This window comes from Gallinula chloropus, assembly GCF_964237585.1.
Source record: "Gallinula chloropus genome assembly, chromosome: 4".
In the NCBI taxonomy this organism is placed as follows: Eukaryota; Metazoa; Chordata; class Aves; order Gruiformes; family Rallidae; genus Gallinula; species Gallinula chloropus.
In genome coordinates, this window is record NC_140088.1 from 35,631,001 (window position 1) to 35,702,101 (window position 71,101).

A 71,101-nucleotide genomic window follows, 5' to 3' on the forward strand; every position below is an offset into this window, starting at 1 on the left:
GCGAGGGCTGTTAGTGTTTCATCCGTGTTTTAAGACGGGCTTGAGAGCGCGGCATCTCTTCTGGCCTCGGGGCCGCCCGCCGCCGGCGGGCGCCTCTGGCACTGGGGGGCAAGTACCAGGCAAGCGGAGACCGCGGAGATGGTCGGGGTCCCGCTGTCCCGTTCCCCCCGCTCATTCCCTGGCAGGCGCCGGTCCCGCTCGCCCGACGGCCGGCGGGGACGCCCCGCGCCTCCCGGGGGGTGGTGGCGGACTGGCCCGGGCCAGCTCCGCTGCGAGCGGCCGGGCCGTTGGGGGCCATTAGGGCGGCCGTTGCCCTGCGCGCGGGCCATGCGGGGGTCTCGCGCCGCGGAGCACGAGCCGGGCTCCGTCGCCGGGCGCTGTGGCGGGGGTCGGCGTCCGGCCCCGGGACCCCCGTGAGCGCGGGCCGGGAACGCCCTGGGGGCTGCACCGGTGCGGCACCGAGCTCGGACCGGGGCCCGAGTTGCACCCGTCGCGGCCCGGTGTCGGGGAGCGGGGGGCGCTGGCCCCGTTTCCCTTCCGGGGGCGGCGCGGCGGGCGGAGGCCCCCAGCCGAGCTGCAGGGGAAGCGCCCGCCCCTGCCGCCCCCGGCGCGGTAAGATGGCGGCCGCGGCTCAGGCGCTGAGCGGCTCGGGGCTGCTCCTGGCCGCCGCCGCCCTCGCCCTGCTGGCCGTGGCCATCGGCACCGACTCGTGGTACGAGACCGACGCGCGGCGGCACCGTGAGCGCTGCCGCGGTTTTGGGCACAAGCGCAGCGACCCGCCCGGCTCCATGTCGGCGCCCAGCTCGCACCTGCCGCTCCGCGCCCGGCCCCCGAGGGCCTTGCTGCCCGGCCGCCCCCCGGCCCCCGCCCCGGCCGCCGCCGCCGCCGCTCTGGACTCGCACTGCGGCCGCCGCTTCAACTCCACCGTCTCGGGGCTTTGGAGGCGCTGCCACCGCGCGGGCTACGAGCCGGACAGCGAGGAGCTCATCCGGAAAGGTGCGGCGACTGGGGGGTGGGGGCGACCGCGGCTGCGGCCCCGGCTCCGGCCCGGCGGGGAAGCAGAGGGGGTCCGGCTGCTGTCCGTGGTGCTGAGCGCGGCTGCCGGCGCGGCCTGGCCGGGGCCCCGGGTCTGCGGGCGGGGCCGCGGCTGCAGCCGCTGCGGCTTGAAAAGGCCGTCGGGAGGGCGCGGGTGTAGCCCCGCACGGCCCGTGCGGGTCCGGGTGTTCCTGTCGTGCGGGAAGCGGCGAGCGTGGCCCTGACCCTATCCCGAGGTCTTGCACGCCGCCCTGTCTGCTTAAAATGCTGCAGTGCTGGGTGGGACTGCGTCCTGGGAGAGCCCCTTCTGTGACCCAGTGCAGGGCCTGAGGCTGAGTAGGGTCTCAGTGGGCATTCTCAGACATTTTCCTGTTACTGAGTCCTGAGAAACGTACAGTGTTGTTTATAGCTCCTGTGATGCTTGCAGCAAGGGGAAAGGGACCTGTTGTGTCTGTTCTAGCATGGGTGAGTTCTCATTGCTGCAGCGGATTGCCAGGCCTTCAGGGTAGCAGATGTCACTTGGCTCCAGGGGTGATGGGAGAGAAAGCTGTGGGTCTTCTACTCTTGTGGCACACAGTGCAGCTCATGAAGTACAAATAAAATTCCTGGACTGGATGGTACGGATAATGTAGTGGTTTGACACATTAAGTCAAAATAAATGACATGAAACAAGCTTAGGATAAGAAATGCCATGTATAGTTAATGATAAATAACAGGACTTATTGTTCCAGCAGGTACATGTTAGCACAGGGAGAGTAGGAGTTGGGAGAAGTGCTTCCATTGAGGCACAAAATGGAAATGCTATCTTAAGAAAGTGGGAGCAGTTCTTCAGCGTGGCTCCCAACTGTGACGCCAGTCCTGCACAGCAGAGGATGGATAGACTGGCACTGTGAAGCTCAGCTTGGCTTTGTCCATTCTTTCCAATGCACAGCAGTAACTCGCACTTTTAAAAATTAGTGCTGTGTGATTAGTTTCTTTCAGTATTTAATCTCCTGGGATTCGTTTTATGCTTTTTTATTTTTATTTCCATATTGAGAGATCTCATTTTGCTAAAAGGCAGCTCGTTGATTTTTTTATGTGCCTGTCATGTAAATTTTAATTTTTTTTTCCTTCACATGAAGCCAAATGCTTTCATCTCCCATTGAGATTGGTAAAGGTTGGGGGAAGGGATGGGCAGAATACTAGTTTGGTCCTCAGTGCTTCTATTTTTGAGGTATTTTCCCAACACTACAGTGATCAGACCGAGGCTAGATTCTGCATTCTGCAGGGTGGTCAGTGATCTTTCTCAGTGTCTGATGTGCAAAACTGGGGGCACTCTAAATCCGAAAGGTTTTCCTTCTACTTTCTCTTTTTTTTTTTCTCTTCAGCTATTCTAATAAAAGACCTTGCCTTTCCCTAGGAGCCCTGCTTCCCTCATGTTCTTTGCCTATTAGGTGTGCAGTTGCTACTGTAAAGATTTATGTGTTATCTTATAGAGGGAAATTGTTAATAATAGTTCTTTTGGAGCCAGATCTTTAAATAGATATGACTCTCTTCTTATCCCTTCCCCTGACCTGCTTTACTAGCAGCCTTTCCTTGTTCCCGCTGTGTCTTTTTCCTGACAGCTGTGATTAAGCAGCCTTTTCTGGCCGATGGGCAGGTGTGGCTGTGGCTGAGTTATTCTCTCGAGCATGATATTAGATTTGGGGCTTCCAGAAAGAAAAAGTGGATTTTTTTTGCCTAGTGTGAGCTGAGCTGAAGATCACTACTGTGCACCTCTGAAAGTCCTGCTTTCTCCTCAATTTGCAGTTAAGTTTTCAGTTAGCTCTTTGGTCGGTCATGTGTGATGCCTTCTTACATTCCTGATATTCCTTAAACTAGAGACTTTTATAGGCTTTTAGTGACAGAGGAGTAAATTTTGTGTGTGTGAGTCCTGTGGTAATTTTGGTTTGGGTTTATGCTCTCCATTTTGTTACTACCTTTTGAATATGATTTCTTTCTGGGTGTCTCTTCAATTCTGAGTAAATTACTAAGTCCATAAGTAACCTTATCCATTTAGATAATTCCATGGATTTATAGTCCTTGTATTTACTGCTGTTAACACAAAGCAGTTCTGTGGAAACTTTTGTGCTTGGGCATTTTATCTGATGATGCATACACATGCCTACATTTATATACCTAAAATATATATTTTTAAGAAATGTAAAATAAGTTAATTTCATATATTTAAAAGGGAAAAGCAGGAGTAAAAAATGTCTCACAAAACTGAGAGGTGGGAAATGTTAAGTGCAAGAGGAACGATGTGCAAAATCACTCATTTGAAACTGTGAAAAAAATAGTTTCATCTTAAAAATACAATTAAGAAGGCAAAAAGAAGAAATAATTTACCAACCAATGGAGATCTCCAAAATGGAGATTTGCAATCAGTAAAAGATAGCAGCCAAAGGACTGAAGCACTTGGTGGGGAAATGAGAAGGGCCTGTGTGTGTGTTGGGAGGTGCTCTCTAAGAACTTGAGCACTGTACACCACCTCGTAGAGCCTGTGCTATGTGGATTACACACAGTGTAACTGATGCCGCAACAAAAACCTTTTGCATGGAGAATTCTTGAGTAGTGAGGTCCTGCAGGGATTTGTTGTATGTTGTTTAGTGTTCTTTTCTATTAATATGAAGAAGTGTTCTTACAGAGTGGTGACCAGTTAGAAATTAATTAGGAAAGATACGTTCTAATAGGCTGCTTTGGATAATTTGGTGGGTTCATTTGAACGACAAGCATTTTAACACCAGCAAATTGAAGGAATTAAAAAAGAAAAGGTTCATCACTGTTTATAAACTGAAGATTTTATTGCTTTTCAAACTTGCTCTGAAAAAATTCTGGGGTATGACTGGTACTCCTCATGTATACTGGGCAGAAATGACTTCTTAGTACCGTCATGTACCTGAGGAGGTGAGAAGAACCACTGGAAGCTTAAGCTTCACAACAATTTGTGGCAGTAATGAGGCCCTTGAGAGAAAACTGCTCAGTTCTGATGTCTCTCTGTCCCATCCTTTCCAACTGATGATAAATTGGAATAGTTACGGGGATGACCCTGAGGTCTGTAGAGCATCTCTTACAGTGGCATGTTTGATAAATGCAACTTGTTTGGTCATGGCCATTGGTAACTACCAGCTGTCAGTAAATATGATCTGAAAGAGTTATTGTGGTGTTGAAAAGGAAGGTTGATTTACCTGATCTCTAGTGGCCTTTGGGTGACAATGTGGACAGAGTGATTCCATAACTGTGATGCTTTCCTCAACCCTGGGCAGAAACAGCAGAAATAGGCCAGGGACCTTCCATGGCCATTTGATCCTGGGGCATGAGGGAGGGGAGGGCCAGACCTCACATGGTAGCTCAGTGTTAACTGCTCACAGTGAGGAGGAGAGGGTCTCTCCCAGCAGTGTGAGAGCCAAACTGTTCTGAGATAGAACTGGGACAGGTAGCAGAACTGAAAATAAGAGCCCCTCCATTTCCACATCATAATGCTGGCACAAAGGCAGTGTGGAGAAGAAAGCCTGCACATTTCAAAGTTAGAGAGAAACAAACCCTGAACTGAGAGAAAGTTGTGGCATGCTGAGCCCAGATTGCACATTGATTGTGTCACAGCGGGCTTGGGTGTGGGTTTCTAGGTATATAGTAGGGACAAGGGGCCTGTGCTCTGCCTAGAGGTCTGGAGGTCCAGAAATTCTTTCTAGGCAGTGTCCTCTGACCTTTCCCAGCCTTCATGTTCAGTCAGGAGAAAGGACTTGTCCAGGCACATTCACATGTAGTGTCCATCAGGCTGTGACAGGGATGGGAGTGGGACCTGTCTGCAGCTGCAGTCTTGAGGGGAAAAAGAAAAAACAAAACAAACCACCTGGAGGACAAGGTGTGAGAAACAATGCTGATCATGGGAGGGCACAGGCATGTTGCTCAACCATGAAACTGTCACTGTGACACTGCTGGATGCAGTTCATTGCCTCTTATGTTTATTTTTTAATCAAGAAAATTGCCCATGCAATGCAACTTTTGGAGCATTCTCTTAGTGCCCCTAAGAAATGCTAGGATCAGGCTGTCAGTGTAACCTTGTTCTTGTACACATGCTTTTATGGTAAGGTAAGGACATGAGCACCCGCTCTCGTCAGTATTCTCAATGTACTGTGTGCCAGAAAAGACAACGCTCGCTCACTTGCTCGCCACATGACTCCATTCTATTCAAGCCCTTGCCTGAAGGCAAAGTTTTTAATTTTGGCAGGCTTTCCTATGGTACTTGTCTGAGTGTGTTACAGACAAAAGTGAAATCACTTTATTAGCAGGTTTCTGAAATGGAGAGCAAGATGCTGTCCCTGTAGACTGTGGTTTAAGGTATCTGAGGCATTAGGACAGAGGATTTTCTGGAATACCTTTGAAATGCCTTTGACTTCGAGATAACTTTGAGACTGCAAACCTGACTTTTTTTTTTAATTTCTTTACTTAATTTTTTTTCATGAGTACTTAGAGAACAAGGTGTTCTATCAGTCTAAATGCAGCCCCGGCTACATCTGAGTGTCTAGCATCTCTGCAAATTAGGTTTAGAGATTCACTCAGAAATTGGGAAGCATGAACGAACTGGAGATGCAAAATCTGACTAGTGAGGTTTGCCTGGGTGCACGTTATAATTCTCTGGGTAGGCATTCAGTTGAGAGTTCACCCTCTTTGATTCCTCAATCCCCTAACTCTCTTGCCTAAGTGTTTTAGTTTTTCTAGCACACCTACAGAGAGGGGCCTCCCTTGTTTTGCCCATAGTGGCTCACACCAAAGCAGATCCATCCTGTGCTATCAGAGAAAAGGGAATCTTATTGGCAAAAATGACTTGTGATAGTGTAATCAAAGGCTGTCACCAAGCCCATGGATTAGAGGGCAGCACTGAGCATAAACCCTGAAATTCACTAATCTTGAGATCTTTATTTGCAAACATAATTTTATGGGCCACATACATAAAATTACCACTTTGAATTCTTAGAAAGACAAGATTAAAAGTAAAGTTTTTAAACCAGAGGCAGAATTCATTTATATTTGAAAACCTTTGAAATAACCAGATTTTTGTGAGAAGGTAGAGAGGTTTTTACTTTTAGTCAACATGTAAGCTCTTGTAATAATACAGAGGAAAGATTTTCTTGGTGTCATTTTAGCTGAGGAGTCCATAGCTTTGGTCTTAAGGGATGTACATCTCTAGTCTTTGTTTTTTCTTTAATGAGCTCTAGAAGTAGTAATCCTTATATATAATACTGCTTCCTATAGAATACTTTTATAATCAAAATATGTAAGTGCATAGATCTTACTTGTAATGAATACAGCGCCTTGTATTCTAGTATCTGATGTCATTGGCTTGCACCATAGACTTCTTCCTCAGTAGCACATGTAAATTAGGTCAATATTGAAATTTAATTCAGTCAACAGTTATAGGTAAAATTTAATTAGATACTGTGATGTACTGTACATGGCCAAGTTCTTAATTCAGGTGTTTACAGTGCTTTTGGCAAAGAATGTGGCATCCTCTGTTAGTGTTGCTGATCCATTTGCTCCAGGAGCACTACAGGCATGTTCTGAAGTAACCGCAAAGAGGGTGCACTGCTCTGTAGGGTAAGGGCAAGTGGCTGAAGGTGAAGGACAGCAACACTGTGTATGGGAGTATGGCTGCCAGTGCCAGTGCCCTGTGCTGTCTGGGAGGCGACAGGGAATTGCAGCAAGGACATTGCAGCAAGGGAAGAGGGCGGTGGGAAGCCAAGCAAGGATAGGGGCCCACTTGAATTGCTTTGGTGCTCAGAGGCTTTTGGGCACAAGCTTTGAGTTTTCCCTTTCTGGGGGATGTTCTTTACATGTCTGCTTATGTCACTCAATAATAAATGTAACTGTTTTGTTAATGTGTAGAAATTCAGATCACCTTTGCCTCCTTGGCCTGATGGCTGTGAAATGGCTGGGCCTCTTGTGTGTGACTCCTAATCTTGTTAAGTGAGGGCTTCCTCTTTGCAGATCCGTGTAGGAACCAGGTCAGCACGGTCCCAGTAAACGTTAATAAAGGACAAAATCATGTTTCCCATTGTTGTAGGAGCAGCACAAAGCTTATTTCTTCTCCTGGGTTTTCTAGTGTCTTTTGCAAAGCAGATCACTGAGTCTGCAGCACCCTTCTAGTGATTGTTCACCAGCTTAATTAGATCACTGGCCAACTGGCCAATGATTGTTTCTGAATGGTTCTTCTGCCCCAGAATTCGAATGGCAGTAATGACCCTGTAAACATTGTTTAAGGAGAACTTTTTGTATTATTAACTCTTTTACCTTTCTGGCTGTTCTCTTACCCCATCATCCAGGTTTGTTCTCCCCCCTCACCCTGGTTTTATTTATAACAGGGAGGCCAAGGCACCATCCTGTCCCTCCACTCCCTACTATCTTCTCTGTTTTAAGTTATTTCCTAAGATAAAAATCCCTTTCAATAAAAAGCATACATGTAGGTTCACATTTACATCTGAGATACACTATTCTTAAAGCTGTAATGGAAACAAGCCTAGTGGGTACTATTGTTCATCGAAAGTAAAGCAAAGAGGCCGTGACTACTTGAGTGAATGAAAGGTTTTCTTCCATGCCATTCACTTCCCAGCATTCATTCCCAGTTTTCCAAGTGATTCATCTCTCTTTTAGAGACAAAGCAGTCCTGCTGCTACTTGGCCATGTTTTTGTCTTCTCGACCATTCTAAAGAAATCATGCCAGTTTTTGTAGGAAGCTTCTGGAGCTGTTTTTGATGACTGTCATTACTGTTTACCTTCAGCTGTTCCTTCCTAACAAAAAAGATTGTCAATCATAGGAACAGGCTCCCTAGGGAAACGGTTGAGTCACCATCCCCGAAGGTATTTGAGAGACATGTAGATGTGGTGCTTGGGGACTTGGTTTAGTGGTGGAGTTGGCAGTGCTAGGTTAGTGTTTGGACTTGCTGATCTTAAAGGTTATTTCCAACCAGAACAATTCTGTGATTCCTAGAGCCTGCTGGGGTCAGCACCTTTCTCCCTCTTTTCTTTGCTGGCATTTCTTGGTAGCGGGGCTCTCCCTCCTCCTAATCCCCAAAGCCCTTGAAGTAAGCAGCTGTTTTTTTAGGTTACATTTGCTCTGTTACTGAACTAAGGTTTCCCCTGTGTGAGCTCTGCTGGGCCAGGCAACTTGGCCGCAAGTGGAGGGCACATGCTGTTTCACACTGATGTCTTTTTACAGGCGTTATTCAGCGCTGCACTGCTGTGAAGTACCACTACACCTCCAGCTCCCTGCCTCGCAACTTACCCATCAACATCACAAACACCATCCGGCAGGATGAATGGCATGCGCTCCGTAAGTAACCCAAAGCACTCTACTGGTCTGTTGGGATCACTGAATGCCTTAGTGCAATGCCAGGTGAGGGCGCTGAGTCAGCTAGCCAGCGCTGGGCTCTAAGCGTAAACGCATGTGTGTTAAGGAGGAAGGGCAAGCAGCTGACAGTAAGGGGACATGAGATTGGGAGGGGCCTACGTGGTGAATTTGGGACTGCAGGCATGGGTGTAATGTGCTGGAAGCTGTAATCATATTCTGGCTGTGGGGACTGACAATTCAATTCCTAGCTGGCTTACAGCAAAGGTGCTGCATCAGCATAGAGTCTGTATGGATGTGTTGTGATTTCTGTGTGCACACCAGTGATCTTGGGCAGTTCCCTGGCAGACAGTTGTTTTAGGAAACATCTTGGTGCAGCCTCCTTTTACTAACTGCTGGCCCACAAGCTGCCTCATGCCCATGTCTTTCCCCCACAGATGACTGACCTGTAATCTGTCACTGAGAATTTTTTATTCTGCTCCTGCTTCCCTCTGTTTTTGTGGTTCTCTTGCCTCACATACTTCTGGCTAGGCCCTATCATGTGAGCCTCAGTGCTGAGGAAGTGCAGCCAGAGACTGAACTAGGAAGAGACAAGAACACCACTTGTATTATGGGTGACAAAGTGCTGTTCATATAACTGGTGCCCAAGCTTTTTTTTAGAGCTTGTTACTGGACTTGTTCCCATTGTACTGCATTGATCTGCTGTCTGCTTCTGTCCTCCCACTATTCCTCCTTTCAGTTCACATTTTCTGCCTTCAACGCGTTACTCCTTTACTTCTCTTCAGCATCCCTTCTTGCTTCTTTTATTTCTGTTTTCAGCAGACACACAACAAACTCCATCCTCTTTGGTTTCTTTGACCACACCATATATATATATATATATATACATATATATGTATAAAAGCCCTTGCAGTAGTAGCATTTACAGATTATTGCCAAATTCATAATGTACCCCTCTGTCCTATGTCAGGGAGTGTTTGGCCAGTATTCCTCTTGATCAGGACAGAAATGCTCTCTAGTTGTACAGTGCCCAGCAGAAGGGAGTTAAGTTAGCTGGATTCTTTTACTTTCAGTGCAATGGGCAAACTATCTACCTGAAAGAAGCTACAGGAGTCCATGGGTGAAGTATAAACTTTAGAACCAGCAGATCTAAATATGTCTGGTCTCTCCTCTGGCTGTCTTGTCTGGGTGCTGCCATCTTCATTTCTTCTTTCTGTGCTTTTCTCCTTTATCTCCCCTCAGATCTGCGGAGGATGACAGCTGGCTTCATTGGCATGGCAGTCTCCATCATCCTATTTGGGTGGATCATTGGTGTGCTGGGCTGCTGCAAGCAGCAGGAGCTCATGCAGTATGTGGCTGGGCTGCTCTTCCTAATGGGAGGTGAGAGCCTTTTGCTTCTACTCTTGAAGAAGTCACTGCAGTTGGTATTGCTGGCTGGGGAGGTGCTCTTAAAAGTAAAATCAGTCTACAGCAAACACATGAAGCAGTTCCTGTGCAGCAAGCCATCAACACAAGCACAGAGCCACCACTTCCAGCCCTGGGCAGGACCTATGCATGTTTCTAAGTTGATCCTGCTGTGTGTACATGAGGGTTTTGCTTCAGAGAGCTGGTGTGTAGCCACAGGGACTGCGTGCACAAGGAGCATAGCTCTCTTGCCTGCTCCAAGTGTGTGGAGCCTGCAGCTCCTGTCAGACTGCTCAGCTGTTTTCCCTAGGGAGGCTTAACAAAGAAAAATACTAATGTAGAGCCCGTTTCTGCTGCCCAAAGATGCTCACATCTTCTGGGTAACAATGAAATCCAAACCCAGGCAAGCCTGGAGGACTCTAGGGTAAGGAATGGAGCTCAGTGCTCCCAGAGGTGTTACCTCTGTTCCTCCTGGCTGGGAGCAGGCTTTCTGTGTAGCCAAAGGTTTTTCTGAACCTTGTTTGTTCAGCTCAGAAGTGGGCAGTGTTTCATCTTTATTTGCAAGGAGCCTAGAAGTAAACATGCACTGAAAGGCTGAGCTACTGAGATGTTTCAAGGATGGGGACTCTTAAATCTTAAGTAGTAAACAAATAGACAACTTTCAAGTAAAGTATGAAAAATGAGGCACTGCTTAAAAGCCAGAGCTGCTACCCTAGAGGCCCAGTGTCAACATCTATAATGGCTGCAAGCAAGGAACTTGATGATGTGACAGCATCCATAGCAATTGAACAAGTAGGTGTGACACTGGTTTGGTGCAGCTTTTGGGGGGGGGGGGGGGGGGTGGGTCAGCAACCTTCCCTTGCCATAAGTAAGCCTTCTCCAGGAGTGTTTTTGGGGAGCTGTACAGAATATCACCCTGCTGACATGGTGTGATGCTGGAGAGGCTGGAATTTGTCTTGGGCTATCCTTGATCGTCTTTCGTGCTGTTTAACTGCAGCTTCCTTTGGGAGCGGTTTCATTTCTTTATGGCACAGCAGTAAGAGAGTGAAGTATTCGAAGTGGAACAGGTCACCTGGGTCCCCTTTGAGTGCTTCTGCACTTAGCGTGATGGGCACGCTGTCAGCAGTAAGAGCTTGTCATCAGTATTTAGGCATAGCTCCAGAACTGGAGAGAATAAAATGATCACCTTGACCTTGAGTTTACTGTACTAGTGTTTATTAGACATACTAGAATGCCTTCTGTTACAAGTTTCTTTGGCTTTTTTGCTCCTTTGTATAGGTTTTTAGTGAATACATAGCAGCTGACAAAAACCTGGACACTGTGTGGGCCTAGGCTATAGCTGGCAGGATCCTGGGTGTTCCTAGGAGAAACAAGCAGTTGCTGCACTTTGCAGCCTTGCATTTCAGCTGTTTGCCTGGCATAGGAGAGACTGCCCCAGTACTGTCTGGACCCTGATGCCATTAAATAACGTGTCAGGAGAATTGAAGCATGATGAACTACACACGAGTGAGTTTGAAATAAATAGCAACTATTTGAGCTAAGACAATACTGGTTATTTGTGGAGTATACTGCAGTCCTCTGTATTTTGCTCCCCCCCCACCCTGCCGTGCCCCTTAAGAACTGTATGGTAGGACTTTGGGGGAGGGCAGAAATTCATTTTGAAAATTCACAACTTTGAAAATATGTGGGGGGGGAACCCCCAGAGCATAATTAACCTGAGGGCAGTGTAGAACCCTCTTGCTTTTCTCCTGCAGGTACATGCTGTATCATCTCACTCTGCACATGCGTAGCTGGGATCAATTTTGAGTTATCTCGCTATCCTCGCTACGTGTATGGGCTGCCAGAGGACATCAGTCATGGCTATGGCTGGTCCATGTTCTGTGCCTGGGGAGGCCTGGGCCTCACCCTGCTGGCTGGGTTCCTCTGCACTTTGGCCCCCTCCCTCAACACGTCTCGGGCGTCTGTACAAAAACCCAGACAAGAAAATGGGGCTGTGTGACCTCCGAGGGAGCATGGAGAGACTCTGGAAAGCGCAGCCTGGGCAGAGCTGTGGGTTAACACCAGGAAGAGGTGGCATGTCAGCGTGTGGAGAGCAGTGCCATAGCTGTGGAAATACCAGCCCATGGGATGCTGCTACAGCCTCCAGTCGCGGACACAGACATTGCAAGTAACTCCAGGTTTGAATTATTGGCGATTTTGCTCATTGATGGTTTAAGGGGGTCAGTTCTTTTGGTTTGTTTTTCTTCTGTTTACAAGGGATTAAGTCCAAGGCTGTGGGGTTTTTTGTGCTGTTTTTTTTGAACTGTACCTCCATGGTCCTGTTATTGTCCAGTTGTAAGGGATGTTTACGCACCAACTCTATTGCTGCAGGTCTGTGTAATTCAGACCCAAATTAGGGCAAGGAGCTATGTGAAGTTGGCTTGAACACTTTTGCAACAGGCGTGTCTAGAATTGGCTTAGGCCATCATTTCCCAAAAGAACCTTGATCTAAGCTGAGATTTAGGCCAAAGAATTAGCCCATTCTTAGTATTAATTTAAATCAGAATTCTGTGCTATTCCATACTGTGGTATCAGCTATTTACTCACTACTAAAGCTGATTCCAGAAGGGCCTGGCTGCAACTGAGCAGCAAGACTCTAAAAAAACCCACCAGAAAACCAAAAACCAAATCTCTTACCGGCTTCAGGAAGGGTGGGAAGTTTTCCTCAGCTTCTTACAGAGGTAGTAAGGTTGCTCATTTGGCTAACTACCATACCCTTTGTTTTAATAGAGGCCAGGGTCTATTTCTGAAAGTATGTCATAGTTTGAGCTGCTGGGATAAACTTTCACCACCACCACCCCCCCCCAACTAACTTGTGGCTGCAATTCCTGTTGTGTGGAAGGAGATGATTTATTCTCCCCAAGCTCAAACAGCAGTGCTGCTAAAATAGCAGATGTACAGCCCCCTCTGATATTAATGTCCAAAGGAACCGCAATGTATTTTCCTCAGGAACGTGTGGCTTCTGCTCACTTCATCTTCTGTCCAATGGCCCCTGAGCACAGCGTGTCAACAACACGCACGCTCCGCTGGAACAAGCTCCCTCTCCAAAAAAGAGAAAGGACCTTGGAACCAGTGCAAGTACTAGGGCTAACTCAGGAACATCAGCCAAAGTACTTTGGGGTGCATTTTTTTCTTTTTTTTTTTTTTTTTTCTTTCATTCATCTATTCTTTCTTCCCTCACATCCCCACCCCTCTCCCAAGCGTCCCAAAACTGCACAGGTAAAGATGAGATGGCCAGCATTTGGAGATGTTTACATTGTATTTAAAATACAATACAGTGGCATGTAAGATACTTAATGCTAAAGTCAGTGTATTTATGAAAAGTGTAATTTTTAAATGGAAGTTGTAATTCTCAACTGGCATTAAAAGTACTGAAAGACTTACTCAGTGGATGGAACCTTGAATTCTTTCTGACTGCCAGACTGATTCACCAGAGAATTCACATATCAGCAATGGTGTTAAAACTTCCAAAATTTAAATGACAAAGTTAAAACATCGTTTGTGTGTGAATCATGTTCACTGCTCTCTTGCAGTTCAAAATTTTCAAGACTAATAAAGAACAGTCTGTTCACTGGCTGCACAGGTAGAAACGGGATGCTGTCTGAGCTGCAGTTCAAAGTACACATACTGCATTATTACCTGTTGGTCCTCATCCAGAAGTAGCAGAGCAGGATTTAATCCACTTCTAGCAGGACGAGGCTCCAAAGGCAGAATGATGGGCACTGAGGACAAGAGGTTCTCACCTTCACTTCTGCAGATGCAGAACCAGTGAGCAAGGGCACCAGCCCCAACACATCACGGATTTGTTTTTAAAGGGGAAAAGAGCTTTATTTTTTCCAGACAGAAAGTAAGTGGTACAGTCCAGTCTAGTCCCATCCTCTGCCCAAGGGAAAAATTGGGCAGGGATCAGGCATAGTACTGCAGATTAGCTTTTTTCTTTGCTTGAACCTCCAGGATTCCTTCCATGTAGTCTTCGTGGGTGAGCTCTGTAGCTCCACGGCGGAGGGCAATCATCCCCTGTCCAACGAGACAGTATTTTAGAGAGGGCATGTGAGCACCACATCAGTTCAAAATAACTACTCCAGGCTAGCTTCCACATCTCCCTCCTATCAGTGTTGGCCGCTGTAGAGGAATACTTACCGCTTCAACACACACAGCCTTGCACTGGGCTCCGTTGAAATCATCTGTGCAACGAGCCAGCTCCTCGTAGTTCACATCAGGGCTGAGTGGAAGGGAAAAGAAAAACAACAAATCACAACAGCAAACCTGAGAACATGCACCGAACAGAAAAAGCAAGGTACGGAGCTTCCTTAGACCCAAGAGTGAGCTCCCAACAAAAGACAGTGCCTACCACCATCATGAGTGACAAACATAGCCCCAGAAGGCCATGCCTCTTCCATACCTGACATTCATTTTGCGTGAATGGATCTGCATGATTCTGGCTCTGGCCTCCTCATTTGGCATCGGGAACTCAATCTTGCGATCTAATCGTCCAGAGCGGAGCAAAGCTGGATCCAAGATATCAACTCTGTTGGTTGCAGCAATCACCTAAGTACAAGTAGGGTTGTCAGTCTGAGGCAACTGGACAACAGGCCTCTCCTCCCCAAGGATCCACTAAGCTTCTTCCCTGGACATTGTTCTCCATCCCCTGCTAGAGTACCCTGAACCTCAGTAGCACTCTGCTAGATCCCAACCTTGACTTGTGTGTTGGGCTGGAAACCGTCAAGTTGATTAAGCAGCTCCAGCATGGTCCTCTGCACCTCCCGATCACCAGCCTTCTCACTATCAAACCTGAGAAAGAAACATGGGTAAAACTATCAGCGTGAACTTGGGCACTCTGCCCCATGCTTTTTTTAATCATATACAGAATGGCTGCAGTTAACACTCCCTAGCCAAGGTCTTGCAAATTCCTTCTTTAAACTACTGGACATCCTGCCCTGATGAGGACTGCAACCGGAATAACTGTTGACAGCAGTTAAATCCTTAGAGCAGAATGGGGCTAAAGATGTCCAGGCCCAAGCAGTAAATGAGGATGAACATCTCCATGTGCCTGATGCAGTTATCAGAAAACAGTCTGTATAGCAGGAGACCATCAGACAGACCCCAAGTCTCATGAGCATCGCTCATGAGCCCAGGGGTTGTGGCACCTGTGACAGGCTTTACTATCTGTTTCTGAATAGGCCATACTTTAAGCTAGGCTTCCCTCACACACACAGGCAAAGGGGGCTGCTAGGCAGCTCCAAGAGCTCTGCCACAAGGCCTATGCCTCACCTTTTAGTGCCAATGGCATCCAATTCGTCAATAAAGATGATGGAAGGAGCTTTTTCCTTCGCTAGTGCGAAAGCATCGCGTACCAGCTTAGCGCCATCGCCAATGAACATCTGCACAAGTTGTGGACCTGCAAGCTTCAGGAACGTAGCCTGGGAAGTAAAAGAGAATCCTATGCTTTGTTTCTCAATAGGGTTGGTTCTGAGCACTACAAAAAGCCCTTGATTAAAACAACCAGGCAAGGAAACAGAAAAGAAAATCCCAGCCTTTGGAACCCCAGTTTGTATGTATAACCCCTCTCCCCGGAGGTGTTCTTATCCTTTTTCAGGTACTATTCTGCTGTAGCAGATGCTTTTACCTTGGTCTGGGCAGCACATGCTCGAGCTAACAGAGTCTTCCCTGTTCCCGGAGGACCATACATGAGGACTCCTTTGGGCGGCTGTATACCCAAGTTTTCAAACTTCTCCTTATGATTCATTGGCAGGACAATGGCCTCCACAAGCTACAAGCAAAAGGAAAATATTAATACATAAACCCATTCTCCTCCACAGATCCAGGCTGCGTGCTTTGAGCTGAAGTTCAAAGAATGTTGTCCTCAGTCACACCAGAAACTAAACATAAAGTATCACCTCTTGGATTTGTTTATCCAGCCCCCCGATGTCACTGTACTGCTCTGTGGGTCTCTCATCCACCTCCATGGCTTTCACACGTGAATCATATTCAGTAGGTAGAGTCTCCAGGATCAGGTAAGAGTCTTTGTTTACCCCCTGTAAACACAAGTCCTTTGCTTTTAACAGGCCCTTCAGATAGCAGTTAATTAATAAACACACACTCAAAGATGATTCATTAGACCTTGAGCATGCAGGAAAAACCAGCTTTGACACTGGCACACATTACATCCCCACAGCTTGGCACACTGGACAATGCCACAGCTGACCTAGCACATTTTTAAAAACGGGTCCAATTTAGTTGTGACAGAAAAGACTGGGTTAGAAAGCTTACTAGGTGCTATCTAAATTTTCAGTACCTGATTGTACATATAAAAGAACACACATCCCAAACTGCTTTTTCTACACTGCAAATATGACTGAAACCACGATAAGTTTTTATTACAATCTTACTACAGAAGTGGTCTTGGGGGAAACTGGATGGATTTGTCTCCTTTCTAAAGGGCACAACATACACAATTTTCTGGCCAGCTTCATGTCAAACATGTATAACCATCACTCACCACTAGGTCTCCAGGCTTCAACTTTTCAGCATCAACCAACCCAATAACAGGCAAGAAATATGTCTGTAGGGAAGAAATCAAAGTAAGCAAAACCAGCTGTACTAGGAGAAGGCCCTTTTCAGCACTTCTCACACCCAGCTGGGCGCATGGGTCTTACCTGGCGTGTAGAGGTTTTGATCACAGCACACTTGCCCTTTCTCTGAGAGTCCAGGTCAATGTTTGCTCCATCCTCCTCCTGGTCATTGGGGTCAACATCCAGCAGCTGAAAACCAGAGTAAGAGATTTCCTGACAATCTAACCAGGCTAGCAGGATGACTCCAGGATTAACACTTCTAAATTATATGCAATACAAGAAATAAAACTTCCCATCATCCATGGGCAGTAGAATCCTGAAAGCATTAAAGCCCTCCTATAAAAATGGATTTCTTCCTTTGCCCATGAAGCGGCACACAGCAGTGTACAGAAAGACACTACAAACTCCAGAACAAAGTAGTAGCTAATGGCACTGACTTCTCTTCCTACAACAGCAGCTCACCTTAAGCCTTAAGTTCATTAAATTTTAAAACCCTAGTACAAACCAACCCCCTTCTTTATAAAAACAGAAGACTTACAAGCATTTTTTTTTGGCCTACCAGCAAAATTACTGAATTAAAAGGATTGTGAGGTAGTAACAGAGCCATCGCTTTTCATTCGCCGTGTCACAAGTTTCAGAAAGCAGACACCAAATTTCCATGACCAAGTCTGCACTAAGCGAGGCTGTGTCACCCTCTGATGGCTGTTACATACAGATGAACAGTGGTCAACACCTAAGGAACAACCCAGACACGCAGAAGGCAAGTGATACGTGCTTCCAGGTCACAAACAAAGCTAACAGCAAAAAACCTGTGAAGTCCTGGCTCCCAGAGCATCAGTAGTTTGACAATATGCCATGCCCGGCATCACTTACGAGTTCCCCAGCCCTTCTCCATCCCAATATATTGCAGAGAGTCCTTGCAGCACTGCTCTCACCTCAATAACATTAGAGACAAGGTATGGCAGGGTCTTGTTCACTTTGATCTTCTCACTGTTCTCTTTGATCTTGTCTTTCATGGCCTGAAGCTCATGGGTCACTCTCAGTACTTCGCTCTTCATGATCTGGAGTTAGTTTGCAAAAGAAAGAGATTAGGAATTATATCAAAAGACTAAGCAAAGATAAAAAATCATACATTATTCCAAAAGTAAAGCAGTTATAAAAATGTAAGTCTAAGGAAACAGTGGGAATAAAGGGGAGCAAAATAGAAAAAAGAGGAAAAGCCAGGAAATTAGCTAAAATTGGCTAGGAACAAAGCTATGCAGTCGATTCTGGCCTCCAGCTAATTAATATATCTAAATTATCTCTTCCCATTGCCACTGGATGACCTTAGCCTAATCAATGCATCAGCTTCCAGGCTGTTCTATGACATAGAAAAGGCCATGACCTAGATAAGGCAACTGTGTTTTGTTGTTTTGGGTTTTTTTTAATAGATACAGATACATAGGAAACTAGACACACCCACATGCATAATCTATGTGCAGCCATATATACACACACACCCCCCTACTTTAAAGTTGTATTTTGCTGGATGTAAAGAAGAATTGTGTGCCGGAACACTGAGTGATGACATGCAGTAGCATAGAAACAAACAGCCAGAAAACCCCTAAACTGAAAGTACCACTAAACTCAAAGTGTGAACACAGAATGGCAGAATTGAGGCTGTGTCAACCAGCAGCAGGGCCTTCCCAAAGAGGTGTACCACCACTGCTTCCAGCCGAACAAAGAGAGGTCCCACATTTACAAAGCTGTTCTGTTCTACACGACCACATGTAGCAAGACCTACATATGAGAAGCAAACATAATAAATGCTCCACTTGGTCACTGAGGGCTTTGCCCAACTGGAAACTCCCAAGGACAGAGACTATACAAGTTCTCTGGAACAACCTGTTCCACTGTCTGACTGCCCTCACAGTGACAAGATCATCTTCATACCCTTGTGATGCTCTCCTTTTTTCAGTTTATGACCAGTAATTTTGGGTTTGAATTAACCTTGGTCTAATCTTCAATAAGATAGGAAACCTTTCTATAGAGAAAAAAAAAAGAAAGAAACCAAACATATATCTGTAGCATGACAAAAAGCTCAAATTCTAACATCCTTGTATAATTTTAACTTTTCTGAGGCTTTTTCTACCACTGTGGACAATGCCTCAATGTCCAGATGGAGATGAGTGACAAGTGCCCCTCAGGGGCCTGTACTGGGATAGTACTGTTTAGTATCTTCATCAATGACATAGATGGTAGGATCCAGTGTAGATGTGGGATTAAGTTCACAGGCAACACCAAGCTGAGTGAGGCAGCTGACACACCTGAGAGACAGGATGCCATCCAGAGAGACATGGACAAGCTTGAGAAGTGGGCCCATGTGAACCTCACAAGGTTCAGTCAGGGCAAGTACAAAGGCCTGCAACTGGGTTGGGGCAACCCCTGGTATCAATGAAGGCTGGGGGGTGAAGAGACTGAGAGCAGCCCTGCTGACAAGCACTTGGGGGTCCTGGTGGATAAAAAGCTCAACATGTACATCTGCAGGCCAGAAAGCCAACTGTGACCTGGGCTGCATCAAAAAAAGCTTGACCAGGAAGTCAAGGGAGCTGGTTCTGCCCCTCTACTCCACCCTCATAAGACCCCCATCTAGAGTACCGCATCCAGCTCTCACGTCTTCAGCACGGGAAGGACATGGACCTGTTGGAACAAATTCAGAGGAGGCCCACAAAGACGATCAAAAGGCTGGAGCACCTCTCCTGTGAGAGAGTTGGGCTTGATCAGCCTGGAGAAGAAGAGGCCCTGAGGACACCTTACTGTAGCCTTTTAGTACCTGAAGGGGACTTGTAAAACACGTGGGGAACAGGCTTGTTGTGAGTTTTAAACTAGAAGAGGGTAGACTCAGACTAGATACAAGGAACAGATGTTTTGTGATAAGGGTGGCGAAACACTGGAACAGGTTGCCCATATGCCCCATCCTTGGAAACATTCAAGGTCAAGTTAGATGGGGCTCTGAGCAACCTGGTCTAGTTGAAGATGTCAGTGCTCATTGCAGGGAGGAGTGTAGACTAAATTCAAGTAACTGTAAGGAAAAAAGACTATAGGAACAGAAGTTCTGTACTCAAGGTCCAACAGTAAGCACTTACACCTGAGACTAACGCACCTGGTACATGTGTTTCTCAGTGCTGCCTGGCTGATGCCCACATACGTTTTCCTCCCTCTCCTGGTTAGTCACACGGTTTGAAAACACAGTTTGTGGCCCCCACTGTACCACCAAATGGTCTCAGGAGAACTGGTTACACCCAAACTGGCTCACATGATTCTGGTTAATGGGGAAATTTGATTTAATAAACACAGTCTGGGAAACACTGAAAGAAAACTGCATGAGGGGGCCAATAACCATTTCTCAGTTATGAGGCCTTTACTCTAAAACAAAGGAGACTGCTTTTACTCCTTACTGTATTCTGCAGCTTTAAGACACACATTTATCTTTGCTGCATTTAAAGGATAAGAAAGTATGCTAAGTCAGAATTACTTGTGGAACCTGAAGCAGAAGGACGAAGTTGCTCTGTAGAATTTATGAAATAATTTATCTCAGTATTGATCAGGGAAACTTACACCAAAGTTATAAGTGCTCTCTTATGTGGGTCTATCTGGGGACAGGCCTACCCAGGTCTGTCCTACTTAACATTTACAAGTAACGTAAACAAGGGGATGGACAGCATTCTCACCACGTTTACGTACGACACCAAACTGGGGAGCAGAGTCTCTGTGCTCAAAGGCATGGCTGCCACTTGGAGGGGCCTTGGGAGACTGGAGGAACAGGCATACAGAAACCTTACAAAATCCAAGGGCCAGGGCAAAGCCCCACACCTAGGAAGAGTGCCTTGTGGCACCTAGCTGCCTGGGGACCAGCTCTGCAGAAAGGGACCTGGAGGTCTCCAGGGACAATAAGCTGAACAGGAGCAGCAACATGCCCTGACAGCAAGGGTGGCAGACAGCATCCTGGGCTGTACTAACAGCAGTGCAGCTGGCAGACAGAGAAAAGTGTTCAGCTCCTGCTACTCAACACTTGTTAGATCCCTCTAGAGCACTCTGTCCTGTTCCCTTCCCCTCTGCCACCAGCAAATACATTGATAAACTGGACTGAATTCAACACAAGGGGCCGGAGCACAGGCCGTGTGAGAAGCAGATGAGGGCTGTGGGCTTGTTCAGCTGGAGAACAGAGCTACTGGGGAAGGCATCAAGACAAAACCAGACACTTGACAGCATCAGGTGGATGAGACAAAAGACAACGACTGAGGCGAGCATGGTTCAGGCTGTGCCGAAAACAAGTCTTTACCCTGACAAGGCCAGCCCAGCAGCAGCACAGAGCGCTAAAGAAGTGGTGCAACCTCTGTCTTCAGAAGCTTTCAAGATCCAACTGCCCTGGGCAGCCTGACCGTGCCTTGAGCAGGAGACCGGACTAGAGATCTTCTCAAGTCCCTTCCAACCTGAATTACCCCATGATGCTACCTGACCCTGGCCACAGATCTAACTTGCCCCCCCTCCCCGGGCCTAGGAGAGGTGGGAGGACTGGTGCACCTTTACATAGCGCATCTAAGGCTCCGTAGAACAACTGCCACCCCCACCCCCCACTTCCTCGGGGCATTCAGCATTTCTTCCCTGCCTCTGAGGTTTGCAAAGCCGCAACCGACCGGGCTGGATCTAGTCAACCGCAGCTTATTGGAGGTCTCTGCCCCCATGGCTGCGCGAAGCCTGCCCCCCACCCCCAAACAGCGGCAGCGCAGGGCGGCCGAGGGGCGGCTCCGCAGCCAGCAGACGGCCCCGCTCCGCTCCCCGGCCCGGCCCGGCCCCGTTCCCCGGCCCGGCCCCGCTCCCCGGCCGCTACCTTGATCTCGCTGTCGAGGAGGCGCGTGCGCTGCACGATCTCCTCCGTGGACATCTTCAGCACCTCCTCGCCGACGCCATCCTGCGGGGCACAACGGCTGCGTCACCCTCGGCCCGACACGCGCCTCACCCCGGCCCCGCTGACCGCCGCCGCCCCGCCACCGCACCCCGGCGGCGGCCACCGGCCCCCGGCCCCTCACCTCGGACTCATCCCACACCGACGCCATCTTTCACCCAAACAGCCAGCGAACGCGCAGAGCGACGGGTTCCGGGCGGCAGATTCGGCGCTCCTCGCCTCGGGAGCGGGGCGGAAGGCGGCGGGACAGGCGGCTTGGGGAGCCCCGCGCCCCCTCCTCTTCCTCAGCGTCCCGCCGCGGCCCCTCCGCCGCCGCGGCACGGCCAGCGGCCCTGCGGCTGTGGCGAATCTGCCGGCGGGGGGGTTCGTGCGGCGGAAGCCGCCGCCGGGTCACGTGCCAGCGGCCAAATCTGCTGAGTTATGGCCCCGCCGCCATCTTGGTGCGGGCAGGGGCGGAGCGCGGCGGGGAGGGTGCGACCCTGAGGGGCAGGCGCGGGCGGCCCGGCGGCGGAGGAAGGCGGGGCGGTGTCCCGGCGGTAGCCTTTATTGCGGTCAGTCCCCGTACAGAAGCCCGAGCCCAGCTCGCCGTGCGAGGGGAGACCGAGGACGCCCCCGCCGCCCACCCCCAGCCCCGCCAGGCACGGCCTGAGGGGCCGCGGCCCCGGCAGTCCCGGCGGCGCGGGCCGATCCCCACGGGTGGGTCAGACGTAGCCGGGCTTCACCGACAAGCGGCGGCAGTTGGGGCAGCCCCGGGTCCCGTTGGTCTGGAGGCACCTGCAAAGGGAGGAGGTGGGTTCGGGGGAGCTCTGCGGCTGGAGGCTGCTCCCCCAGCGCCGCTCCCACCGCTCACCTACCAACCGCACTCCCGCCCCGGGCAACGCTGCGAGCTCCCTTCCCTCCCCGGTTGTGGGGGCACTTATGCACCTTCCACTACGAAAGTAACTTTCTGTACTTACTGGGGGCAAATGCCCCGCCCAGGAGTTTGATCCTGACGTTAGTGTCTCCAGATTCCTAATTTTTTGTTACGTTTCCTCTAAGAATGCTGGCAGAGCTGACTCTCACAACTAGCCCAGTAACAGAGCCAACACCTTCACCTCAGCACACTTTGACACAGGTGGAGCTGGAGGAAAACCCAAACTGGTTTTGATGAAACAGCTGATTCCCAGAGAGGAACTAAATCAGAACAGGCCAAGAACCTGCAAGGTGAGGGCACTGGGAGCAGTCTTCTAGAGGACAGCAGCACGAGTGGGACTGGTATTGTGGCTAAACATCACCCTTTGAGGCCGTAAGTTTTACAGCACTGCAGTGGGGTCCCGCAGGGCACAAGTGAGCAGGACAAAGGCCTGGGGAAGAGCATGCGTGGGCCTGGCCAACCCTGGGCACGAACGGCTCTTTCCTGGGGCTAAGGTCATGACAAGAATCTTTAGCACTCTCAGCTCATTACTTCAAGTGGAAGAAGTGGGAGCAAGGCAGCGCCTGGAGCTGGTTGTTCTTCTCCCCAATGGACTCTCCGCACATGCCGCAGTACAGCTCCATCTCCTCCACGCATTCATGGAACTTCACTACGTGGTCACGCAGCTCTCGCTGCTGCCCCTTTGTGCGGTAGATCCGTTCGCACAGGCAGTGGAGCTTCAGCAGGCCAAGCTGCACGGGAAGGGCAGAAACACAAGAAAAGTGAACAAGGTGAACACAGACCAGTAACATGAGTGGAGACCACCACAGCCCCATCAGCCAGCCAGAGGAACACCAGCACAGAAAGCTGTGGTCAGTCATAAATATTTTTCAAGAATAAATATTTTTCAACGCCTAATCCTCTAGCTCTCTCCTTGTTTCACACCCCATTGTCCCCAGTTTTACAGCTGCTCATTCCCCCTTGTTTCCCACTGTGACTTCTCCCTCACTTTTCAGATTTGCACACTGACAATCATCGGTGCAACTGCTCACAACTAAACACAACAATGCAAGTCCCCAGCATTGTTAATACTGTTAATAAGCAATAACAAATCTGGATACTTCAATGCTTGGCTTCTTAAGCTGCCTGACAGAAGGCTGCAGACAGTGCTGAAGAGAAGCTGTAGGATCCTACCTTGTTCCCTAGTCCCTCTGCCAGCTCCTGTGCCTTTTCAATGCTTTCCAGAGCCTGTGAATGGAGAGCATGCATCATCAGTTCTCAGCCTGAAGAGAGTCTATCAAAACCAGACTTGAATGAATGCCCTATTGGAATTAATAAAGAGGTAAAAGAGGTACAGAGTGGAATTTGGATAAACAGGCATCACTGCAACTCTGGAGATGCAAGATAGCTGTCTGGCAGATTTCCCTCCCCTCCCAAAGCTCCATAAGAAAAGCTTGGCTTCTGAAAGTCCATAAATAATCCAAGAGCTCCATTTCTGTTCCAGCCACACCGTACAAAATAGGGGTGTGATGTTGACAGAGGCTGGTGTTTCTAAGCAGAGAGAGTACAGACTTAAGCTCAGTCCCACATGCTCACTGGGGTTAGGACAAAGCACAGGCAAAGCAAACCTTTTCCCTATCCCACAGGTTCAGTAATTGTTGGGCAACTCCAGTTTCACTTGTACAAGAGGGGAGAAAGAGATCAGCACCACAGTGCACACTTCCATTTTTTTTCTCCTGCTGCTCATATATCCACTTTGTCCTACTTACACATGGTATGATGTAGGAATGAACTGCTATCTGTATTTTTCATTCTGCAGGAGAGTTTTTAGCATAGCAGCTGTTACACCAAATGAGTCCCTACTTTCTCCTAGGTGCCAGAGTGTTCCTTACTGTTCTGATCACCAGTCTGTTTTCCAGAACTGTTGAGATCTGCTTTGTATTTGTCCAAGGTAAAGAAGAGGTCTCCCTTGTGATGCAGCAGTTTTCAGGAAGGCATTTTGAAATTTCTATCTTAGTTCTATCTTCCTATCTTTTAATTTGGCATTATTGCTATTCTAGGAGAGGATGACCAGATGAGATGAAAGAATGCACCTTGAACGTAGAGGAGATGGCATTAGACTTCTGGTGGCAGCAACAGCCTAGGAAAAGGAACTTGCAGAAGAGGGAAGCAAGGACTGAAGGCTAGCAGGTAAAATGTAACTGAGCTGTGCCTAGGAAGTGTGGGGGCTGGAACTTGATGATCTTTAAGGTCCCAACCCTAACCATTCTATGATTCTATGACTCTGTACTGGAAAACCCTGAAATTAATGACTGGGACTAAGAACTGAAGTGAAGCGTGTGGGGCAAGGGAAGAGATGCTGGGAAGTCCAGGGTACAGTTTGTCTTGGACAGGGATGTAAGGCTGCACAGGAGTTTGGGCAAGCTGGCTGCAGCAGTAGCCTGGGAGGATGTAGGTGCCAATGAAAGGAAATGGACTAACTGACCAGGAGGACACAGGAAGCTAGGACAAGAACAGGGAACCTGCAAGTGGAAAGGTAGCAGACAGCTTTATTAGGGAACTGATGCTGGGATGAGTCACATGAGGAATGGAAACAGGGACTGGCAAGGCTTGGGTGTGTATTCAGGGCTGTAACACTGGAGGAGGGCACAATGTGAGGCAAGGGACAGGAGGTCTGTGACCCACCACAGCAGACTTCCTTCTAATGCCTGGAACAGAATGAGATTCATCCATTCATCCCCTTCTTTCATGGTTTTGGTGAGATCAGGACCCTGCAAAGCCCTCAGCAGGCTCTCACAGGTAAGGACTGCTTGTGATACCAGTGGGTGGCAATGGCTGGAGGTGGGATCAGTAGATGCAGGGGTTCTCTGACTCTTCCTTTATGTTGAGGCCTACCTGTCCCATCCTTCAACGTGAGAGATGAGGATGGGGAAGGAGTATGCTGAGCAAAGTTTTTAATTCCACAGTTTCTTCTTCCATTGCAAACACAGTGTTTACTGACTGAGACTGCAAGGTGTGTTTCACCCAGCTGGCTCCCTGCTGTAGGCAACTCAGATGCTGGCAGCACCCTGAACTTGTGTTTTCTGACAGACACATACTTGATTTCCTAATACCCAGGATGCTTTGTTTGAGCTAAATCTCTGTCTCTCATATGAGTGATAAGAGTGAATCTTCATCATATTCACACCTAAACTAGTGTCCTGATGTGGCACTGTGCAGGCATTCCAGGGTGATCAGCACAAGTTCAAGGCCAACCTTTGAGCATCTCAACCCACAGCTCAGTCAGGTACCTGCGGTGCAGCCTGCTGAAACTGGGGCAGTCTGGATTTGAACACCCATCCACTGCCTAAGCATTTTCACAGTAAGATCAGCGCCCCCTTGTACTGTGTTGATCATTTGTTTATTCCTAAGTGATTTTCTGCTCTCACTTCTTGGTTTCACATCACAGTTATATACCTTCAAAGTTTCTCTAGCGTTGTGATGCCACGTGTGTCTCCAAAGCACACGGTGGAGCTGTAGAGCTGACTACATATCACGCTATCACAACAGTGAGATTAATCATACAGCTAAAAAGTAGGCAGTGGGTTCTATTTCAGAGCATAGCCATAATCTGGTTGCCTACAGCAGCAGGAGTAGGCATCCTCCCCTCAGTGCTGGTTAGCAGTCTGACTCACAGTGTGTGGTCATACTGTTAGTAACGAATTCCCAGCTGAGGCACCATTCAGAGAAATGTAATTACAAGTGAGAGACCCCGTTAGTGGAACCAAGGGGTACAGGTCCCTGCTGCACTTTGGTGGGCATACGGTTCAGAAAAAGACTGTATGCTCTAGTCTTGTCTAACAAACTTCTGCAGAAACGAGTTTGTAACTGACCTTGTCCAGCTCCTTCTGGATCATCCAGCACTTGGTCACTCCCAGCAGCACCTGGATCAGGCCCAGGCGGTTTCCAATCTCTGTCATGATGCTCATGGAGGAATCATACCGAGGAAAGGCTGTCTACAGAAGCAGGGAGGAAAAGACATGTTTTGCTGTGGCCTGCTTTTCATACCTGCTTGCTATCCCTTCCATCCTTCTGGCAGGAAAGGGCTGTACCTGCACGTCTCTGCGACTGCGGTGAATGTCTGCAAAGCACAGCAGACACAGTGCTTGCAGAGGCCGGTCACCATGCTGCAGGGCAATCTTCATGGACTCCTGGAAGAAATTGCCTTTGGTCAGTACAAGAGCTTATTCCTGGTTCAGAACAGCAGGGCTGGGACCGTGCACTCCAGCCACTGGAAAGGTCAGCTCCAGGGAAATGGCACATTTTTTTTAGGGCAAGTCAAGTCTTGCTCACATGTTCCCAATCAAGGGACACACAGAGAACCGAACTTCTAAGGGCCTCTGGGCTACTGAAACCACAGCTCAAACTGGGAGGTGGCAGGAACATCTGGAGTCATTACTCGAGCACAAATACCACAGTATCTCTCTTCCTCCCAGTCCTATAGCCCAGATCCCCTTGCAGAGACCTTTGACAGCTCTGCACCTGCCTGCACCCTGTACCTCACAGCAGTCCATAGCATCAGCCAAGCGCCCCAGCTTCTGATAGGCCACTGCCATGTGATACTGGCTCATTGCTCGGTACTTCAAGCTCCAGCCCTTTCCATAGTCATTCACCAGCTCAGCTGCTTTACATGGGAAGAACAAGGCCTTCTCATAGTCCTGTAGGGCAGACAAGCAGACAGACAGCAGTTAGAGCAAAAATAAAGCAAAAAGGGAAACAACACACATTTTTTATTTCTGAATGCTGCAACAGCTAGCTGATTTCTGTACACTTCAGCTCCTGCCTCTCCACTCCCACATGCCATATTTCCCTGGTTGCTTTCACTGGATATCAAACTGGAAGGTGGAATTGCCCTGTGGATCTCCAAGAGGCTGGTTATCCATCATTGCAGGAAACAGGAACAAAGACTTATGGCTGCACCAAATCCACAGTAAGTAGTAATATAACATCATTTCATTTTTGAAGCATCTTCGTTAAAAGCATTTTAGGAAGAAATGGCATTTTGCAGTAAGTAAAACTTAGCTAGATGTCTGAAATCACTCTCAAGCAAGTCACATGAGACTGCAGAAATGAAAAAGTACTCCTGGTTTTAAATTCTCCAAGAGGTGCTGTGTTGGGCTTGCAAGGCAAAGTTTTGGGAGTGGGGAGAGGGCGTAGCAGCTACAAGGGTACCTTCTGCAAGAGCTTCTAGAAGCTTCCCTTGTGTCTGACAGAATCAATGGCAGCCAGCTACAGGACAGATCCACTGCTGGCCAAGGCCGAGCCCATCAGCCATGGTGGCAGTGCCTCTAGGCTAACAGAGTTAAGGGGAAAAAGAAACAAACTGCACAGCTGCAGCCAGAGAGGAGCAAGAGTGTGTGAGAGGAGCAACTGCAGACACCAAGATCAGTGAAGAAGCAGGGGGAGGAGGTGCTCAGTGCACCAGAGCAGCGATTCCCCATCAGCCCGTGGAGAGGGCTGTGGTGAAGCAGGCTGTCCACTTGCAGCCCATGGAGGATGATGGGGAGCAGAGATTCCACCTGCTCCCGTGGAGAACCCCATGCCAGAGCAGGTTTTCTGGCAGGCTTGTGACCCACACCAGAGCAGTCTGGTCCTGAAGGTCTGCACCCCATGGAAGGGACCCATGCCAGAGCAGTTTGTGAAGAACTGCAGCCCATGGGAAGGACTCAAATTGGAGAAGTTCATGGAGGACTGTCTCCTGTGAAAGGAGCTCCAGCTCTCCACACTGGAGCAGGGGAAGAGTGTGAGGAGTCCTCCTCCTGAGGAGGAAGAGACAATGTGTGATGAACTGACCACAACTTCCATTCCCTGTCCCCCTGTGCCAGTCGGGGAAGGAGGTGGAGAAAATCAGGAGTAAAGTTGAGCCAAGGAAGAAGGGAGGAATGGGGGGAAGTGTTTTAAGATTTAATTTTATTTCTCATTATCCTCCTCAGATTTCATTAGCAATAAACAAAATCAATTTTCCCTGAGTCTGTTTTGCCCTTGACAGCAATGGCTGAATGATCTCTCCCTGTCCTTACCTCACCCCACAAGCCATTATTTTCTCTCCCTGCCCAGCTGAGGAGTGATACGAGTGGCTTTGGTAGGCACCTGATGTCCAGCCAGGGTCAACCCACCACATGCACAAAGGAAACCACAACTTTCAAATCTTCTTTTCTTCCTTCTTAAAAGCATCCAGCACTATGCTCTTTCCTCTTTTTTAGGTACTACAAATCTGCTGATAGTTTTCAACACTTCAGTTGGCAAGTCTCCCATTAGTAACAAAAATCAAGGCGTTGTGACGAAAACCTGCTTGTTGCTGATTGTAATAGAGATCAGAGCTGGCAAATCACCCCCTTCCTCAGTGCCTGCCTGGTTTTGCCTGTACAATCAGCTATTTCCCTGCAGTAGTGGGAGAAACAGAGAATCCATGTGTCCTGGGTGCCAGCCCTGTGCAGAGAGTGTCTCCTCTGATGTGATCATCTTTGAAGCGAAGTTTGGTCTTTTCAGCAGACAGGAATATTCCCAGCTGCTTCTGCTGTGCTATACAGACATTACACTGACCCTCCCACCCTCAATGTGAAGGAGATTTTACAGAGAGAATTTAGCTTACATCGCTTCCAGTCCTGCACTTCCCATAGGAAAGAAGTAAGCTGAAATTCACAGCATTTCTGCTTCTTTCCTGACCCCACGAGACAGTCACCCTTCTGTCCCTGAGGTTACCCCACCTTTATCTGGGTGTAGAAGTTCCCGAGGCTGCAGCAGACTCGACACTCCAGCATCTTGTCGTCGTTGTTGTGTGCGTAGCGTAAAGCTTTCTCGAAGCACTCCAAAGCCTTCTGGAAAATGCTGAGGCCCAAGAAGGCATTGCCCATGCTGAGGCTCACCTGGCCATTCAGCTGCAGGCTCACAGTGGTACCCTGCATGTTCAGGCACGTCTTACAGTACGAGATTGTTTTCTGGAATTCACAGAGTTTCTCGTTGCTGCGAGCCAGGTTTAGGTAACTCTCCGTTAGGTAGTCCGGGTCTTCCAGCTCCCGTGCCGTGTCAATCTGTACCACTGCAAACTTCAAGTAGAAAAGACAGTGTTTACACTAGTGTGTGGTTTAATTACAGCTCAACCCCCCAGAGCAGTAGCCTGTGCTGGAGAAGTGGCTCATCTCTGAGCAGGGCAGTCAAGTCCAGAAGCACAGACTGAGAAGCATTGTACAGGCTGAGCAGTTATCTGGCAGTTTAAAAGGTCTGCGAACAGTAGAAGAAACATCTCCCTCTCTCCACCAGGCTGGAAGTTGGGAAGTTTGGGGTGGATGTTAAGTGGCCCTAAAGAGAAGCAAGTGAAGCAGGAAACATGACAAAATGCAGCTCCGTTTTCTGTCACTCAGTTTAATTTATCCTGCTTTGGAATTCTTAAAGTACTCTATTAATGACAGAAACTAAGCTACTTCTTTCATCAGCTTTTTACTAACATATTGCAGTCTTGATAGTTTTTGTTCTGTAACCTTCAAGATTCGCTGCATAGAGTCAGTTAAACAATACAAAGTTTAGCCTGTAGCCTCTGAGGCCCGAGTCTTTTTTCCTTAGGTGATGAACTGAGCACACTGCTGGCTTGAATTCATCCCAGTGGCAAGGGTAAATATTTAGCAATTTTCTCAATATGTGGTTCCACTGGAGCTTCTCAGGCTTGCAGCTAGCGATTCCCAAGGACACCAGTTTCTTCCTTTCTCTATTGTGACAACACATACTCATTTAAGCCCCTAGAATATTTTACAAAATAAAACCCCAAAATAAAATGCATTGGTGTTCTCAGGTTCCTTAGCACTTCAGGACAGCTGCTACGCGGACCCAGCTTAGCTCATGCTTCCTTACCTTTGGACAAGTTATGATTGCCCCAGCCTCTTCCCTTGGTATGAGGTACTCTCCAAAAGAGGTTGAGCATCATAACCCTTCTTAAATCATAGTTAATTTCGTGCCTTTAATTCTGACCCTTTTTTCTCCTGTTTTTCCTCTCTCAATGGTTTATTGCTGAAGTTCTCCTTCCTGGATCTTTGATCACTCATGGTGTAAAACCTGCAGTTTGACTGAAGCCATTTTTCCTTCCTGATACTGTGAAGAACTGTAATTTGCCTACCCTGATCCCACTTTCTGTTCTCTTCTCAGGCACCAAATACAAGGTTCAGGTATACTGAGCCTCCTCCTTTGCCTGTCCTCATTTCCCATGAAGCCTTCGGTGTTTCCTTCAGGTAGCCACATCTTACCTTTTGTGCTCCTCTCTTCCCTAATCAGTCTGTTGCTTCTGCCACGTCACTTACCAGAACTGTTTCTCTTCAAATGTATATTAATATCCCTTTTCTTCTTCACCCTAACTATTCAGTTTTAAGACAGGCTTTGACATGTGTATGGGTTTGCTAGCAGGATGTGCCCCCCGCCGCCCCCTTCATGTTTTGGACTAAATGCTGAATACCAGGTTAGTAAGAGTCAGTCTAAACCATCAGGACAAGACTGGTAAGGCCCTTTAGCAAGGCCTTATTTCAGCCCGACAGAGTTTCTTAAGACTATGACAACATCCTCTCACTCTGCCTTCCAGATTCCTGAGTCACTCTCCCAAACACTGCTGGCTGCTCACTGTGCATCCTGTTACTTCTCAGATCCTCACATCAGCTTCTTTTTGTTCGTTAAATCAAACACACTGTTCCTCACGCTCCTGAAATAGAACTTCAGCTTCTTTTTACCGCTCTTCCATCAAGCCCCATATCCTTTCTTCTATGCTGTCCTGACACCTAGGACCCCCTCTCTGACCTCGACTGTCAGACTGCTCCTGGAACATCTCTCAACCCCCACCCCCTGCAACAGAGAAGTGCATCCTCTTTCCCTGCCTGCCCCCCCCCCCGCCCTTAATCAGCCCCCTTGCAAATGAACGGTTGTAATTAAAACCAGCGTAAGATCTGTATTAGATATCAGACTGTTGAACAACAAGGTAACAGATGTCTCCACAAGACTGTTGCTTATTCTACAGAATAGAAGCCTGGAGATCTCTTTTTACACTGACATATGCACTGTAAACAGCTGTAAGTGGGGCAAAGACACTGTTTTCATACCTGTTCCTGAAGGCTGATGAACGTGGTGTGCCTGTGCATAGGGAGTAAGTGAAGAAAGGTCCCCGTGATTAACTGAAGAACCTCAATAAACCAGGAAACCTGGGGGATCAGACCCAGTGAAAAGTAGTAGTGTGTGTATCTTGCAGGCTGGAGCTGTTGGTCACAGCAATTACAGCAGCCCTCAACATGCGCTCCATAGCTTGTACCTTCTACTATACACAAAGTCACCCCCCGATTTCACCCTGGCATCTCCGGCTGGGTGTGACACAACGGCATGCATCCATCCCCGCCCCGCCTTACCTTCAGCATATCTTTGTATCTGCCCATCTCTGCGTGAGCAGTGATGAGGCAACCCAACACCCGAAACCTGCCAGCAGGATCCGCAGACTTCTCCAAAACCCTCATCCAGACTTGCAGGGCCTTTTCGGTCTGGTTAGACTGGTACAGATGGAGTCCTTTCTCTATCTGTTGCTTTGTCTGGTCCTGACCCATCTCCCATGTATTAAAAAGCCTCATGCACTAACCCCTAAGGACAGCAAAAAGGAAGTGTGGAGAACACAACATCGAGTGCCCGAATAGAGGAGGGCAGGTTGTGTGCTCAGAAAGCTTGAAGCTGTAAAAGCCCAGCCGTGTCAGGGGACTGTACGGTAGGCAATGGAAAGAAGGGGTTGCTCAGCACTGAAGGCAGAGTCCCAAATCCACTAGGCAAACATCTTGCTCGCTAGGATCCCATCAGTGCATTCGTCTGTCCAACCCCATAAACAAAGAGGAAAAGCACAACAGGGAGAGAAGGAGAAAAATCTCAAGCGCCAGGAGTGAAACTCAATCTGGGCAGCCAGTGCTGGTCTCCTTCCCATTGGCTACAGCTGCGCCTGCCAGTCCTGCTCACGTGGCTCCCAGGAATGCTGGTCGGGCTCCCAAGGTCACTGCGAGCCAACTGCCCACCCCTGCCCGCCAGTATGCAGCTTATAAATACCCCAGGGAAAGACAATCAGCTGCAGTCACAGGGATGGCTCAGTTGTCTGTCTCCAGCCCTCGCCTTTTACAAGTGCCGGTGGTGGTGGGCTAGACTGGGAGGTAGCGGCCTCCACTGAGACAGCAGCTTTAGGAACAATGCATATGTACCAGAAGGGTCCAGCATGTACACATGTGCAGTGCTTTACTTGTGACAACGTGCCTGATACTCCCCCAGGCCCAAAATTTAGCCTCCCATCCAAGGATCTCAGCTAGCAGTACAGTGTTTCTGGGGACACAGGTCAGCTCTGTCACAGATCTGCTGCAAATACAACTCTGACATCTCGGTTTCAGGGACAGCAAGCAGCGAACCACCTTGAGAAACTGTTCACGACTAAATGCTGCTCGCTGCCACGGGACAGCTGTGACATCCTCCAAGGGTTTTCAGCAGAAGTTATCAAAGGCCCTGCGGTAAGGCGCTGGATGCTGCTTCAGCATCGACACTCTGTGTTCTCCAGCTCTGGAAACAGAAACTGGGAAAGTCCAGAGAAGGCTGCAGGAAAGTAATGCTGAGGCACCACTGGTTCATGTGCAAAGGCCACTTCAGCAGCACTGTTAAAGTTATCAGCTGGGTACGTCAGAGGTTTAGGGCTGACCTAAGTCAGAACGGGGATTTTTAAAAGTCTCTCCTCCCTGCAGTAATTCTTGTGCCTGTCTCAGGAGGTGGGTGGAGGGATGTGGACAAGATGCAGAGGAGTGAGCCCTATGGAAAGTACTGATAATGGTAAGGCCATCAGATTTTTTGGCCTTCGAGAAAAGGCCCGGGAAAGCAACCACTGGAGTCTGCTCCATAAAGCAATCAAGCCAGGACTCAAGAAAGGGGAAAACAAGAGTCATGCAATGCAATTCTTTGCTGGAGCAGATTGCTTCCCAAAATTAACCTCCCACAGGTAAACTGCCTGTACCTCAAACTCATCCTGACGCTCTTGGGCCCTTTCACCAAAGCACTGTGCTCCTCAGTATTCACTCATATCCCACAAAGACTAGGCAAAGCGAGAAGAGGATGCCTTGCATTCAGGGAAGTCCCATCTCAGAAAGGGAAGATGATCAGCTTTGCGTTTTGTTGATCGCTGTACTTTCTTGCTTTTGAGTTCTTCTATGAAACAGTGCTTCATCTCTTTCAGAAGCAAGTCACCTACTGAGGTAAAAGCAGGTGTAAGGTGAAGGCTAAATCCACCAGGCTCAAATGGGTCATTTTCAAAGAACAAACACATGGAACATACCACCCAGAGCCAAATGTGCTTGCCTAAATAAGGATGGGTGGATGGGTGGTCACAAAGACAGTGACTACCTGTGCTGCTTTGAGAAAGTAATGGCATCAATCTGTGGCTCAAGATAGCTCCAGTCATACAAGATTCAGGCATGGCTTCTACAGTAAGTGAGACACAGTTTCTTCTCAGGAATGGCAAATCAGTAAAGTAAGCCTGCAAGCTGCATGGGAACACCAAACGAGGACATCTCACCTGTCATGGGGTGGAGCTATACACACAGTCACATCTCAGAGTGACCACACTGAGCTGCTTGTCCTTGTCCCCATTGCTCTTTGAAATCTATCGCTGCTGACTCCTGGCCATACAAAGGCAGCAGAACACGGCTGGTAAAGTCAGGAAGGTTGGAGTCTGGAGTCAGAACAGGCCGTGAAAGGTGGAGGCAGATGTGAAATGAAAAAAAAGTTATCCCTAAAACATTCAGTAACAGGATTTAATCTACTGACTTCTGTGTTCCCTATTGAAGCTGGTAAATAGAACAAGTCAGTGAAACACCAAGTTCTTGCACACACAGGAACCTTCAATCCCTCTTAAAGAAAACGCTTTTTCAATTGTCTCTCTCCAGCCTTCCTTCCCTTCAGACATACATGAACCAGAGCGTCTCCATCCTGCCTTCTGAACAGCTGCAAGGGAGCTGCAGGGATCCCAGCATACTCTGCAACAGGTGGCTCCGCGCCTTGTTCTGCGATTGGTGACTGCAGGGAAAGGAATGCTGCTCTGAATCCTGATGCTTGCAAGCTCTCAGATTTACAATCCTGTAGGAAGTAATAGGGTGAAACAGTGTGCCAGATAACAGAGGGAAAGGACACGGAGGAGAAATGCGATTGCCCTGAAAATGCTTGCAACCTCTGAGATCCGAAATGGCAGAAGGAAGTAAAACCAATGAATTTTGGGAGCTCTCAGACATGTGGTGAACTCATGGCCGATGTGGTACTTTCCATCTGAGAGGGGCAATATTAACATCTAACTCAGGGCAGGTTCTAAATGAATTATACTTTGCCTACACCAAATGTTTGTTTTTTTACAACTCATTTTGTTTGCAATGATTAACACCTCTTGGCTGTAGCAGCAAAGCAGGTAGTTTTTGCTTATCCCAGAACCTGAGCTAGTCAGCAATCCCAGCCCATCTGGGGTTTCCCTGTGTAGTATTTCCAGGACCAGGCGCATTGAGAACTGCAGATACCCTCATGTTGCAGAACGAGAGTGAGTTCAGCAAGCTTGGCCGCGTTCCTGGAAGGGATAAGGAGGCGGCAGTGGGCACAGGGCTCTTAGGAGCGGTATGAGCTGGTGCCTACCTAATCCCACACAATGCCACGTTCCTACACAGCCTGAGCCTGGTGCTACACCAGAGTCATTCTGCACAGCGCATGGACAGGCAAGTGGCTATGCAGCACCAAGTCTGGGAGGCTGGATATGCCTACACCTCGCTCCCTCCGCAGCGTATCACATGTTTGCATTATCCAGGATTCTCAGCTCTTCTCTATCTAATGTCTACAGGGGACTTGACTGCCAAACTAAACAAAATGGAGGTGAAACAAACAGCCAGGCCTTTCCTTTTCTGTCCAAAGTAGCTCCTCTATCCTGGGCTCTACTGTGCATCTAGAACAAGTAGCATTGGGCAATGGAAATTTTTGTGGCTCACAGGGTAAGAAACTGCAGAGGAGCACTCATGTCTTTCCTCCTGTTCCCACACTCGGACCCAAAAAGAACCTCAAGCTTAAGACACAAATACAACACACAAGGACTCTTCTCAAACAGTTTAATAGCAAATAAACAAAGGAAGGTACCACACTTGGCATATACAAAATGACTTGTTGTCGGTGTGTCTGTGCAATTAAAACAGCTTTAAGTTGCCCTTTGGGACAAAAAGAAAAAAAAACAAAACAAAAAACCACACACACACAAAAGGAAGAAAATTCCTTTAACACATACTCGCTCGTTCCAAACTTGTAACAAATCTTTTCAATTTTAAATCCACTACACAAGCTCTGTGATCAGGTCAGAAAAGCAACACTGCTCCTCCGCTTTTTAAACCATTAAAGTAAAATCTGTAATTCTCTACAGAGTATAACACAATTTCACACAAAAAGACATTTTGTTTTGCAAATCAAAACAAGAAAAAAAGGAACAGCTCAAACAAGGTAAAGAAAAGCATTTCTACGACTGAACCACGACTTCGAGTTGATTAAATCCCGTTACTGCAGAACAGACTCTACATTTGGTCATAGTGGCAATTTGTTTTCTCGTCACATTGTGAATCGCTTTACATTGTTTTCTAGTAGAAAAGGCAAAAAACTGTACAAAACCCCTAGTGTTAAATACAATGTTTGTACCAATAAAAAAGCCCACAGGTTTGTCTCCAAAATGTATTTTTTTTTAAATTATTCACAAAAAGCAGCCAAAAATCAGAAAGGCAGCTGCTGCTCCACTGTCTCAAATCCATTAAAACCACCACAGAACAGTTAAAACAACCAAAGGAAGGAAAGGAAAGAAGAAAGAAACATCCAACATTTGGCATTTTGGTTTTCTTCAGATAATTTTCCACAGGTTTCCCCAAGTTCCTTATGGAACCAAACGCGCGTGTACAGAAACGTGTTGGCAGGTACTCGGTGCACTGCGGGGTACCAGTGTCCCGCTGACACCCGGCCCTGTGCATTCAGACTGTGGGACTGATGGCAGCCAGCCCACAACCCAACCCCTAAATGGACAAGCCTGTCTCCTTTTTTCACTCAGCCTCACACTCCACTCCCAGGTAAACGCACCATGTCCAAACACGTTCTGCCTTGTAAGCAGGTTAAAGGCTGCCTATGTAAGTAGCCAATACCTGCTGGTATCCTCAACCCACTCGGGAGTAGGATAGGAAAAAAAAAGTCCTTTTGCACCTGTGCACGATCCCAAAGGCTGGACAAAAGTAAGGTTTCTATCCAGCCAGCCATGACTTCCTTTCTCAGCAAAACCCCTTCTCCTGGGATTTCATTTCACATTGTTTTCGACTGTTAAAATACCTATGCTAGCTTGCTTCTCTTTCTGACTGAAACTTCACCGCAGGACACTCTTCAGACGCCTTCGTCTAGAAGCTACAGCCCATTTTCTACCTGTGCAGATGGTACATAGGGTAGGGGGAAGCCTGCTACCCAGAAAGCAGTAACCTGTTCTAATTCCTCCTGCAAGCCAGAAAAACCGCTTTGCTCATTACCCAATTAAAAACTAAACAAAAACTAAAAAATCTCCGTAGAGATTCCCCAGCTAAGGCCCTTGAGAAGAGAGCTGGGGATGGTACCCTGTTCAGGTAACAGCTTCAGAGGCTGTCGTATTGTGCTTGTCACTTGGGAAAAGAGCCAGCAGTTAGTTGTAGGGCCAGGTTTACAAATGCTTTCTCTGGGATACTTCAAACGCTTTATTTCAAGAGCTAACCTAGGTCCTGCCAGGATCCCACCACCGAGCTCTGACCGATGGGATTAAGCTGGAGCTGGACTTCACAAAAGCATGCCCTGAATTACACAAAATGCTCAGGAAGTGTTTCAGAGGAGCCTGAGCTTCAGGGTAACTCTGGGAACAGAAATGCTGTGAAGTTCCCCAACCTCCCTGCTCCCAAGCTGTCCCCCTTCCACCAAAACTTTGCTACAGGAACAGCGCAACCAAAAGCCCCCTGGGAGCCTCTGACGGCTCTGGAGATGGAACAAGGTCCAGGTGCTCCGTCAGGCGGACAGTCTCAGCACACAGGTAGATGCCCTCAGGTGGCTTCTGATCAGATACTTGTCATACCAAAAACACCGACTGAAAGGATACCTTTGAAACCCATTAAATTGCTCAGTTTTTGCACAAACTATAGAAAACAGAGAGGTGAAGGTGATATATACGAGGGTGTGAAGAAAACAGCAGGAAACATGCAAAACATTTCTGGGCACTATCTTAGTTTAAAAGATTAAAACAAAAACATCACATTTTGCTGAGGAGTTTGTAGTTACAAAAAAAAAACAAAACAAAACAAACCAAGCATGCTGGAGCTTAACAAAATACAACATCAACTTTGATCAAATTTTCACTGCAGACTGATAATCACACTGGGAAGCAGGGAGAAAATAATAATAATTATAAGAAAAAAAAGTATCAATAAATGCCAGGGCAAAAAACGTAGCTACAATCAGAAGAAAATGTAATTCAAGTGTTTTCTGCTGATGCCACTCAAAGTCACAAGTTTGAACTCATAAAAACACATGCTGTCTCCTCAAGCACAGAAACCAGATCAGCAAAATGTGACTAGGAAGTCTCCTGAAAGATTGAGTCACACCATAAAATCGACTTTTTTTTTTCTTCAAAACTGTTTTTAAAACTAAGCACACAGAAAAAAACTAAGCCTAGAAAGTGATTGGCTGTATGTTCACAGAAATACAAATACTCCACAAGGTATGCTAGCAAGGCTGCTCTGAAGACAATTACAAAGAATCAGATTCACAAAATCAAGTGGTTATCTTACGAAGGTCTAGAAAAATAGAAATTTTTATATTCAAATGCAAGTTTAAATATTCCCCTTCAGCAGTCTTTCTAGCAAAACCAATTTGGCAGCACAAAAAAAAAAAGAAAGAAACAAACGTAATAAAAATACACATCAGCATCAAAGGTCAACACAAGGTCAAAGGTGAGAATTCAAGCATCAGAGAAGCTGAAGAGACAAGGATTTGGACGATGTACTTGAACGCCACATCGACATGCTTTAGGCACAACGATGAACAAACGGCAGGAATCTAGAAAAAAAACAAACCAGAAAGAGGGAGACCCACTGAGTTACACAGAGCAGTACATCCAAACACGGAGAGAGAGAACAAGAATGGGCACTGTACAATGAGATCTCCTGGGGAAGGGAGTTGACAGGGAAGGGCAGCACATGCCAACGATGGACAAGTAAAAGTTGAAGTACATGAAGGACACCAAGTAAACATCAAACTGCCAGAAACCAAATGGAAGCAGAGGCCTGGATTTCCCTCTTACCACCCAGTCTGTGGAGCACTCCACAGCCTACAGACACATCACTTAGCGTGCCTTCACCTCGCCCTGTGCCCAGTGTCTCCACTAGCTCTGTGTGGAAGAACAGAGCAAGCTTCCTCCCCAGGAGACTGACTCCAAAAATACAGTTCCAGGGCTAATGTCTGCCCAGAGACTGAGACCATGAGAGACAAGACAGAGGACACAAGGGATTCACAGGTGGTTTGATGGCCGAGACTTTTCTTGCTTCCTAACATGGGATGTTCTTAGACAGTCATAGCCCAGGAAATCCACATTCTTTCCTACAGTCCCTTCTCATTCCCTAGGAACCCACGAAACTGGGAGTGGGTGTTCTGGGACAGGGCAGGAGGTGGAATTATACAAGACAAAAACTTGACACATTAGAGAATTCTTTAAGACTTGATTGTAAGTTAAGACTTGTCCTAGCCGAGCACTTTTCATACCATTAGACCTGCACAGGGATTTTTCTGTTCCCAACCTTTTGTAGAGACAGCCCCCAGCTCCCTGACTTCATGAGGAGGGGATTTTGGGCTCTGAGAAGCTCTACAGTCACTGTTGCCAGTATGATGAGTGAAAAATGTGTTTCCTGAAGCTTCCTTTAATGTAAGGAATATTTTATCCATAAAAGCTTAAGTGATAGAAATGCCTTTGCTTCCTCCCCTCAGCTTGTGAGCCACAAGAAACAAAGAACATTATTAGAAGAATGGGGGAGAAGCAAGTTTTCTCTTTTTTCCTTCTTCCACCCCCCCAGGAGTCCCCTTTATCTCCTGCTGTGGCCACCTCCCAGCTGCTGGTTAGAGACTAGAGCAAGGTGAGACTCGGGTATCATCTTACATCACCTGTAGCATGTTTGAGAAGAACAAGTGTTGCATTCTTTAGTTCCAAAGCAACAAGCAGCACTTTGCCCTCACTAGAACTGCTGAGATTAGTTTGCTCTTCATACTTTCCAATTCAGGGAAAGGACTTAGTACAGAGTTTAAACCAACTCCAGCAAACAAAGTACAACACAGCTCTTGTGGTTATTTCTGTAGTTCCAGGAATACTCTAGAGAGCTTGCAGATAGCTGTAAGCCATCAGTCCTTAACCAGAACGGCAAATTCATCATGAACTGAGGCATAAGAAACAATGACAGGCAAGAAATGAAATCAAGTGACATCTAAGCATGCACCATAGAAATTTGTGTGGGTTTTTTAGGGGGTGGGGTGATGTTTCATAGAGATTTTTCAACAATTTCACTCTGCAATTTTGAGAGGAAAGATGATTTCGTTAAAGCCCTGAGGAAAAACTGGCATACAAGAGCAGAGACACGAGATGCTGGGTAAGAACTTAATGGTTTGGGGAAAGTGATTCCAGTTTGTTCTCGTTTTATTCTCACAACTGTGATAATTTTGCCTTTATGTTAAGCATGCTCAGAGATGTGTAACATCCTTATGTTTTAGTGCTTCCAACAAGATCTCGAAGTGTTGTTATGTGTCACTCTCCATTTGCAATTTGCTTTATCCAAGTTGTTTTTCAGTATTTCCAAATGAAATAGGAACAATTTCATTCTGCTTGACCACTCTTCCATACCTCACAACCATTACTGAGAAGAAACACTTCAGTTTTATACTATCATGCAAGCAGAACCTGTCATGCTACGTGACCTTCAGTAGTCAAACAGAAAGCTGTTTCCTTATAGATGTATTTGCCAGTGAGAAATTTTCAAGGTGCCTGTTTTCCAGATAGCAGCACCCACAGCTCGTACGCTGTCTCCCCATTAAAAATACACATTTTCATCATCGTCTCAGATGCTTTTGAAAAATTGAAATCCTCATTCTTCTTAGGATTAAAATGAATTAAAATCTATATCTATATATATATATATATCTGAAAGGCATATTCTAATAATGCAAGCCTCCTATTACTGGAACAGAAAAACCTCTGATTTTGTTTCCTGTAATACTTGCTACTAAACGGCATCAGCCTAAGCTTCAGTTGTTCACAATTCTTTCATCTTATGGCACATCTAGCAAAACCACGTCTTCTGAGGAAAACATGAAGTAGAACATTTCCACCTTGTTTCAACAAATATTTAGGTATTTCCTGGTGGCACACACATTATGGAATTCCATTTCATCAGAAGCCCTCCTAGCTTTTGTTGTAGGAAATTCAGATTCTTTGGTTTATGAGCGTACAGAACACTTGGTCTATGTGGCTACGTAAGCCAATCCATCTACAGTTTTTTTTCAACTCACCCAACTCTTACACTACCATCCAGGAAATAAAGCAATTGACACTGATTTGATTTGCACTTGAATGAAAGCATGATAGGAATTAAAAAGAAAACAGATTTTAAAGCCCAGGTCCCCAAAATCCCAAAATTCCTGTCACTGAGTGAGGAAGAAAACTGGCTTAAGACTGGGAGGCAAGAAGAGCCTACATCTCCAGAGTCAGCAGCAGCCACCAAACAGACACAGAAATGTGGACTTTCTCTCACCAGTTCTGTTATCAGAAAAAAGATCTGCTCAAGTCACAAACTCGATACATTTATTAACTTTGGCAACATACACATTGATACACCAAAAAAGGGAAATCTGGAACAAATACACAAAAAGGGCAACATCTTCAGCTGGTGAAAATTCATGCAGGTCACTGCAGAGAGCAGAACTGCTTTGACTCAAACCAGCTGAAGATCACAACTTTTAAAATTTAACCTGCATAGATTGTTTTGGGGGTTTTTTGATTTTTATTTTATTTGGCAATACTTATAGTTATGCCAGTAAGGCACAAGAGCTAGCCCAAGTTAGGTGTCTTACGGTGATTATGTCTGGGAGGAGTCACTGATCAAACTAAACCACAGTGTAAACTGATGAAGCTCCCAAAGTCAACAGGAGTCGCACCTATTTGCAACAATGCCAAGCTTGATCCATAAATTACAGTATAAAGGAGACACTATCGGACGCAGAAGCTAAGGTATCTAATTTTGGGCAACTAAAATGACTAGTAAAGAGGCCAGAGCATCAGGTTAAAAGAAAAACAGGACAAAGGTCTCAGATAGTACAGTGGGTGTAAAGAAGGTAAGAGTGACTGTAGAGACCCCAGAGCACAGTGCTCTCCTCCACTGGTTCACAGCGTTTGTACTTCCCCATTTAGCAGTTGTTGGGCTGCAAACAGGCCACTGAAAATCAGTAGTTTCAATCATGCACATCATTATGTGTGTAAAACAATCACATTCAGGATTCTACAAAACCCTGGCTTTTTTTTATTTTTCCAGTGAAATAATTTAGGTAATAAATATTCTCCACCCTGGAGCGGTATAAAACTTCTATAAAAATAGAAACAACATTCTTGGTTACAGCAGGTTGCACTTGGAGCAATTGCTCCCAACTATGTTTTTTTCTTTTTTTTTTCTTTTTTTTTTGAAAAGTATATTATTTATATTAAAAAAAAAAATCCCATTATCACCCTGGAGGCCTTCACACTCCAACACTCTCTTCTCAGAAAACCAGGACACATTTCCCATCGTGCAGAATTCAAGTGTACATGGTTTACTTAGGTGTATGTTTACTTTTCTAGAGAGATTCAAATAAGTAACATAGAAGGGTACCACATGCCAGCATAACTGGGAAATTTTGGCAATCTGGCCTTACAATTTTCACCACCACAAAGTGATCTGAATAATACTGATAGATTTACCTGTCTGCTATTGATATAGCCAGACAGGCGTCAACTGACTGCTCGATTTTACGATTCAAGAACAGAAAGGGCTCATCCTGGATGCTACAGGTCACGCCTTGTACTTCTGAGGTTTGAGATCCCAGGGGACCCAGTCCCTGGGAACGCCCGACATTCCCAACAGACCACCCGCCGCATAGGGGTGCGGATTCTGAACGTGATCTCAGGTTTGATGGGTTTAGCACTCCTCCTGCTGGAGCTGAACAGCAAGTCCCAGCCCTACGTCTGACCCACACACTCCTCATTTAGCAGCTGCCTCCCAGCTGGCTGTATTAGCTGGTGCCCTGGGATACAGCATCACGAAGCAGGAATACAAACAAAACAAGGAAAAGGAGAAAATGAGGTAAATTGAACTTCTGTTACAGACCCACAGAAATTGTAAACTTTCTCTTGTGACACAGGTGGATTTTGGTGGTTATAAAGTGGGACTCTACTCTGATTTCTTAAAATAACTCAGGCCAGAGTGTCAAAAGTCCTTTGAGCCCCCTAAAACCAGTGTATAACAAAGGCCCTTAGCAACACAGTAACAATTCATAAGTGTGCAGAAAAAGTGTGTGTCATTGCGAGGTGTGCTCAACTTTCCTTCAGTGTAGATGGTAACAGCTAGTACCAAGTGGCAGAATAAGTCTGAATGGCTCAATGCTCTGCTCTTGTTCCACAGCTCCTGTGTTAGCCTGATTACCAGATCAAATTACTGCACAAATTGGTTTTGGGTTTTTTTGGGGGTTGGTTTGTTTTTGGTGGGGGGGGGGTTGTTTTCTTTTTTTTGTTTTGGTTTTCTTTAAAGAAGAAGTTACCTTTGCAACAGAGTTAAGAATGAGAAACCAAATCCTATGAGGACACGTATGAAACAGGAGCCTCAAGAGAAGTGTTAGGGTAACTCTGGGCTTTCTATCTCAATTGAACAGCCATTTCAATAGAGAAACAAACTGCACTTACATTATTCCTATGGGAATTAATGAAATATAATACTGGACATTATTCCACAGAAACGGGGAACGTGATTAACTGTTAAGATGAAAAATTGTCCAAAAAATTCTGTAGGTTACCAGGGATCAGAAGTTTCTGGCTTTCAGCCCCATATATATTCATCCAGCCTAAGCTGTCTCTACACCTTTCTACAAAACCTATGTAACTAGGATAAGCTTTCTTAAATATGGATAAATTCACTGCATCTCATTGATATTCAACTGTAAATGGACAGCGAAGTTTTCTGGGCAGGGACATTAGATGGTAAATCTATAAAGTGCTGTGTACATTCACAGTGCTACGTAACTACTTTATATACTGCCAAAAAAGCCCAAAACCCACTGCAGTTTTCCTTTGGCTTGTTAATGTGTTCGCCCTCCTAGAATGTCTGGTGCTTTAGAGATGATTTACTAAGACCCCACCATGGCATATGGGCAAGAGAATTTTAAGGAATGCACGGGGCATGACAAAGGCTATATGGAATTGGTTCTTTGCTCACCCAAGCTTGGATGGACTCAGTTCTCCTTCCCTATCTTTATTTTCATCAGCTGTTCTCTTATTTCTGCTTTTCCTCCTCCTCTCACCCATGGTCGTGTGGTGTCAGTTCTGCTTTCCCTTCTCTCTATCCCAAGGCAGTGTCGTGTCAGTATCTGCTGCTCCCTTTAACCTTCCCTTCCCACCCCCAAGGAGCTGGCATTGGTCCTTCTCAACACACACTGGTTACAAACACAGCAAACTTCAAATAAGGAAGGAAAAAAAAACAAACCAAAACAAAACCTCAGCGATATGGCACCTAAACTCCAAAGTAAAACACTGGAAACAAAAGCACAAACTTGTCCTCCATTCGAAGCAGGATTCTCAGCAGAGGCTGCAGCCAAGTCTTCAGGGGAAGATGTGCCAGATAGAAGGCATGGATCAGCTTCCAGGACTGTAAAAACACAGCCTTAGGGCTTCGAATCACTAAGTGCGCTCCTCTCCAACTTACCAGAAGATCCTTCTCACTCCAGTCCCGAGGGGAGGGGCGCTCAGTATGGCTTGCTGTCGTTCTTGGAGCGCTTGAGCTGTACTTTCAGACGCTTCATGCCAATCTGAAAGCCGTTCATGGACTGAATGGCAGCCTGCGCAGAGACAGGATTGTCGTAACTTACAAAACCTGGAGAAAGGAAAATACATAATTATAGCATGCCCAGGCTGGCCAGAACAGCTGTGCACAGCTGGAAATGCAGGCACTCAAAGGTAAGAAAGGCTTGCCTGGAATGCCATTGTCACAAGTTCAGCTTTTTTAGACTTCTTACTAAAGGCTTGCAGACCAAGCATTGCTTTCAGACGTGCAGAACTTTGGCCAAAAGATCTCAGGAAATTAAAAGAGTATTTTCTAGCCTTGCAACAAAAATGAGTGCTGCTGTTTGCTTTGTGTGAACTCCTATCTGGGAGAAAACAAAACCTGGAAAGCGCTAATCTATATATGAAAGTTCATTACAGACACAAGACTGAAATCACCCTCTTGGCATTATGGGTGCAGCTTTGCTTGGAATGAAGTAGCTGTTACGGCAGTGTAGCTCTTGTACTGCTATTAAGACTAGGTTTCTCTTGGTTGAAAAGTTGTCTATCATTCCAGGAATTGAGAATCTTCTCCAGGGTTTTGAAGGAACTCATTTTAAATAACTTCAATCAACAGCTGGTATCGCTACCTGGCAAGACCAATCCATATGCAGGTATTGCAGCCTGATGCTCAGCATATTTTTCTGTTCTCACAAAGCATCGGACTGTCCGCATCTTTTGGCTCAAATGCTAAAGAGTACAGGATATTATGGAGGCACAAAGCTACTAAAACCATAGAGAAAGACTCATGTCTCCTATTGCATCACAAGAAATCATCCATCAAAAGCCCCATGAGACCTTACAACACTTCAAAAACACTATAACTGCTTGCACTGGGGTCTCAAAGCGACAAAAATAAAACTGTGAATCTTTCAGTCCACACATGCAGCCTCCTAGTAACCAAGCTGCGGAAGAATACATTGTTTGCTCTTTCACCATCACAGATTTTAGCAGTTAAAAAAGAATCTATTTGGACATTAATAGCAGCACAACAGGTTGATTTACAGCTTTAGGGCAGACTTCCCACTCCAATGTGCCTCCTATCTACATACACAACAAGCAGAACAAAACTAGTGGGTAAGAGGTGCAGCCAAAGTTAGGTAGTAAGTAACGGCTGAAATGGTTTTACTATTACAAAGTTTTCAAGAATCAGGAGGAAGCTTCTAAAATTGCCATTAGAACATCAGAGACAAATGCTCCTGCACTATATGGTAGCCATAACAATAATACTTAAAATTATTACTAGAAATTATTGATAATGATAATGCATTAAATAGTATATACAGCAATTTAAACAATTAGTGAAAAGACAGGAAAGGGGCGAGGAGTCACTATACTGTGATTACAGTTTGCAAACACAAATCAGGATGAATTACCGAGGGTGACAACAGTGTAAGGAGGCATAATAGAAAAGCAGAAATTCACAATGAAAAATCATGAAATACAATTCTTCATGGGAAGAGCTTGGATTGATTTATTTTTTAGGAATATAGAGAAAGACTTAAAAGCTTGGGTAGACAATATACAGGGAAAAGAGATTACTAGAAAGAAGCCGCCTTTCTACAGGTAGTGATTAGACCCAACATACCAAAACACTTGCTTAGATTGGTCTGCTTGTCAATGAAAACCTTGGCAGAGACAACATTTCCAAATGGCATGAACATCTGCAGCAGATCCTGATCCCCAAACTCCTGGGGAAGGTGGTAGATAAACAAATTGGCTCCCTCTGGACCTTCAAACAACAAGCAGGAATATAAATTCAGGAAGAGCATGGATAACAGGCTTACTTCACAAAAAAAGGTGAAAGAGCCATTCAAGCCAAATTTCCCAGATGAAACAATAAAACTGCTCTTTGCATTTCTGTGGAGTACTTGATTCCAGAATAAATCAGCATGACCCTTTGCTGGGATTGATCATTCAAATCATTCTAGCACGCATCATTTTTGCATGTAATTTCCACATCCTGCCAAAACTAGTTCACAGATCCTTGCTGTAATGGAAGCTGAACAGTTTGAGTCCCTGATGCTGATTAAAACAAAAGTGGCCGCACAAAGCTTGCAGCCTGAATAAACCAAGTAAATCTCAATACAGAATAAAAGCAGTCACATTATTTGTAATCTGACAGATTCCTTTCATCCTGTATTCTACTGAAAACTTACTCCTATATTCTTGACTTTACACTTTACATTAAACTGATTCTGAGTACGAAGAGTGAAGGGATTCACATTAAGTATCTGTGGGAAGAGATGAAGGACCAAGAAAACAAAATTAATACAACCAGAACCGATTCTCTGAACAGTAGGATGTATCAGGACGCAGACTCACACTCTCCTGTCCTCCAAGAAAATGGAGGTGTATGATTATTAAGCATTTAAGACTAGTGAAATCTTGTGAAAAACCTCCTGTAAAAGTAGCACTTTGGACAGCCCTTAACAGAGAGATCCCACAGGTTTTCTTTCTTTTTTTCAGAATCGTACAGTTACTGAAGATAAACAAAGTCTCTACAGCTAAGTTAGCTGTAAGCGCTGAGCTTGCCCTTTTGAAAATATGAGTTGTTTCTACAACTTTCTGCCTACCTTCTTTTTGGCTTCCTGCTGCGCCAATACTCTGCTGTGTTAAGAGACTCTGGTTGTACAGTGTGGGCAATGCAGCAGCAGCATATTGCTGGATTCCAGAATAAGCCTGTGTGAGGGCTTCCATTGTGCTACCCGTTCCATTTGAGAGACCACCACTGCCAAGTCCTCCATTTAAGGCTGCCATTCCTATATAAGAAAGAGGAAATAAAGATTGAGTCCTTCCCCTGGGCCAGATCAATTACCTTTCACATACTCTGCACTATTACAAAAAGCAGGGAGTAGAACACCCCACTACCCCCACCCCCCGCACTAGTACAGTCTGATGTATGATAATCAGCTAATCCCCCAGCCCACAACACACAGCTTACCTGCTAAAGAGCTAACGTTGAGGCCTGCTGTAGCCCCTGCCAGCGTCTGCAATGCTCCAAGAGAAGCCATTGGATTAACAGAAGAGCTGCTACTGGAGCTAGGTGAGGAACCTGCTATTAAGATAAGACAATTAAACTTCATACAATATTTTTTGGTTCTGATGATTCAACTTCCTCATTACAGTATTTCTGTAAGGCTGGTAAGGAACAGATTAAGGCAAGGCAGTATAATACAGTAAAAAAAAAATCTCAACCCCACTCAGCATGATTGATTGTACTGCTGCTCTCCTCTAGTCCCTTTCTGCATCTGAAAAATTACTACTTCATCACAATAGCTGCGTCGCAGCAATGATCATCCCATTACGTGCCAGACCTAAGACTGTTATGTATTAATGATAGCTCAAGTTGTACCTCAACATAAGATACCCAGCAGCAATGCCCCTTTCTTGCTCACTAAAGAATGGCTACATATTAAGATCTATCCGGGAAACATCAATACCAGGCACCTTCAAGAAAGCTCCAGTCAAGCCAAGCATATGGTTTTCCCATCCCGCCAGAACGGGAACAGCAGATGCCCAGATTCATCTTACACATGAAATAATTTTCCATTAAAAATTCTGCTGTGGCAGCTGGGGCCAGGGCCAAGAAAAATCCTGGGCAGTACATCCAGCATACAAAGGCTATCCTCTGGTGACTGCACCACTAACATCTTCAATCACGCTCACACAGGTAGAGATGTCTATAGATACAGTAACCAGCAGCTTATGCAGCCTGCCAAATTCTACAAGCAGGAACAGTTCTACCAAAGCAGACAGCAAAACTACAAGAAAAAAACATTGACAAGTTGGTGTATCAAAAGAAACAGAAGTTCAAATTTAAGTCCTCTACAAAGGTCGTATAAAATAGGAAAAGTGGTTTCCTGACATATTTGTGGACTACTTAGAAATCTGAAGAAGGTAAGTAAGAAAAGCTATGCATAAAGCTATTAACCCAGAAGTTTAAATTTACTGTACAAGATGCACTGGAAAATATTTATGGCTTCTACAAATTAAAAAGATACTGAGGAGTGATGCTGTAGAGACATCTTACAGTCTGCTTTCAAGTCTGTCTGACCAAGTGGGGAACACAAGAACTGAAATCCAGGAATTTTCAGTTTCCTGCTTTTGTGCTGCTCAGTTATGCTGTGTACACCCATTAAGACTTCTCACACTGTTTGCATCAGTTGAGCAGATTCACACACGCTCCATACTCACCACTTCATACAATGGCACGAGGTCTCTGCTGGAGTGGAATGGAACATGGTAGCTGTTTAAATGCAGTATAGCAAACTTGTCAAACTAGCCTCAGCAAAAGCTGTACCTGACAAAACTAGTCATACCTAACAACAGCTGCATGGGAACCCAGGGAGCTGTACTTCCTATCACTGACAGAAGTAGTGACAAGCCTCCTCTAGGAAAAAAGTTCTAGATTCTGAAATTAGAAGTTGAAAGACAAAAGTCCCAAACTGCATTTTAAAAGGATTACTTTGAAGAAAAGGAGACATTTCCCATCTTACTATCACTAGCACATTATATATTGGAAAATACAGAGAACAAGTTACAGTATAACCCTCAAGTTGGTAGACTTAAAATGCCACAGCTGGCTGAATAAAAGCCAGTGTTCAGAAATTACACAGCTGCCTCGATTTACAGTATCAGTTGTTTCTGCAACATTTCATTGCTAATCTGCATAATTCAAAAAGGCACTATATATCTGACAGATGAGAACACCATTAAAAAAGGCAACCCACAATAAAGCAGTACTGGTATGGAAAGAAATAAATGAAGCCAAGCCTAGAAATCAAAGAACAGATGCCTTCCCTACTTTGAAAGAGTTGTGATTTTTAATAAATTAAACTACTACAAGAGGCTGAACAGTTACTTTAGTTTCGCTGACTTTATCAGAAATCACTTTAAGCAAAGCAAGAAATGCTTTAGTACTGAAAACTCCAAGAAAATTTCACACTGGTTTATTTTCTTTATCATACATATATAGGAATTGCTACACTGAGTCAGCAGCCCATTGCTGATGATGACTAAAAGCAGATAAGTAACAGTAAAGCAGAAATATAGGACAACTACAAAGGAATACTTCATAGGCATGGTCTATATACCAACACAGAGATTTGAGGATCTGGGGTTTTTAAGCCAAGGTCAATGTCTTTGTATTAAAGTCACGATTTTCATTCATTAATTTCAGTGCATTTTGAACACCAAATTCTTTGACACTACTATATTCTAAGGAACAAAGTCTGCAATTAATTGTGCATTATGCAAAGAAATAGCTCTTTTTATTTTTGAGCTGACAGCTGACAACTTCACCTGATATCCTGTAATTCTTGTCTTAAAATATCTAACAACTGGTCTTTCCCTATTCGTCTTCATCACACTGCTAATGTGTTACTAGGCTTCATATCCTCCTCCCAAGCCAGCCTTCTATTTTTCAGGCTCCCTCTTTACTCCTAATAGGGAAGGAGTTCAGAGAACAGTCACCCTTTCTTTCTTCTGTTTTGTGTATTATTTCACATCAGAAAACAGCATACAGTAACATGGATGGAAAACCTGTTTAGCTTTGTACAAGTTCTTTACTCTATTCCTAATACTTAACATTGTTTCTGTGCTGGTTTTGCTGGATGATTGATGGGGGGTTTTCTGCTTGCTATGGAGGTTGTTTTCTTAGATCTATCTACTGAGTGTATATCTAGTCAAAGTGCCTAACGCTAAGAGAACTAGCTGAAAATACTCAAAAAGGCTTTCAAAAAAGTGTAATACGTAGTAAAAAATAACTAGGAACAGTAACAAAACTTGGACATCAACTACCAACTTGCAGAGGTAGGTAGGTTGAAGGGACTGTAAAAGTCTGTTTTAATTTCGTCATCTAGCATCTGAATGATGAGTGAGCGCACTAAAACTCAGGCAGTGAATTGGCCTGAACTGTACCAGAATTAGCCCCAGTAAAAGCAGAAAGACGCCTCTGAAAACAATTTTGCTGGAGACAGGACACTAAGGCCAGCAAACTATCCAGTCTTTGCAGGACCTCTGACAGTTGCCTCTGAAGAGAGGAGAAATGGAAACATGTATCAGCTTTTGCAACCGTTCTATTTCACTCCAGAGCAGACAATTCATATTGATGTGCAAGCTGAAAAGAACAGGCACTCCAATCCTGAAATATTTCTACAGTATTTTCTTGACTGTCCCTTTCATAAGCTAGCAGCTTACACAAGTTTACCTAAGGCCACAGTCCCTGTAACATGGATCACCTATAGATGGATGCAGCAGCATGTTCAGTTCAAGAAGAGTAGCTGCTTTATTGGAAGTTTGAAGGTTTTGCACCGTCCTACCCTACATCAAAACATACAATGCTGCTTGGAAACAAAGTCACTGGGTATTAATATGAAAACAGCACAACACCAACACCACTTAACCCATCTGTGTTCAACCATTCTGATGTGTAACCTATGCACTCTGGATTTCCAAGCAGAAAAGATATCAGTGCAGATTAAAGGAAATTAAGATGTAAGTATGCTTCATGATTGTCTGGATTTTTCCACCAATTACACAATTTGAGGACAAGCTGGGAGAGATGTTCAAATAAGCATCAGGTGAACATTTGGATGACAGATGGTTAGAAGTCAAGCCGGTAGTCACCTCATCTGCAGTTAGGTTTAAGAGGTTATCACAGTAGATGTTGCCATATGTCCCACAGACAAGGCAGGCATTTACTAACACATGGTATTGAAGAGCTATATACCAAGTGTTTCAAAGTCTAGGTATGGTTCAGGAGGGATGCTGTGAGTGTGTGGAGTCCAACAGCCTTCTATGTGAGAACATACAGTGCGAATGCACATATAAGTATTGAAGAGAATATCAAGTTTGCTTTTGTAAGAGATAATAGCTACTTCAGAGTAAAGAGCTAGAAAGCTGTCTAATTACAGGAAGTATCACGAGAGCGAATGCTCTCTGTACACATTAAGACTTTCCCTCCCTCCAAGTTTAAGAGGTTTTCATAGGTGAGGTCATATTCATACCTCTAATGAAAAGCATTGAAACCTTTTCAGTTTGATGTCAGTGACTATATACAGACCACATCTCCTCCAGACCTTTCTATTTCTTTTGAACAAAGCTAATATCTACTCTTTAAAACTATACTTGAAATTAATTAATACAATGGCTGCTTTATGTTATAAACCTGAGTGAACTGACTGATACATCTGTACAGGATATTAATTAAAATGACCCATTGTGACTACTTGATTGTTGACAACAATCATTTATTGATATGAGTAGGATCAGAAAGTAGTTTGGATGCAGCACAGAAGGTGCTTAAAATCAGACTGTTCTGCAACCCTAGGACCTCTACCAGCATGATCTACAGTGGAATAGACTCCTGAGATACATCTCTCATCAAGGTAAAAGGAACCTGCAGAGTGCTGTGGAACAGCCAAAATTCAGAGGGGAAATCAAAGAATCACACAACACCAGTCTAACTTCAATTGAAAAGAACCTTTATGGATCATCTAGTCTAATGGCCTGCTTAGAGCTGGTCTAACCTTTGAGTTAGGTCAGCCTGTTCAGGGTCCTTTCCAATTGCATTCTGAATCTCTGAAATGATGGAGATTTCACAGCCCTCGTGGCACCTGGTTCCTGAACTTAACCACTTGCACCATTCATTTTCTTTTCTATACAGTCAGAATTTTCTCAGTTGCAACTTGATCTACCAGCCCTGTCCTTTCGTTGTACGCTTCTGAGGAGAGGCTGCCTCTGCCTTCTCTAGCAGGTCTGGCATTTGAACTTCACAACCTGTCAGCTGGCAACTTCACCACCTCTCTCCACCTCAACAAATCAGAGAACAAACAAGACAAGAGCACCAATGAGGAAATCTTAATTCTAAATGCCAGTTACTGCAAAATTGTAACCTGACAATTCCAGCTCTGATGATGGATGAATAAATATGGGAGAATTTTTCAGATTATTCACATTCTCTACAATGAAGAAGCATTAGGGGGTTATAAACGCAGCTCTTCCTCAACTCCTCCTTGTTGGGGTTTTTGTTTGGTTTGCTTGGGTTTTTTAATTATAAAATAGGATACCATAGCTGGGTGTCAGGGTAAAATTTGAAATTTTAACTTTTAAGGATTGCAGACCACAGACTTTTTATGCATAAAAAACCTGTCCAGCAGCAGAGCACTCTTTGAACTGAATTCTTTCCTGGGGATTTCTCTAAGAAAACTGCGCAAAGCACCCAGTTTAACTCCTGATCGCGTGACGTACGCTAAACAGCTTTTCCTTGTAATCGCTTTACAGCATCTTAGTCCAGCTCCTTGGTCTTCCTACACAATACAAAACACCATCCATGGAAATTTGAAACATCTGCCAACCCTGCTTTAGTTTCTCACAACCACAGGTAAGGCTGAAGTTCTGTAGGCTCAATTTCAAAACTCGATAAGCAGTTTGGCTTTTTATGGGGAAAAAAAACAAACCAAAACAAAGATACAACACCCCATCCCCCCAAAAAAACCTCACCCAAAACCAATCCCCCATACTATACTGTAGATGCTGGAAAAATGACACCCTGAAAATATGGGGTCTCTTCCCATGTGTGGATTTAGAAATAACCAAATGGGACAATGATCCTCATTTGTGGTAAAACCCGAGTATGTCTAATGTAGGCATAATCTGTTTTTTGTTTTCTTGTTCGTTGCAATAAGCAAAAGAACACTACTTGGATATTCTAGCCTCTCTGGATAATGTACATAACCAGACCAACAATAACTACAAAAACAACCCCAAATGAGCAAGATACCAATTTTTACACACAACTCATACACTCAGTTCTAGACAACCACTTTCCAATAAACGTACTGGGTGTCTGTTTATTCTACGTCTATGAGGTAGCTACAGTATCCTTGTCTTCACTAATGGGAGGGGAATATAAACTGTACTGTTCTAGTGCACAGAATGGATTACTTCATGCTTAAGGCATCTTCTACGTCTGTGTCCAAAGGAACAGGGTACATCTACCACAGTACATACTTAAAAATCACAAATAAACCAAATACGTGATGAGATTGTAATAATGTGACTGGAAAGAGGTCACCTACCTTTTTGCTTCATGATGACCTCAAAAATTCTTTTTACTCTACATTCACCTGACCATTTGGAGGAAGGAACACAGCAGGTAAAAAAGGTTTTGCTGGTGGCAAAGGTATCTACCCTAAACCAAGGCAGGTAAATCTACTAGTAAAACTGCTCATCTATTAAAGAATCAATATGGAAGAAACAAAAAGGCACAGACAAAACAGGTGACACCTATATGGAAAGGACTCTTAGGGCAACCCATGCCGCAACACCCTATAGCATAGGCAGTCTCTTACCTGAGCTGGTGAGCACACTCAGGGGGCTGCTGGAGGAAGTGAGTGCAGCCGTACCACTCGGTGTATTCTGAGCTGCGCTGGCCGCAGCTGCTAATGCAGCCAGGTTCTGTAATTGCATCGCATTCAGTCCTGCAACACATTGAAGAATGCACACAGTTTTTCCTACAATAGTCACCTTCATCCAAGCTTAACAGATCCAGCAACCTCAGCACATCACAAGGGAGTAATGGGAAGGAGTTTAAAAACAACAGGTTTAACACTAATAACTGGTATTTTCTACCTTGTGATTCTTTGCTGTAACTAAAAAAGCAGCTCTTAATTGCTCAGATAGATGAGTTTCAGTAAAAGACCAGGTAGTCACAATCCCAGATGTAGACCCCAGAGTACAAAAAATTTCAAGCGCTGTTCTCTCGTCACAAAAGCACAGCAGCTTTCACTGAGAGTTAAGCTAGGATCTGACAGGGCCTCTGCAAGCTAGAGAATTTACCTAGACACCAGGCCAATAATCTCCTCTTCTCGTGTCCCACTCCACTCTCTTTGTATGGGAACAGTAATAACTGCAATTAATTCTTTCAAGACTTACACATCCTGTGTCCACAAAGTAACACCTTTAAACCACCATCAGCTGAGTACCAGAATGTTTTGTTTGATCCCCTTGGCAGACAAGATGCAACAGTCAACTATGAGACAATGTTAGGCAGCAATGCCTGACCATGAGATCACCCATCCTAAACGTAGCCCAGTCAGTTGGTCAAACTGAAGTAAAAAATGGGAAATATCAGGCATGTTGTGGGTAAACAGCCAGGAAACCTTCCTCTCCCTGTCATAATCCCTGTATTGATGAACTTTTACTGGTCAATTTACTCATCTGACTCACCATAACTTTGAGTTATAATTTTTGAATTAAACCATTCGGTCAATACTGACACTGCAGATTGCCCTCTTTTCCTGCCATGGGATTGTCATTGGTACTGATCTTCTAAATTCTGTATTTTAGCCATCCTTTGGTAGGCTACCTCCGTTCTTCCAATTCTGACTCTCTTCCCCTTTCCTTTATTTCCCCTTTTTGTCTCTACCTTTGCTTATTCTACCAATTGCTCCTCTTTTCATCTGACTTCAGACAATCCCTAGTAATTCTTCCCTAAAAAATTAAAACCAAAATTACATTAATCACTATTCATATAACAGTATCTGGAGACAGGACAAGGGGCAATGGATGCAAGTTGGAACACAGAAGTTCCGCACCAACACGAGGAAGAACTTTTTCCCAGTGAGGGTGACAGAGCCCTGGGACAGGCTGCCCAGGGAGGTGGTGGAGTCTCCATCTCTGGAGATATTCCAGACCCGTCTGGATGTCTGTCTGTGCAATATGAGCTAGGGAGCTGCTTTGGCAGGGGGGGTGGACCCGATGATCTCTCGAGGTCCCTTCCAACACCTATGATTCTACGATCAAAATGTCCTAGACAGATGTGTCACCTCATCTGTTAAATCCTTACTAAGTACTTGGTGACAAAGGGCACAAAAATTACAAAACTGAGACTGTAATTGTAAGTATGTAAACAGACAACACAACGTTTCTAAAAAAACACAGCGTTTCTAAAAAAACTTCTAGTACCTTCCACCTTTATTTAGATTGTCAAGGTGTCACACTAACATTAAAGCGTGAAGTTAAAACCAGAAAGTTGTAATTTTTAGTTTTATTGTGCTGCAGAGGGTTAAAAATGCAAGTGTTAGAACTAGTGAAGAACAGAGGAGCTTGCCTCCCTGCTGAAGCAGTTTGGCATGTGTGCACTGCACCTGTCCTCTTGTCATCACATTGTTTTCCCATCTGCTTTCAAACAGGGTCAAGATAAAGTTTTGTCTACAAAGTCTGATACAGTTTGAGATCTATTACCTACTAAATTTTTCTTTCTACGAATTTCAAGAAAGCAGATTGGCTGACATATTAACAGCACTTTGAATCAAAAAGTCATTCTGTGAATAATTCTCTCAAAACATGCAACATGCTCTTTATATGTCTGAATTATGAATTTTTAAGTGAAGACAGAATTACTCTGGAAACTTTACAGACAACATGAACTAGTTAGCTCCTTCCCCCTACCCCAGTTCTTGTAGTCACAACATGAACTGCAGTACTCTTTCTCTTTTACCACCACTTGCTTTTAAATAAACACAAGAGGGGGGAAAAAAACAGCATCATGCACATAAAATATTATAGATCACCACCCCACAGGATAACAGCAAAACTAATTTTTAAAATTGCTTTTGGCAAAAGTCTTAAGTCTAAGAGCTCTGAAAAGATCTAACATGAAAAAGTAAACGTAAGAAGCTAAGCTTAGAAACAGCCTCAAGTTTAAGCCAAAGTTCTTATAATCAAAAGCCTAACACTTTGCAAAACCTTGTAACTACTGATGGGCTTACCAACACAAATCAGATGTACAAAGACACTTTTCTTTCTTAACACTTTTAGATCAACCTCTGCACAGGCAGGGCATGTAATACTGTGAACTACTGTGTAACTCCAGCAGACAATTGTAAAAGCTTAAAATGTTCAGTATTAAACCCAAAACCATCGCTTTTCTATCAGCAGAAGAATTTAAAGAATGTAGTGAAGAGACTTAATAATGTGTTTTATTATTCCCTACTCTGTGAAGGCAGAGGGACAAACAATTTACAGCCCCAGTACTGCTGTATTTAGTGAAATACTCTTAGCAGTGCACAGGAAGGAATTTTGCTCATACCTGTTCAGCTGATATTTCCCTAACAGCAATGGCAGAATCGACTGTAATTCAAAGGAAGGAATTAACCTGAATGAAGGATGAGTTCACATTCCTACCAACGATGAACTCTCAACTTTGATGTAATAAGAACAATTTAAAACTGGAAACCTAAGCAGCCATTACCACTGAAACACATGCCTTAGCGCATGGTGATTCACGTGTGCACCTGTTTGGATGAAAACAAATACACGAAGCCCATCTTTGTATACCCATAAGGGAAGAAGTTTTAAATGCCAGAGGTAGGGGACGTTAACAGCATACAACTTACCTTGGGGACAGTAGTTAACTAAGATTAAGAAGGAACAGACAAACCTATAGCAGAGGCTTCCTGTCATTCCAAAGGTGTGAGTAAACTCAGGACTACTTATTTCAAATGAGATTAATATATCTACACAGCCTTTTGACTATTTTCTCTACCCTCTTCCTTTCTTTGGCACTGAATTTGTCTTCTGGTGGAAAAAACTCACCTCCCATTGGGTGGAGGCTGCTCAGTGTGTTCAGGTTCCCAGATGACGCAGCTGCTGTCTGCTGAAGGAGCTGCAAATAAAGCTAGACATTACACCAAAAAACAAAACAAGAGTGAGAGTGAGGGCTGGCTCCGCTTCTGGGACAAAATGCATCACACCACAGCCAGAGCGCCGTCACAAAGGGAACTCCCACTGCCCATGCACCACATCATAGCAAAGCATAAAGAGAATTCCCCTTACACAGTACAGCCAGAGCACCACCATAGTGAAAATCCATGTTGCCCATGCATCACATTGCAGCCAAAGCAACAGCACAATGCTTTCCTCACTCAACGTAACACACGGTGACGGAAGTTTATAGCTAATACACCAAGAGAAAACCAAGAGAATCAGTAGAAAGAGAACACCTACTCAAAGCACCTCAGGCAGGATTACCACCCCTCAGGATACACTGCCTCGAGCCAGACTTTACAGCTGATACTGCCAGCACAGGACAAATGGCAAATGCCATACCAAAACCAAAGAGCCACTGTGAGGGGGGAACCCCCTCCACTTTAAGCATAATAGCCATGAGAAGTATGTCAAGCTTCAGCTCAAGAGCTATTTAGAGAGATTTCCTGTTCCCTTCTCCATTAACTAGGTGGTGTTATACAAAAATTCTTATCTGCCAAACCTAAAGCAGCAGTGAGAGAGAATACTCCCACTTCAACAGTACACCACACAAAGAATGAGATTAAACGTTCCTTTTCTGTTCCCTAGGCCTTGTATTGCTGGAATACAGTTCTCAGAGCTACCCTGGCAACCCACATGAGCCAAAGCACATCAGTCTATGAAAAATTCACCCTTTAAGTACCCAGAAAAATCAACTAAAATCAGTGACAAATACCAGAATACTTTCTGTTGTATTATTTTCCTAAAGAGACCATTTTCTCTCTATTCTCTGTGGGATGGGTTTTTTCGTGGTTTTGGTGGGGTTTTGTTTGGTGGGTGCTTTTTGGAGATCAAATTGGGGATTAAGAACCCTCCTCCTATTTATCAGGAACCTTCTGAAAATGAATACATTAAGCACTACAGGACAGTCAGACACTGTAATCCCTGAAGAGACAGAAAAAACCCAAATCAGAAACTCACTGCTAAGTATTGGGGTCCAAGTGTGTTGAGACCAGCCAGGTTTCCCCACACTGAGGCAGCACTGATCTGTTGCATTTGTTGCTGGAGCTGCTGAGCAATTCGTTTCTGCTCTTTGTCCTTCTGTGTGTCTGCAAATTTTACCACAATGGGAGAAGAGCAACCCTGCAAACAGCAATTCAAACGATTACATATTTGCTATCCCCAGCAGTCACAAAAATAATGCATTAAGACACAGTCATCAGAAGTATTCTCCTCCCCCACATGCATATATTTATTTTAACAGCACGATACATTAAAGGTTCAAAATCTCATTTGTTTTCAATTCTAGTTTGTATTTTGTTGTTTTCTCTTCAGATGAAGTTTCCATCTTGAGCTCTAAGAAGAGCAGCAGAACAAAAAGGTCCAGAAGTAACACTTCCAAAGAAACACACACTGCACTTTGTGCTCTGTAGTCCTCCAAACTCCACAGTGATTGCCCAATAAATGACAATCTCCTTACACCCACTAACTTGCTTTACCTCCATGGTTTGTGCTTGATGCATTGCTTTAATTGCTGTTTGTGCCATGGCTCTCGTTGTAAAAGTCACAAATGCACAACCTGTAGCAAGAACAAAAAGGAACCAAGTCACTGACTACATCTGCAATTACTGGAACGAACAAATAAATTAAAGTGCCTACAGGGGAAATGGGCTAAGGAAATCACAAAAGAGCTGAAATGCCACCTTGAGTTGCAAAAGGCAGCATCCAGTGGACAACCTTGAAATGTTGGAAAAGCTTCATGCTTACCCCGGCTCAGGCCATCTGGGCCCCGTAGTATCCTGCATTCTTCAATCTGCCCAAAGGGGGAGAACATCACTCGGATATCATTTTCATTGCACTTCTTGGATATCATTCCAATAAACAACTTCCTATCTTCTACTGCTAAGAAATCAAAAGATAAAAGTATTACCAGCAAATATGCACTTATTTTTGTCAAGTCTTCTCCATCAACTACAGCTATTTCCCTTGTATTTAGGGTAGAAGCTTGTAAAGAGCAATATTCCAAATAATGGAATATCTTTAGTTTAAGAGGATGCATATGAGATACCTCAATGAACCCAAAGGATCTGTTTTATGTTTACACTTTGCTTCCTTGCAAGCCTGTGAACTGCAAGAATGTCAGAAAAGGGAAAAAATGTATCAAATTCAGCAACTCCCTCATCTCCTGCATGCAGTTCCTGGTAAGCAAGAGAATACTTGTGCATATTTTACTGTGTTTTCACCCTCTCTCCTCCATCTTTTCTATTTTTAGACTACTGACATACCTATCTAAACCATCAAGTGAGCTGCAGGAAGCTTCTTTCTAGCCTCTTTATCGTGCCAATCACTTAAATCCAGATCTACCCTCATGCTTCTGTCTCAACAGTGTAAGCAATACCAGTTGCTGAAACACAACTGGTTTTAGTTGTTTCAGATTCATCCTTTCTGCTCTGTACCAAAAGCTACTGTGATACTGTGTCTTGCCTCTACACGCCGATGCTACTAGACCCATTTGAGCCAAAGAACACCTTTCAGCATGCAGAATATTTTGTAATAAATGGTCCATAAAGAGATCTCTCTCAACTTTTCAGATAGTGGCTACTAATGTCAGCTGAAGGTTACTTAGGGGAGTACGGTGAATTTGAATCCAGAGCAGAACTTTCATCTCTCATTTTACTTCTTTAAAGATTCTAATCACATCTGAAATACTTGCTTTTAAAAGACAAAGCAAATTATGCAGAACACAAGACAGTCTGCAAATACCACATTCAGCACAATATAAAACATAATATGATGAAGACTGTAGCACAAATTGAAGTTTCAAGAGAGAAAGTCAGCTATTTAGTGCCATGGTGAGTGGAAATTAATTTAATTGCTGAATCCTCTATAGTGTTGAAGGGGAAAATTCCAAACTATTCCAGCTGACATGACTTCAACTATTAAATCTTCATACTTGTCAGTCCACTTTCAAGGACTTACAAACAGTGAAGTCCTTTCAAATCACTTTTAAGTCCATTTTAGTTCAAGAGATCCAGAATCCCTTTTATTATTGGCAGTTAAAATATTTTTAACTGAAACTTTCTTATTGATATTTTCACCTACACCTTTTAATAAAAGTCTTATAATTATAAAATAGCCTTAGCACTCTCACTCTAGAATTCCATTACTTTTTCCCTTTTTCTATTACTTCCCTAGGATATTTGTATGTGTGTAGGTATGTATAATGCAAGATTTTAAAGAACTTATTTTCTTCTCCTCTCTTCTTCAGAAGAATTACTCATTTCTAGGTATTTACACAGAAATACATTCTGTATACACATGGAAGAATTTGCAGATGGAATTATTTCTACTATGTGTTACCCATATATTCTATCTTCTGTGTCCAATTATCTTAATACGTAAACTGTCTAGAACCAGGATTATCTTGCCCATGATGCAATGCTAATCTTATAGTAACTATGGCAAATGAAGAACATCAAACTTCAGCCAAGTCTAGAAAGGCTGAAACTACAAGATGCTAAACACTTGCTTTGGTTCTCTTCCAATACTATATACAGACACACACATTTGAGCATGTATGTACATATATACTCATCTTGAATACTAAATGATCACTTACCCAATGGTAGATGGTAAATGTCTTGATACATCTGAAATGGCCAATGTGCAGAAATATTCACAATTTTTTTCTCTACTGAACTGCTGTGAGTTCTCAGTCTCCCTTGTATGTTACAAGAAGTTTTGACTCCCACCCTAGCTGCCAGAGGCCTTGTTTCAAATTGGTCAAACACTTGAACATTCGTTCTTAGATTTCATGGAATCACAGAATGGTTTGGGTTGGAAAAGACCTCAAAGAACCTAGTTCCAAGCACCCTCACACCACGGGTAGAAACACTCTTTGATAGACCAGGCTGCTCAGAGCATTCAACCTGGCCTTGAACAGTTCCAAAGCGGGGGCATCCTCAACTTCTCTGGGCAACCTGTTCCAGTGCCTCACCACCCTCACAACAAAGATGGTTTCCCCCCTTATATCTAATCTAAATCTACCCTCTTATTTTAAAACCATCACACCTCATATATCACTACACTCCCCTTATTAAGAATCCCTCACCCTCTTTCCTGTAGGCCCCCTTTATATACTGGAAGGCTGCTATATATTCTCCCAGAGCCTTGTCTTCCCCAGGCTGAACAAGACCAACCCTCCCAGCCTGTCTTCACAGGAAAGGTGCTCCAGCCCTCCGATCACCTTCATGGCACTCCTCTGGACCTTTTCTGACAGGTCCAACTGTCTTATGCTAGGGGCCTAAACACAGTACTCCAGGTGGGATTTCACAAGAACAGAGTATCATAGAATCATGGAATATACTGAGTTGGAAGGAACCCATAAGGATCATCAACTCCTTGCACCTGTGGTGGCACTTGCTTTTACCCACAGCCACAGGTCTTCTCTAGCTGCAGCCCTGACTTGTCCTGTGACAGCCTAAAACAGATTTGGTTTAGTGGAAGCAACAAAACTTTTTCCCTTATGTTCTCAGCCCCTTCTGCTGTTGTTGGGTTGACACAAAGCAGGGAAGGAAATGTCTGCTTTGACTGTAAAGGGGACAAAAAGACCGTGTGGAATGAATCAAAAGAAAGCAAGCCGTGAAAACTGGAACAGAGCAGAGTGGGAGAGTGAGTGTCACCTCCCTTGGCCTGTAAACCCTTCTTTTGATGCAAACCCAAATACAACTGGCCTTCTGGGCTGCAAGCGAACATTGCCTGCTAATATTCAACATTTTATCCATTAATAGCCACAAGTCCTTCCCTGCAGGGCTGCTCTCAATCCACTCGCTGCCCAGCCTATATCCATGTTTGGGATTGCCCCAAACCATGTGCAGGACTTGGCCTCGTTGAACTTTGTGAGGTTCACATGGGCCCACCTCTCAAGCCTGTCAAGGTCCCTCTAGATAGCATCCCTTCCCTCTAGGGTGTCAACCACAGCACTTAGTTTGGTGGCATCTGCAAACCTGCTGAGGTTGCACTCAATCCCACTATCCATGTCCCCAACAAAGATTTAAACCACCTTAGCACAAAGAAGAACTCACTGGATGTTTCCCTAATTGACAACATGGTTCTATCACAAGCAGCAGCAGTGGGATATACTGAGTCATGGCATTTTAGATACATCACTCACACTACCTACTATATTCAACACACACTTTTTTTTTTTTAAATTTAAACACCACCCCCTGTTCCCCAAACAGGTCTCCAATTCAAGACGACTTCATTAGAAGCTGTTCAACAAAAGGAAAATCCTCAGGCTTCCCTATCAGCACAAGTGATGCTACCAAACTCAGACTTCAGTAAAGCTTACCATTACTTTTTTCACTGTCAGCTGGTTTCATCTGGATAGGATGGTGCATCTGAAACATAAAACAATTAATCCTAGAAGCATTCACTTTATACTATATGAAATATATCCCTTAAGAAATGTGGAAGAAAAACAGTAGCCTAAATTGCCTCTACAAAAGTGTGTATGTAACAATATATATATTCCTAGAAGAAAGAAGTTTTCCTAATGGTATGCCAATGTTTTTCCTTGGGGAGTATTACAGGAGACATGCCCACCCACTTCACCACAATATTATTCTCCCAAATGCTACAAAGTTCCCTTAAGATCTCTTATCATACAACAGGTTAACATATATTTGTGTAACGGTGGTGCCAGAGCTCAAAAACACAAGAATGAGTTGCAAAGAAAGCATGGCTCTTCTCTTACCCCTGGGAGGATCTTCATGTTGTGAAGAGCATTCTGTGCTTCTAGTGCAGCTTTACGGGTATAAAATGTAACAAAACAGCACCCTGCAATTGAAACAAAATGTCAGCAAAGACAGAACACCATCAGTCTTCAGGGTCTGTACAGATACAGCCAGTCCCTAGCCTTCCAATGTAAAATGTATGATAAAAGGTTAGATATTGAAATAGGTAGGTACTACTGCTCATTGCTGTTTAAAAAAGGATTTTTAAGTCTAATAAAATAGAATATGTCCAGAACTGACCCATCATTAAGACATTTATATATACTTGTCAAGTAATTGTTGGCTACTTCCAAACTCAGCAATTATTTCCTAATACCAAAAGCCCACCTAGTTTCACATAAACTAAGATAACTACACGTAACTGAACTGCAAATCCAGGTACAGCATTTACTTAGGATTAGACGTACACAAATGACTAAGGTCTCAATTTTATATTTATCTGAAACTGTGCCACTTCCAGCAACATTTTGATCATACCATGATGCTCTGGAAGAATACAATATTAATTTGACATTCTGCTTTGCAATTATAATCCATACTCTTCAAGCATTCCCATTGCTTCTAAGCTCTTAAAAAAAACCACAACAAAACAAACTATGTTTTACCTCAGCTCAGCTGGATCACAGTCCGAGTACAAACACATACACTTAAAGCCTATAAAGCCTGGGCTTGCATGCACCTGGTTGTACAGAGCTCCAACACACAGGGACATTCAAATAAGCCAACAGCTAAGACTGAAAGTAACTATGTGGAAGGAGCTGAGGCACCAAATCTCGCATGAGACGTTCAGAAGCTCTCACCTTTGCTTTGAGGAGGGTTTTGGCTCCTGTCTCTCAAGACATTTATTTCATAGACAGCACCATACTGTTCAAAAAGTTCTCTTAGATCCTTCTCACACCAGCTTCGTGGGACCTGACCCACAAACATCTTGATAGCATCTAGATCAGGTTGGTCTGGGTGATCCAGTGTGCCATTCATTTTCTTTGAGCTATGAAAAACAAGAAGGAATTTCTGGTTTATATCTTTCCACAGATTCTAGAAGCAATTGCAGCTAGAAGCAGCACAGTGAGATTTTCAGAAAAAAAAATAGAGTCTTTCTACACACAATTAAAATAAACATAGGGTAAGAGACACTTGCACATTCCCAGTCCTGCATACCAGAGAATATTCAGAAACATCATTCACATTCATTGGCAAGCTGTGTACTTGAAAACCAAACACACTCTACACAGCTGTTTAAATCTTCTCTTAATTCATGTTCCTATAATGTAGTCAACATCTGGGACTCAGGACACAAATGAGTTCATATGACTGAAAAACAGCACTAGTTCAACCATGTCAAATCTTAAAGAAAAAGAAATGAGAATGGGAGGAAATCTGAACTCAGTCTATCCACAGACTCCTGAAGTTGTCAGTAACCACCGAGATTGAGAGGGTAACTTTTTCTTTTTAGACTGTTTTTCAGTGTGACTATCTGGAACTGTTTCCCAGGATGAAGATCCATCTTAAAACAGAGAAACAGATACAACTGAACAGATGAGAAGTTTCATTAAAGGTTTAAAAGGCAGTAACTCTTTGGAAAGCTAGGGAGTTTTCAACAACATTTGGCCAAAAAACCCCATGTGTGCTTAGGCTGTATATGAACAGGTATGGACAATCTCATTAGTCACAGAATCAAGTTGAGCAATGGCAGGGTGTTAACATAGAGAAAAAAAAGTGTTATCTTAGACTACAACACCACAAAAGCTTGGAGTATAAGAATCTTCAATAGGCTTCAAGACATTACATCTAGCCACAAAAGCAGTCTACAGCCTATTAATAACAGTGTTACACCCACCCAGCTCCTTCAGTCACACACTGCTTTCTGTGTTGACTCCTCCCTGTTCGTCAAGTGCAATGGGATGTCTTGTTATCAGTAGACACAGCCTGGTATACCACAGGACCTATTTCTGTGGAAGACTGACTGTAACCCCATCCTATTGTAGCTACAATGATCTGTAGGTTAAAATTGCTGATTAACCCCTGCATAATCTAGAAAGGACATGGGGAGTGGAATAGTAGCTATAGGACAATTCCCTCCGCCCCCACACTCTTTGTTGAGGAATACAGGTGGCCTTCTTCCAGAGTAGTCAGTTCTCTTCATCTCTGTTTTTTCCACTAAAGATATTTTTTGAATGGCTTATGAACTGCACATTACAGTAAACAGTGTTCCGCTCAATGTCTATCTCCACTCATAGCTCCCCAATAGAATAATAAAAAAAATAATCCAAACCAGGTAACTTTTAGGGTTGTTTTTTTCCCACTCAATTCATTGCTGTTCACAGCCCCAGGAAACACTGATACCAGGGAAAGCTCATAATTTTTCATCTGTATGAAAAGACCTCAGAAACAACAAAGCTTCTTACTAGAAGGGAATCATCATAAATACTTTCACTCCTCACTACCTTTCCACTCAGGAAGGGTCAGCACCTCTCCAAACAGCCAAAGCAAACAATAACTTTTACAAAGGGGTTAACTCCCTCTTTTCATTCAACGTCTTTTCATTCCATTTGAGAACTGGAAATCATCTTCCCTCTTTCAATAGTAATTTTCAGCCCTGCATCCTATGCCAAGGGTAGCTGCAGGATCCTGTTAACTGGGCAACTCTTACCATGACCTCAGCAGTATTCAAGGCATCTTTCACTTCTAGTTGAAACATTTAATCTGGAGTCATTAATAGGGAAGAACGGAAATTCTTCTCCCAACAATTGATTCAAACAACTGATTTTATAGTATCAGCACCTGTAGCATACTAGAAGCAGTACTGTCAAATAGCCTTATACCTCCACAGCCCTCATCCTCCAAATTATCAGATCATTTCCCCCTCTCCATCCAATATCCAACATCAACAGTCAATGCCTACTAGGATTTTAAGAAAACAAACTTCCAGCTCTCCTAATTCTCCCCTCCTTCCCAGGGGAATTCATCAGACAGTACAGGCTTCAGCGACAGAAATTCCAACTATCACTTTAGTTATAAACTTTCATGTGAAGATGAAATACTTACACAGGGCTAGCATTCAAGGAGCAATGGTCCACCATCATCTCTGGAAGGAAATCCAACTTGAACGCAGCCATCACCTCAGTCTGTGACAAACTACTAACACTAAATTAGTGTATTGCCTAACCCCCAAACAACGCCACTTCCAAAAGTCCTGCAGGTCTTAACACTCAGTCACACAAAACAACCACTCAAACCACAGAAACAGTAGCTCAGGGAGACCAGCAATAGACACCACAGAAACAGGCTGGACTGGGAAAGGGACATGGAATCCCAGATTAAAAAGGGGATGTGACCATGTGAAGGGAGGCTCAGCTTAATACACAATGAAAATGCTGATGCACTGGGCTTGTTTTGTGTAATTTTCCCTGGCGAAGCAGTACTGAGTGCACTGTCAGATAAACAGAGTGTCAGATCCATGAAGATAGCAATGGGTAACAGAGCAGAAAGAATACAAACTCCAGTCTTTCCATCCCCAACTAACTCCTTGCCTCCCAAAATGGCAGTCCAAGGCCTTGAGGTTCAGACAGACACTTCTCATATCACCAGTGGAAAGGCATGAAGTCAAAAAGGTTCCTTCACCATAAACATTTTCAACAGCTGATCTCACTCTCTTCACCTAGTATACTATTTTTGACACTCTAACTTCCAGCAAGAAAAATGTCAAATAAAATGTTTTTCTGAGCCTGCCAAAAAAAAAAATCAAAGCTAAGATTTGATTACTCAAAAATTCCTTAACTACTACAAAACATAAACACCTACTTTTATAGGAGCAAACCCTATTCCATTGTCCTTGAAACAATATTTAACCCATCAAAATCAGAGACAGAGAGAATGTACAGATTATAAAGAAAGGGAAAAACAGTGATTTGGTGAAAACTACTTAATAATCTTTGAAAACACTGCTCAGAACACCTCAGCTGCTTCAACTTTAAAACAGGAATAACATGTTGACCAAGGAACTTTGAGGTGTATTTATATAAACAGGCCTGATCTCTTGCTACATCTCCAACACCCAAACTAATGGGGAAATAATCTGGGCAATGCTGGATGCATTGGGAGATGCAGAAATATTGAACTGTGGAGACTGAGTGCTGTGGTGGCATCTGTATGTGCTTGAGCACTCCAGGAGGGATGATTAATTCGAGTCCAACATGAATTCAGATAAACCTTATGTACATGGTCAATATAACCACAAAATGAACTCCTAGAGCATCAAGGAATGCACGCCGAGGCAGCCATGATTGCTTTTCTTGTCTGTCAGTGCCTGCAACGTGCACTTGCAGTTATTTAGACTGGCCATAATATACAGCTCTCTCTCCTTGCAGTTACAGTACATCAATTATTTCTTCATAAACGAAGGTTTCCAACCTTTGAAAAAAATAAAGTACTTTTCTGATCTAACCTACAGTGAGGTTAATTAAACGGTTAATAAATGAGCTATGCCTCATAATACACATATATGCACGTTACTGCAAAATAAGAGAGGAATTTAGCACACACCAGATATTCAACAGTAAGTACTTCATGCATGCTCTTACTAGGAAGTAAATGCAAGAAAGCTTATTCTTGAAAGGAAAAGGTGTAAGCTACCTGTTAAGCACCACTGTTAAAAGCATGCAAACAGGCACTAGGAAGCACAGGTCAATTTATTATCTTCCAGTACGTTGTTCCTATCTACCTCTAGGTACTCTTACAGGCTTCCCACTTGATGCTATGTTACATAGAACACATCATATTCAAATTTTACATTGAGCCTGGAGCTCACTTAATGGATTTCTATAAAATGAGCCCACACAGAGAAACACTTTAGATTTATACAAACAGTGGCAAGAACCCCACTGTATCTTCTGCGGCCCTAATTATATAAATCTATAGACCAACGCTGTAAATTCTGGTCTTGCCTATGAAGACCAGAATTCATTCCTTCTGGTCTTCCAGTCATCTTTAGCTTTTTTAAGCAGTCAGTAAAATACCCCAGAGCAGACATGCTCACAGTAGGTTTGATGAAAGATGATGCTGGTAACAGATACTCTAGAAAATGGGTTTTAAAAAGGTTACGGAGATTGATTAGTTTACTGAAGAGTATCACCAAGTCATTATGATTTTATCCTACACCCATCATTTCCCTCACGTCTCTGCTCCTCCAAATGGAAATCATGTCTGGTTGTTCCATTAAGACAAACCTGCAACAAGCTACAGGCATTGTCACACTGTTACAACTCCACACCAAATTTAGTCTACTGGCTTTGATAATTAAGATGTTAGTTCTGTGCAACTATCCCTGCTACGCATTTATTTTTACTTCTTGGTATACCTTAATTCCTCCTGTGACGTGGTAACTGCATTTAATGAACAGAGCCAAAATGCACAATTCAGAGGAAAGGAGGAATCAATACCAGAATGGTGAAGACATGTGAAGGTATGTTGGCCAAAACTCAGTGCCTCGTGGTACTGTACTTCTGCAGTAATCACAGCAATTTCAGTGGTAAAACACTACTGTACAAATGGGTTTCTTGTAACATTTAGCTGAACTTATCATGCTAGAGAAATTAAGACACATATGGACTTTACTTGTCAAAGTATCAGAAAGAGTGGAAAAACATGGTATTTTGCCACTGCACAGAAATAAGAGTGAGGAAGCTGTGTTTCTTTGGAATTATTAATAAACAAACCAAACACAAATGTCATCCTAGCTATTACCCACAAAGAACAACAGAAAATTAAGAGAACTAAACACACTTATTTTTTGCTCAGATGTCAAATTCCTGCTGGCTTCCAGATCCATTCTTTGACTGTTTCTATTCAAAGGATAACAGAAACAATGTCTGAAATTCCAAGCTCGATGGACTGTAGCTACACACTCAAATGTGTTGCTAGTTTGACAATATGAACGCTAAAAGGTCTACATACTACAGATTAAGTCTCACTTTTGTACTCTTCTGAAGTCCTAGATTATGCTGCAGAATGTGTTGCTATGTATGCTTCTCAGAAACTGAAGAATATAAATGCTAAGTTTTGCTTTTAAATTTACAGAACTACATCGCAAAACTGAAAATAAAAAAAACCAAACCACAAACCAGAAGTTTTGTCATATTTTCTAAGAAAGCCTTGTTAATTTCAATGAGCAATTAACTCTGAAAACTAAAGATAACACCGTGTTTTATTTTACACAATCTGATTCTCAGACAACATACATATCTAAAGCTGAGGGACTACTGGAATGGTGAGAGCAAACTATGGGAAAGGATGCAGGCTATGGGGAAATCGGATGCTGTGAAGCTTTGAAGGAGACAGGTCCTAGAATAAACTTCCCCTTGTATTATCTGTGCATGTCAGTGTTGCTGAATTGCAGTTTTGTTTTTAAACAGATAACCCCTAGATTAGATGCATCAATATACAGTAACTACTTGTCAATATGTTGTTGCCTCATTGTTGATCAGGTAAGTGTGTGGTCAGAATGCTTTCTGTCTATTCTGAAATCCAAACTGCCTCCTCATGCCTTGCTGGGTACAAAAAGCCCCTTACCTAGCTGCCAGAACTGCCGTTTCTTCCTCTGCCAATCTCCATGACAGTTATGTACCACGGGTACGCAAATCTGACACATTCGGGATGTTGAGTTTACTATTAAAATGCATGAAGTTTCAGGCTGCCTACAATTCAGATTAACTGAAAAACGGTTTTATTTATATGAAATTTTTGTAGAAGTTTCCAGGCAGAGAAAAAGGATAGGAGAGGATGACAAATGCTTTTATCTCAGAAATAGCATCCCTCCTTCCTCAAAGTATTTTGAGGAGAAAAGAAAAAATACTTGAGGTAAATCGATACATACTTGACCTACTTCTCTGGCTTGTGAATAAGTTCTGTTTACCTGCAGCTCCTACTCCAATTAATTCTGTGAATGCTCAAAAGGAATGAATCCTGAACTTTTGTCTAAAGAATCCCCAGGACCGCCCAGATCTCTGCCAGCAGATAAAGTAGCAATTCACCCATCCCCCTGGCTTACAGGATGACATTTTCTGTGCCTAAGCACTCTCAGAAAGTTAAGAGCCAGCAGCTAAAACTTAACCCTTTTATTTGACACTACAGACAAATGAATCAAGAGAAAATATAAAATCTATTTACTAAAATGAGAGAATTAGGTTATTTATCTGGAAAAGGAGATAAAACTTTGTGCTGAAGTGAACAAATTTGTTATTCTATTGAATTCTACACAGTTGAGCTTGTGAAAAAGATAGACAAGAAACACATGTGGCTACGCTTCCTTTTAATTGTGTATGGGCTTCCGCAAACACACGTGCTGCTTTGGAAAGTGCTAATTCTGTCCTTTCTGCCTTCTTAGTGCTATGCAACATCCACTTGAAACAGAATTTATTGCCACACAATTCACTAAGTTGTAGCTTCTTACATTCACATTAGTAAAGCTGGAGACTGGCAAAGGCAAATTTGAATCTGGTAAGAGATTTCCTACTAAATTCAAGGACAATATAAATATTTAGTGGCAGTAACTTTTGTAATCCTATCCAAGTCTGACAGAGTTCAAGCACAACTAGATGCTTGAATGCAGGGATATACATTTCCTCTTCTATTGGCTGCATATATTAAAAACTGGTGTATATATAAAGCCATTGGGGGGGGTAGGGGGGGTGGGGTGTGGGATTTTTTTTCCTGGGGTTTTTTGGTTGCTTCTGGGGGGAGGTGGTGGTAGTGTGTTTCTAAACAGATAACCCATGGGCTATACGCATCAAAATACTCTGCATAGAAGCACATAATGGTCTGGGCTGGGAGGGACCAGGATCACATATAGTTCCAACCCCCCTGCCACAGGCAGGGCTACCAACCTCCATGCACTATCTAGACAAGGTTGCCCAGGGCCCCATCCATAAGAATTACAACCTTCTAGTTAATGGTAGGAACAACTAAGTAACCTGATCTTTAAACACAGGCTAATCAGTATTATTAAGATTTTAGACCCATTTGTCTAATGCACATAGTACTAGGCATTGTCAGTAGTAAACCACAAACAAGACTGTTTCCAGTGTGGCAGTTCTCAAGTTGCTTAGTCACAACTTTTTAAA

The 71,101-nt window shown here is 44.3% G+C and overlaps 4 protein-coding genes across 11 annotated transcripts; 1 reads left to right on the forward strand and 3 right to left on the reverse strand.

The window, feature by feature from the left end:
• Positions 1–617: 617 nt before the first annotated feature.
• LOC311191893 (transmembrane protein 178B-like) lies at positions 618–11,801 on the forward strand (the record flags this gene model as incomplete). The annotated part of the gene is made up of 4 exons (XM_084264215.1): positions 618–996; positions 8,270–8,383; positions 9,641–9,778; positions 11,557–11,801. The coding sequence occupies 4 exons, from the start codon at positions 618–620 to the stop codon at positions 11,799–11,801; spliced, it is 876 nt and encodes a 291-aa protein (XP_084120341.1).
• Positions 11,802–13,090: 1,289 nt separating this feature from the next.
• PSMC3 (proteasome 26S subunit, ATPase 3) lies at positions 13,091–21,687 on the reverse strand. Its single transcript, XM_084263655.1, has 12 exons — positions 21,483–21,687; positions 21,284–21,364; positions 17,349–17,474; positions 16,498–16,602; positions 16,341–16,403; positions 15,739–15,876; positions 15,468–15,611; positions 15,113–15,261; positions 14,536–14,632; positions 14,244–14,389; positions 13,982–14,063; positions 13,091–13,858 (listed from the first exon to the last, which is right to left on the reverse strand). The coding sequence occupies exons 1-12, from the start codon at positions 21,507–21,509 to the stop codon at positions 13,748–13,750; spliced, it is 1,269 nt and encodes a 422-aa protein (XP_084119781.1). The 5' UTR covers positions 21,510–21,687; the 3' UTR covers positions 13,091–13,747.
• A 259-nt stretch (positions 21,688–21,946) lies between these two features.
• On the reverse strand, positions 21,947–32,109 carry RAPSN (receptor associated protein of the synapse). The gene is made up of 8 exons (XM_084263988.1): positions 31,664–32,109; positions 28,997–29,335; positions 26,789–26,947; positions 26,342–26,440; positions 26,123–26,245; positions 23,445–23,498; positions 22,803–23,002; positions 21,947–22,132 (listed from the first exon to the last, which is right to left on the reverse strand). Exons 1-8 carry the CDS (start codon positions 31,877–31,879, stop codon positions 22,060–22,062), a joined length of 1,263 nt encoding a protein of 420 aa, XP_084120114.1. The 5' UTR covers positions 31,880–32,109; the 3' UTR covers positions 21,947–22,059.
• Positions 32,110–44,357: 12,248 nt separating this feature from the next.
• Positions 44,358–66,100, reverse strand: CELF1 (CUGBP Elav-like family member 1; the record flags this gene model as incomplete). 8 transcript variants are annotated; one of them, XM_084262912.1, is made up of 13 exons in its annotated part: positions 44,358–44,485; positions 46,022–46,165; positions 47,010–47,195; positions 47,378–47,488; positions 53,790–53,918; positions 57,037–57,118; positions 58,168–58,329; positions 58,686–58,765; positions 58,954–59,085; positions 62,540–62,588; positions 62,945–63,027; positions 63,785–63,972; positions 66,030–66,100. In XM_084262912.1, the coding sequence occupies 13 exons, from the start codon at positions 66,098–66,100 to the stop codon at positions 44,358–44,360; spliced, it is 1,545 nt and encodes a 514-aa protein (XP_084119038.1). The 8 variants fall into 8 exon arrangements, with proteins under 8 accessions (XP_084119038.1, XP_084119037.1, XP_084119040.1 ...); XM_084262911.1 differs by having other exon boundaries at positions 47,378–47,491; XM_084262914.1 differs by having other exon boundaries at positions 57,037–57,106; positions 58,954–59,088.
• Positions 66,101–71,101: the final 5,001 nt, after the last annotated feature.

Coding starts and splice junctions, on each gene's coding strand:
- RAPSN (XM_084263988.1), bottom strand. CDS start 31,879: ATGAGGCTTTTTAATACATGGGAGATGGGTCAGGACCAGACAAAGCAA. Junction 26,948..28,996: donor ACTTCTACACCCAGATAAAG/GTGGGGTAACCT, acceptor TCTGCCCTACAG/GACTATGAGAAGGCCTTGTT. Junction 23,003..23,444: donor CAGAGGGACTAGGGAACAAG/GTAGGATCCTAC, acceptor CTTCCCGTGCAG/CTTGGCCTGCTGAAGCTCCA.
- PSMC3 (XM_084263655.1), bottom strand. CDS start 21,509: ATGGCGTCGGTGTGGGATGAGTCCGAG. Junction 17,475..21,283: donor TCCTCGACAGCGAGATCAAG/GTAGCGGCCGGG, acceptor AACTAACTCCAG/ATCATGAAGAGCGAAGTACT. Junction 13,859..13,981: donor AGGCTGTGTGTGTTGAAGCG/GTAAGTATTCCT, acceptor CTCGTTGGACAG/GGGATGATTGCCCTCCGCCG.